The sequence below is a fragment of the Scophthalmus maximus genome, chromosome 17 (genome assembly GCF_022379125.1).
Source record: "Scophthalmus maximus strain ysfricsl-2021 chromosome 17, ASM2237912v1, whole genome shotgun sequence".
NCBI lineage: Eukaryota > Metazoa > Chordata > Actinopteri > Pleuronectiformes > Scophthalmidae > Scophthalmus > Scophthalmus maximus.
In genome coordinates this window covers 1,515,360-1,586,890 of record NC_061531.1, presented here as the reverse complement: position 1 = coordinate 1,586,890, position 71,531 = coordinate 1,515,360, and the positions used below count along the sequence as shown (strand labels likewise).

At 44.3% G+C, this 71,531-nt stretch overlaps 2 protein-coding genes across 8 annotated transcripts in view; both read left to right on the top strand.

Moving 5' to 3' along the window:
- The first annotated feature begins 16,440 nt into the window (after nucleotides 1-16,440).
- Nucleotides 16,441-59,828, top strand: smg1 (SMG1 nonsense mediated mRNA decay associated PI3K related kinase). Of its 6 annotated transcripts, none has more exons than XM_047327998.1 (65): nucleotides 16,441-16,593; nucleotides 18,523-18,570; nucleotides 19,168-19,316; nucleotides 20,609-20,761; nucleotides 21,077-21,210; nucleotides 21,447-21,505; nucleotides 21,699-21,912; nucleotides 22,041-22,166; nucleotides 22,265-22,337; nucleotides 24,063-24,160; nucleotides 25,048-25,221; nucleotides 25,323-25,544; nucleotides 25,723-25,824; nucleotides 26,278-26,568; nucleotides 26,691-26,821; nucleotides 28,418-28,579; nucleotides 30,263-30,381; nucleotides 30,482-30,569; nucleotides 30,803-30,904; nucleotides 31,135-31,275; nucleotides 31,472-31,698; nucleotides 31,936-32,135; nucleotides 32,243-32,404; nucleotides 32,497-32,651; nucleotides 32,749-32,882; nucleotides 33,249-33,557; nucleotides 33,774-33,915; nucleotides 34,135-34,285; nucleotides 34,493-34,613; nucleotides 36,218-36,463; nucleotides 36,591-36,742; nucleotides 37,812-37,947; nucleotides 38,788-38,932; nucleotides 39,029-39,167; nucleotides 39,994-40,212; nucleotides 40,301-40,481; nucleotides 41,942-42,103; nucleotides 42,673-42,890; nucleotides 43,054-43,208; nucleotides 43,334-43,556; nucleotides 44,065-44,311; nucleotides 46,030-46,259; nucleotides 46,382-46,627; nucleotides 46,722-46,860; nucleotides 47,028-47,137; nucleotides 47,269-47,487; nucleotides 47,812-48,005; nucleotides 49,559-49,731; nucleotides 49,823-50,102; nucleotides 51,007-51,279; nucleotides 51,430-51,664; nucleotides 51,808-52,019; nucleotides 52,228-52,384; nucleotides 52,960-53,149; nucleotides 53,265-53,545; nucleotides 53,638-53,847; nucleotides 53,974-54,111; nucleotides 55,346-55,498; nucleotides 55,585-55,764; nucleotides 55,862-56,089; nucleotides 56,190-56,401; nucleotides 56,495-56,595; nucleotides 56,839-57,015; nucleotides 57,763-57,869; nucleotides 58,708-59,828. In XM_047327998.1, the coding sequence occupies exons 1-65, from the start codon at nucleotides 16,577-16,579 to the stop codon at nucleotides 58,783-58,785; spliced, it is 10,950 nt and encodes a 3,649-aa protein (XP_047183954.1). In that variant the 5' UTR covers nucleotides 16,441-16,576; the 3' UTR covers nucleotides 58,786-59,828. The 6 variants fall into 6 exon arrangements, with proteins under 6 accessions (XP_047183954.1, XP_047183952.1, XP_047183953.1 ...); XM_047327996.1 differs by having other exon boundaries at nucleotides 16,448-16,673; nucleotides 21,702-21,912; XM_047327997.1 differs by having other exon boundaries at nucleotides 16,448-16,673; nucleotides 53,280-53,545.
- A 6,592-nt stretch (nucleotides 59,829-66,420) lies between these two features.
- Nucleotides 66,421-71,531, top strand: part of hao1 (hydroxyacid oxidase (glycolate oxidase) 1) — a 9,425-nt gene continuing 4,314 nt past the window's right edge. The window contains exons 1-4 of one of the 2 annotated variants that reach the window (XM_035616370.2): nucleotides 66,421-66,610; nucleotides 67,723-67,874; nucleotides 70,559-70,829; nucleotides 70,974-71,146. In XM_035616370.2, the coding sequence (XP_035472263.2) occupies nucleotides 66,474-66,610; nucleotides 67,723-67,874; nucleotides 70,559-70,829; nucleotides 70,974-71,146 (733 nt within the window). In that variant the 5' untranslated portion in view covers nucleotides 66,421-66,473. The remainder of the gene's footprint in view (nucleotides 66,611-67,722; nucleotides 67,875-70,558; nucleotides 70,830-70,973; nucleotides 71,147-71,531) is intronic. The other variant, XM_035616371.2, reaches the window with a different exon arrangement.

Sequence of the window (71,531 nt, the reverse complement as noted above, 5' to 3'; positions counted from 1 at the left end):
ATAGTTTTAGATTTTAGATTTATTTTTGAATTTGAGATTAAATTAGCAAAGTAAGCAGACCGTACGACATGAGCATGGACGCGAGGGGGGAGTTTTCACTTCTTTTTCGAGAGCCACAATCTTATTTGACAGAGCAGTGGCATGTCTACAGCATCTGAGTTCCAGGATTCTGCCACTGTTAAGCGCTTGGTGCCCAGAGAAATGGACAGTGTACCTGTACCCCAGGAGCTTTCGAATCCTGCGACATTTAAGTCTCAAGCAGCAAACAGGATCAGTCATCCATGGAGTTGTGCTGCAGGTGGCCCTAGTCCTGAGCCTTAAAAATGATGCTTTTTGCAGCACCTTTAAGTAGAATTCTAAATCAGTAGCACCTGAATTACAAACACAGCTCAATTGGGCTGAGAACAATTGATCTGTGATTTATAAAGGTAGAGAATTGTGCACAGGTGTGCGTACGCATGGTTTTATAAGTCTGAATATTTTTCGGCGTACGCCATTTCCGGGTTTTGGGCGCACGTACACTTTAAGTAAGGACCCTACGCACAATTTTATAAATGAGACCCCAGGTCCTTACAACGGATATGTTCCATATCTATTCCCAACGACGTGTGACCAAACAGGTGAGTGGGGCCTGATACATGAAATGATTCAGTAATGTTATATAAGCAGAGGCTGTGCAGTTTGTGGCATCATCAATGTGCGAATTTAAATCCCCAATTAAAAAACTTTTTCTCATTTTATAATAGAAGTTAAAAAGTCTTTGAACTCAGATAAAAAAGGACCTGCTGGACAAGGAGGGCGATAGATTAAAGCACAATAGAATGCCTGAGTGGACCAACTTGAGATACTTGTAAACCATGCTGTAAGCATTTGGCTACCTAACCCACTCGGGTTAACTCCGTCAGCCTTGAAAAAGGTGGTTCGAAAACAAGTTAAAATTGTCAAAAAAAGAGCATTACAGGCAGACTGGGGTCATATAACTCGGGTCCCATTGCAACACACTCCTCGGAGGAAAAGAAAAAACACTACATTACATTAATTTAGCTGACGCTTTTTTCCATGAAGATACTACCAAAAAGTGCAAGAATCATGCAAGTACATACAAATTTATCAAATAGGCAAAACAGCTTCAAGTGCTCCATATCTTTTTTCTGTTTTAATGATCCATCGACTAAGGTGCAGTCTGAACAGGTGAGTTTTCCGTCTGCAATGGAAAGTCTGTCGTGTGTCTGGAAGCAAACAGATGGGATTTTCGGTTGAGCGATGGCTGCCCACCCCTCCCTGTGAGGGAGTAGCAAGCCATTTGGCAGTAGTCCAGTGTAGTGGACAGGCTGGGATGCAAGGTTTGACCATGTTGTGGATGTAGGAAGGGGCCTGAGCCATTCGCAGCACGGTAGGCACATGTCAGTGCCTTGAATCAGATTGGAGCCACCACCGGGAGCCAGTGCAGGGTGTGGAGGAGTGGCGTAGTGTGGGAGAACTTGGGTAGGTTGAAGACCAGCTGGCCCGCTGCTTTCCGGATGAGCTGCGGAGGTCGAATGGCACATGTCGGCAGACCAGCTAGGAGGGAGTTGCAGTGGTCCAGACGTGAGATGACAAGAGCCTGCACCCATACCTGGTGCGTAGCTTCTCAGTGAGGAACGGACGTATCCTCCTGATGTTGTGAAGCCTGATTCTACATGAGTGGGTTGTCGCTGCGATGTTTGTAGCGACGGACAGCTGGAAATTAATCTTTTGGCTTTGTGAAAAGGACAAAGCAAATTATATCAGTCCTGCATGGTAATTGGACAGGAATATGTACTCCAGTCATGTTTGTTGAGGAATTTCTCTCCTGTCCTCTCAGAGAGGCTGTGAAGATGTGTGAAAATGTTCTAAGATGTATGAACTTAGTTAGTTAAGGAGTTGGAAATAAATAATAAGTTTAAGATGAAGAAAAGTAAGAATCCTATTTAGGTGAAAGTAGTTCATACAAGTGTTGGGAAAAAATAAGAATAAGTTAAAGGATAATTATTGACATATATATGACTATAATCCATATTGTAGTACAGGCACTACTGTCATTCTTCTATCCCATGTTATGTAGTACTTTGTTATTTGGTACACTTGGTGTGATTTACTACCGGAACTATGTAGGTAGCAGTTTGTTTTCAGTTCCGGGTTCTTCTGTGTACATTTCGTTGTTATTGTGATCGCGGAGGTAGATAAACAAACAAAAACAAATAAACAATAACAGAAGCCTTAAAGGAAATAGATTTGTTAAATTTGGAAGTAAGTACAAGTAAAATGCTATATTCATTATAAAATAGTAATAATTATAATTATACAGTAAGAGTAACTACTCGCTACACTCAAAGTGGAGATCGTAATCCAGATCCACATCCAATTCGATACAAACTCAACGTGATACTCTGGCCCGAAGTCCCTCTAATGTGAAGAAACTCCAGTCTGCATGGCACAGCCACCAGTGAGGAAGAACACCTTCCTCACAGAATCCTGGAACTCAGATGCTGTAGACCACGCCACTGCTCTGTCAAATAAGATTGTGGCTCTCGAAAAAGAAGTGAAAACTCCCCCCTCGCGTCCATGCTCAAGTCGTACGGTCTGATGGTCAAACTCAGCAGAGGACCTGGCACCTGATGTGTAAGGTATGTTTTCTGACCCACAATTATATCAGAGGGGAACAATCTAAACCTAAAGCATTTTTCTCTGTGACTAAAAATTGACTGTTACACGTGTGAGTCTTTTCTACAACTACAAAATAGTTATGCACCAAATTTACATCCATACTTTCTGTACCAACACAGGAGAACCCGGGAAACACAACTCCTGTTCCTAGTCCCCAGTCGTCCCCTCCATACAGCAAGACTTCCACCCGGCCGGGCATCGCAACACCTGTCACTCAGAGCAGAGCGTTCTGCTGCCTCCGCCCCACAGTGGTCTGTTTCCCCGGTGGTCTCTGCAAAACTCCCTGACATACTGGAAGCAAACCCTTCAGTGACGACACTTGCTGTCATTGTGGGAACAAACGACATTCCTTGACAACAGTCTGAAATTTTAAAATAAGACTTCATCAGGCTCTTCGATGTTTTAAAAAAGTCAAGGGTGAGGGCTTTCATCCCTACCCTCGGCCGCGGGATGGTGCCCTTCTCCGGGCTTCTAGGCCTCCACACGTGGCTCTCCACTGCTTGCCAGGAGCACAGTGCTGTTTTTATTGACAATATTAATCTTTTATGCGAGCGCAAATTACTCTTTCAGGCACGACAGCATTCATCTCAACATTTGGGGATCACGGCTACTCACTTCGAACATTAACCACACTATCCTACAACACATGGATAATCAACATACAGCCGTCCAGCCGGGGTCACCAGTGTCATCCTCAACACCGACACATGATTGACTCCTGACCTCATGTGAACCACATGCACTCCCCATTACCATCCATAACACCACCAGCTCCCCCTGCTGTTAGCCCAAATCTTTGACTCCTTTGAATATGTGTCTTTTCAGTTAAATTCCTTCTCCCGAATTATGTTCTTTGACTGTGTAGTTACTGTTGGTGATTTTAACATTCATTTTTTACAAACCCCTGGACAGAGGGACTAAAGAACTGTGTTGTGTCCTCGATAACTATGGACTGACAGCATGTGACGGAGCCCACACACAACAAAAGTCACACTCTGGACCTTATCAGGTCCAAGGGTGTGAACATATCTGAGGTTGTGCTGATTGATGTTGCTCTCTCTGATCATAACTGTATGTTCTTTAAGAGTGCTATCTCTATGCAGGCAAATGTTCAAAGAAAAAGTAATCATAAAACAGTATATCACCGAATTTATAAGTGAAATATTTGTTCAGGCTCTTTCCTCCACACCCATCCTCACTGGGGTCTCAGTAAATGAGCTTGTTAATAACTTCAATGTTAAAATTAGAAATGTGATTGATGCCATTGCACCCGCTAATGTGAAAGTGGTCTCTGGTAAAAAAAAAAGATCTCCATGGTTGGTAAGAACAGAAAAAAGAGTTGAAAAACTGAACGCAGGTGGCGGAAAAAAAAAACTCCAGGTCCACTATGACATCTATGAAGAAAGACTACTCATCTACAACGTGGAACTGAGAAATGCAAGGCGATCCTTCTTCTCTGACATTAAAGCCAAAAACAATAATAATGCACGTGCCTTGTTCACTCCTGTCGACAGGCTAACAAACCCTCCTGTGTCAGTAGCCCCTGAACGCCTGCAATGAATTTGCCTCCTTCTTCACTGACAAAATTCAGAAAATTAGGCAAGCAGTCAGTGCCTCCACATCAGGTGCAGGACATGTGTTGTCCATGAGTCCACTTAAAATCAATTTAAATAGCATGACACAATTTCATGCGATCAACCATAAAAACTTGGAGGACATTATACAACATCTAAAATCCTCCTCATGTTGCCTTGATATTCTGCCAACAGGCTTTTTCAAAAATGTTTCAAACTACATGGCCTCAGATCTTCTACAGATTGTAAACACGTCCCCTCTCTCAGGCGTCTTCCCACAGGCCCTGAAAACTGCACTTATCAAGCTACTCTTAGAAAAGAACAATTTGAACACTTCACTAATGAACAATTATAGGCCGATATCAAACCTCCCATTTCTGAGTAAATTATTGAAAAAGCAGTTTTTCAGCAACTGTTTTGATGTCTTGCAGTCTTGGTTTAGACCACACCACAAGGCCTCTGTGGTGAAAAACACCTAACGTGGTCCATTTTTACGTTCGCAGGGTTTAATGATTTATGCACTTTAGAGAAGTCAGTTTACAGATATTGAATTTATTTTTCAACATCTGTAAAGTTTTTACTAAGACCAAAAAAGTAGATCATATTACTCCAGCCCTTAGATCTTTAGACTGGCTTCCTGTTTGTCAAAGAATTGACTTCAAAAGACTACTGTTGGTTTACAAAGCATTGAATGGTTTAGGGCCAAAATACATTTCTGATCTTCTGCTTTGCTATGAACCATCCAGACCTTATACATCGTCTAGAACAGGTCCACTCTCTGAGTCAGAACTAAACATGGAGAGGCAGTGTTCAGTTTCTATGCTCCACATATCTGGAACAAACTCCCAGAAAACTGCAGATCTGCTGCAGCTCTCACTTCTTTTAAATCAAGTCTGAAGACTTTTCTGTTTGCCGCTGCCTTTCAGTAAAGTCAAATATCTATGCATTTCTTGTACTGCACTGTAAATTTTATCACCTGTGTTATACTACTTTAACATGTTTTCATTTTCTCTTTTTAATTATTGTATTTTAATGTGATTTAATGTGTTTCTTCCCAATGCTTTTAATGTTTTACGTAAAGCACTTTGAATTGCCTTGTTGTTGATATGTGCTCTACAAATAAACTTGCCTTGCCTTGCCTTTACCACCCAATTACAGTTTTTCCTACTCTACCTGAAAAGGTAAAAGAGATGGGGGCACTGCAACTATCCTCTCAGCTTCACTTGGCCTGAAAGAGATTACTTCTGATGAATACAAGTATTTGGAATATGATTCCATTGTTTTTGCAGTCCTCCTATACTCAGTATGTTGGTTTACAGGCCACCCAAACAACGTTCCTATTTTATTTCAATTTCTCTGATCTACTTTCCATTATTCACAATAATAACGCAAGCTAAATAATTACGCATGATTTTAACTTGCATGTGGACAATAATTCTGCCTTTTTTGCTTTGTGATTTTCAAATTCATTCAACTGTATGAATTTACACACAACATGTCACTCAACCTACCCATACCAGAAGACACGACCTGGACCTGGTAATAACTTATGGCCTGAGAAATGTCAGCCAAACATCCAGAGATTCCTGCTGCCAACTGGGTTTCAGATTGGGGAAAGAACAACATCAGTTGGGTGTCATCTGCGTAGCTATGGTAGGAAAAGCCATGTGAGCGAATGACAGAGCCTGGACATGGTGTACAGAGAGGCAAGGCAAGGCAAGTTAATTTGTATGGCACATTTCAACAAAAAGGCAATTCAAAGTGCTTTACATATAACATTAAAAGCAACTGGGAAGAAACAGATAAAATCTAAATAGGGGAAATAAAAACATGTTAAAATAGAATAAGACAGGTGATAAAAGTTACAGAGATGAGCCTGGGGCCCAGAAAGAGTCCTGAGGGACCCCAGTAGAGGGGTTGCAGGGTTCAGACACAGATCCTCTCCAAGTTACCCTGTAAGTGCGGTCCTTGAGGTATGATGTGAACAGGGAGAGTGACGAGCCTGAGACTCCCAGTTCTTGGAGGGTGGAGAGGAGGATCTGGTGGTTCACTGTGTCATTTTGCTTGTAGAAAAAGTGCTATGTAAATAATAGATGATGATAAATGATTGATTGATAAGTTGGACCATTGACCATGAAGTAAGGGACTGGTCAGTTTCGCCTAATGACAACATATATAAACAGGAAACATATGAAGTTATGCCACAACATGACCAATTGATTGTGGGGCATGTGCCCCCAGAATTAAATTGGTACATTTTAGAGTTAAATCCATCAAACTGGAGAAATCTGACTGACTGACGACAGATAGACATATCTCAAGAACTGTCATCTTATCAACCTTACACACACTTGGCATGTGTGATGTTCATGGCCCAAGAAAGTATAGTTTTGAATTTGGTCATGTGTTACATTCAATATTGATACATTCAGTGTGACTTTTTTTTATCAATATACAGTATCACATCCTTCAAAGGATTTAGAATGATAACTTACCTCGACTCCTTGTCTTTTTAATCATCTAGTACTGTCACTTTACAAAATACTAAAATTAGTTCTCCTCACAGTGTCAACTCAGTATGTAGCCATGGTAACCCTGCGCAGCAGTATTGTGGGTAACATTAGTCAACGTCTTGTAGGATGGGCGACCGATGATGCCGTGTATAGAAATTTAGGAGAGGCGCTCAAGGGAGGAAAAAAAGAAAAGTGGAAATGAAAAATAGAAAACAGGATTAAAGTATATATGTATGTGATTGTTTGTTGAATCTGATTCAATTATCTGACGTTATCAAGACATACCTGAGATCATCTATGGTACAAGACCGCCTCACTGGATTTGCCATCATTAGTATTGACTATGAGGTTGGCAGGCAGGTGTCTTGTGATGATCTAATTGATGATGTTGAAGTGCATCGGTGGGATGTTAAAATATTTTGTTTTTTATCGGTTTTGTTCATTTGTCTTTATTTATAGACCTTGTTGTGTGCAAAGTGTGCTGCTTTTATAGTTAAAATATGTTGACATTATTATTTATTATTATTTTGAATATTTGCATGTTTCTTGACTGTTCGAATTAAAGTATATTTTATATACATTATTTTCAAATAAAATAAGAGGTTTGTTGTTAATTCATTTACAGCAGGGCCCCTAACAAGATTTTGTTCTGACGGAACTGTCAGAAACAGACTCCATGAGCATGGCATAAGGGGCCAAAGTCCAGCACAGTGCAGCCCAATTGGCATTCGCAAGAGAACACAAGAATTGGCAGGTCCACCATTGGTTTCCCGTTCTCTTCACAGATGAGAGCAGGTTGAAACTGAGCATGTGTAACAGGCGTGAAAGAGTCTGGAGATGCCGTGGTGAACATTATGCTGCCTATAACATCATCCAGCATGACGGATTTAGTGGTGAGTCAGTAATGGTCTGGGGAGGTATATCCTTGGAGGGTCTCACAGACCTCCATGTCAAAGCCAACAGTACCCTGACAGCCATTTGGTACCAGGATGAAATCCTCACTGCGATTGGCAAACCTTACGCTGATGCAGTGGGCCTTGGGTTTCTCCTGGTTCAGGGCAATGACCGACCTCATGTGGACAGAGAGTATAGGCAGTTCCTGGATGATGAATGCATTGATGCCATTGACTGGTCCTCTTGTTCCCCTGACCTAAATCCAACTGAGCACCAATGGGACGGTACATCTGCCGCCAAGCATCACCACAGACTGTCCTGGAGCTCACTGATGCCCTGCTCTAGGTCTGGGAGGAGATTCCCCAGGACACCATCCGCTGACTATTCAGGAGCCCAGACGTTGTTGGGGAAGGTCATACAGCGACTTTACTTCCTGAGAACTCTCAGGAAAGTTAACTTGCCACAACAACTGCTGGTATCCTTTCTAAAGTTGCTCTATTGAAAGTATCCTGACTCATGGAATACTAGTGTGGTTTGGCAACAGCTCTGCAGCTCAGAAGAAGGCTCTGCAAAGAGTCATAAAAACTGCTCAGAAAATCACTAACACACAACTGCCAACACTGGAAGACATCTACACCTACCATTCTCTGAGGAAAACATCCTGCATCCTAAGGGACTCACCCCACCCCGCCCATCAACTGTTTGTGCGCCTTCCATCAGGAAAGCAGTACAGGTCCATTACAGCACGCACCACAAGATTGATGAACAGTTCTTCCCTGAAGCCATAACGACACTGAACTCCGCACTGAAATCACACCTCACATAATATAATGCAACAGGTCCAACACTGATGTGCAATATTTTAGTATTTTTACAACTATTTATTAATATATTCAACCTTTCTGTGCAATACACATTTTGTATATTGTAATTTTTTTTATATCACTCTCTATTGCATACGTTGGCAAACAAGTGTGTTTGAATCTGTGTTATTAAATGTATATATTGAGCTCCGTTTTAGGCAGTGCACCATAATTTCGTTGTATTTAAATATGCAATGACAATAAAGGCATCTTGAATCTTAAATCTTGAAGCAAATCAGTTTGGTCCAGACCAGCTCAGGGTTTATTGAGGTTTCTGTCTGAGGGAACACAATAAACTCTTATTACTGCACCAAACTCCATCTCCAGTGAGTTCTTTTTCATGACTCCAAGAGATACCAAATAAGCAGCTCCAAACAACTTGTTGGGACAGAATCCAGCCATCCAACCAGCCTGAACCATGAGTTTAGTGACCTGACAGCAACTACCCTGTCTGACCATGTTGCATCCATCTCCTGTGTCTTGTGCCTCTTGTGCTGCTTTGCTCTTTACAGCATAAGAAAAAACAGGCCTAACCTGACTCAGTATGCCACCCAGCTCTTTGAATTCCTTACAGATGGTCCAACAGGTCCATACAGCTATGTTATGTCGTCAATCGGCCTCCTTTGCTCATTGACCTCCACTGGCTACCCATGGCCGCCAGAATCTTACCCAAGTCACTAATGTTTGCCTACCGAGTAGCTTCTGGGTGTGCAACATTAAATACAATCAGACAGTCTTACACTCCTTCACGGTCACTCCTAACACCCTAACATGCCTAACTAGCAGTTACCTTGGTGCACTTCTTTACCTGGTCTCCTGCAATTTATCTTATTGAACAGATTTATCACTTAATTATTGTGGCCTTGGATAAAATCATCTTATCAATATTGTTTATCTTGTTTACTTTCTTATCAGTTTTATTGTGACATGTCATAAATAATATTTTGTTGTTGTTGTTACTGTAAGTAACTGTAACTTTAAGTTTAAAATAACTTTCTTATATCAGGAATTGGGAGAAATTGTAAAATGAATAAATCAAAGCATCCAGGCACATCTTACTCCTGCAGCCATTTGAAGTGGAGTTTAACCAAAGAATGAAGAAAAATGCCCTTAGCTAGAGAAAGCCAATACTTTGTGCGTTATCAGGTTTTGTGTTTTTTTTGTCTTTTGGATTGTTTGTCTTTTCAATTAAATTACTTTTGTCTAGTTCTATTAACAATAATATTCTGTCTATTTAAGTTTGTGAGGACCACAATGACACAGCTGTGCATTGCAAAGCTTGGACATGACAAATAGGCATCACCAGGGTGCGATTCGCCAGGGGGATGCGTGGGATTTCCCCCCTTCTGGTCTTCATATGCCCACCTCTGCTGAATAATTTTTATCCCCCGGGGAAACAAAATTTATCCTGATAAAAGATAAAAGATAGATATAAAATCCCAAATGGACCAACCACTGTCAGCGCTTGAGTTCGTGAGACAATAGATGACATTACGGAATCCACCCCTTGACACATGATAGAGTCATCCCCCCTCTTCTTTTTTCACAAATCGCACCCTGGGCATCAGTGCTGCACTGATTTTCATCAAAGGTGGAGGAAACATCAGTCATCTGCTTCTTCAACTGAGACTTCAAAGACTCTTTGAAAATGTCATTATATCAGTTTTAATTTCGGATCATATTCAAAACCATGTGCAAATTAATGAATGAACATAAACAGGCAAACACGTGAGCTCTTGAAAGAGCACACACTGCAGTGAAGATGAGTCAGCCACTAGGTTACTATGGAAACACTGCCTCTTTGCAATCAGTCACTTAGTAACTGTGTGGTTGCCAAGGAAGGAACCTGAGTGTAGGGTTGTGTTTGTTTATTGTGACATACACCTGGCTTGTTCACTGATTGGAACTAAAATTAAGATCAATTTATTTAAGGTACCAAAATTGTTTGTACAGCTGTCCATTTTATTTTATTTTACTTTATTTGAAAATACCAGTGGAAGGAATCTGGGGAGAGAGAATGAACGGAATACCTAGGATACAGACCTTGTTCCAATCTACCAGGACCACCACTTATTTCTTGATGGACTCAACATAACATAGACCCAGGGAGAATATTTTGCCTCCACTCTATTGGTCGATGACCTCTGATGCAGTGGATTATTTTGACCAGACATTTCCTGTCTTGTACTGGGTGTTTCTGAACCACATTGATAATTTCAAGATAAGGATGCTCATACGTTTACATAGGTTTTTCTTTGCTAAGCTTTATTCAATACTGCTACTAGTATTAACCTTTCATTTTGAAGAAGAAAGGAATGTTACACCCAGGAATTTGCAGTTCACCTGTTGGTTTTCTTGATCGTTTATGACTAAATGCACATAGACACTGTGGCTTTTACGGACATCCGTCACCACTACCTTTGTCTTAAACATTAATCTCATCTATACACCAGTCGTCCCGAGATGAAACCGCATTTTTTGAAGTGTTTCATTGCAAAACATGCACAGCAGACTCGAATGACTGAAGAAGAAGCAGTGTGAGCATAACATTGTGTGTCATAGAATGCCCAATGTTAACTTGTTTAAAGCAGTGTGATTAATAATAGACTTTATATCGGGAACTTTGCATTATTTTGGACAATGTTGAACTGTTTGCTGCGGGCATGTGTTAACCTGTCTTTCACAAACTGTCAATACAAAGGCACGTGCTGATGATTGACACACCAGCTGAACCCTATTACATCACCATTCGCCAGTTGTCGACGACAGGCCCCTTACCGGGGTCAGATGCTCTGCAGGCTGCTGTACCCGTGAACTGATCTCTGCTCTTCACATGCCATGACAAATGTTTTAAAAAAGTGATTGCTAGAGTGCTACAACCTCTTTTAAATTCACCGGGACTGAGAGACAGGCTGAGCACTGATTTTACTGTTCTCCTCTGATAGCGGCAGGCTAAGTAGAGGGAATCTCCGGCGCTGGAGAGGAAAAGTGATCTTGAGTCGGAGCTGAAATGGACTATTTGGTAATCCTAAATATATTTCTGGTGTTCTCCTGTCCCCCGAAAATACTGAGGACAGACTCCTTCTGGCTCTTGAACATACTGAGGACAGGCTCCTCCTGGCTCCTGGACATACTGAGGACAGGCTCCTCCTGGGTCATGAACATACTGAGGACAGGCTCCTCATGGGTCATGGACATACTGAGGACAGGCTCCTCCTGGACTCTGGACCCTGACATGTTTTGCTGTGGACTGTGATCTTGAAGGATTCTAGGCTTGGACTACTAATAAATTGTATTTTTTTTTAAAGAACAATTCAATCTATTTCTTTGTTTTCACCACAACCCAACTGGCAAAATAGATGGTAAACCCTAACAAGTCACCATGTGTCTCCCTGGATATGAAAGTTGATGTATATATACAGTTTAGTAAAACAAATGAATCTGGAGTGCTCAAGTCCCTGCACTATGTTGAGATGTACATTGCTAAAAGATGCGCGTGCATGCAATCCGAAAGTCTGAAATCATTTCACACTAGGACTGTGAATAGTTAAGTGGAAGATGCATTGAATTGATTTTCAATGCGTGGCGTGCAAAACAGGAAATGAGCACCATACATGACCAAACATCGATCTATGATTGTGAGATTGATGGCCGCAACCTGTTTCTGCAGAGGTGTGTCATCAGCTCCAATCAAATGAAAAATATCTCAGAAAGAAGAACAGCTGTGTATCAGAGCAGAGACGGAGACGTGTGCAGCATGAAAAGGGCAGCCTCCCCCCCCCAGCATGCTCCATTCATGTTGTTGTATTTTTCATTCACTGTTCTACCAAGCAAATCTCAGTGCAGCAGCGAACGAGCCCAGAGAGCCCACCCACAGCAGGCTTCTCCTCCACACAGAGCCCTGTGTGTTGGTAGGCATTGACGTCACGACTGACGCACAGCAGCCCAGAGTGGCCGGCTCCATCAAAGGCCTGTATGCTCAAGCTTGAGCAGAGGTATTATTAGCCAGCAGAGGGAGAGATACACGAAGAGAATGAGAGGAGATGGGAGGAAAGGAGTGGAGGGAGGTGGCACTGAATGAACAGCACAACAACATGGTGTAACTGTTTGCCCTCTAAGAATCTCTGATGATAGTAAATGCAGACCCTTGACCACTTCTGAGTATAAACTACTAGATTGCAGTAGGAAAGATGACTTTTTTCTATGAATACACTCAGGATAGGTTGTTAATTGACTTATCTAGCATGTAACTAGTATGTTGATAGTGAATGTATAATCAATGTTTTAAGTATTTGTTATCCTTTGGTTGATTCCTTTGATTCTTTGGTTTGGTCTCATATCAAAATATCAGTTTTAAATATTAGATGACGTGTGTCCTTTTTGCCACACATTGCAACCAAGACTGGTGTGCTCATGCATCATACACATGTAAATCTCATTCACCCATTCACACACATTCATACCTCGCTGCTACTTGCCGCGCTTTTTCTGTCACATTCATACACATTCATACACTGCCGTGAGAGCAATCAGAGGCAATTTAGGGTTAAGTGTTTTGCCCAAGGACACATCGGCGTGCAGACTTGTGGAAGCAGCGATTGAACCGCCGACCTTTGGGTTAGTGGCTAACCGCCTCTACCTCCTGAGCCACGGCCGCCCATGTACCATGTACACACAGTCACATAGTAATAATAGAAGAACGCCCCAAACTCCATTTTTCTCTGAAAAAAAAATTATGAAAAATGTGTCATTACAAGACTTTGTAAACTACTTTTTAAAAATGTATTATTATTATGATGCCCAAAAGCGCTCTACAAAATATATGTATTTTATAAGGAAAAGTGCAAATAGAACTACTCAGTGACTATGAAAATGCACGACTAGAGGGAACAGCGACCGCCTGCTGTGTGGGTTTAAATGATGGAGTCTACTCCTTGGCTGTGGTTGGCGATTGGACTGGAATCATGGCAGTTACAATTGGTTCTGTTGCTACGTATCTAAGCATCCAAATGCACATTCTGATTTTCACTATGACATTATTTCACTGAAACTAAATACACTGTCTCCACGTCAGTCCTCACGCACAGCGTACATCGCCAGCCGAGCGCTTTTTTATTCTGTATACGTAAACTGCTTTGAACTGGTGACCATTTCACCCTGAGTATTTGCAAGGGATTGCAGCTTTTGTTTGTGCCTTTCACCACCATGAATTTAATTTCCTTTCAAAAGGACAAATGTCTTATGTTACAGTCGTGTGGATAAGGCCTTAGAGTGCTGAGTAAGCCATCATGTGCTGCTGTACATGATGCGTATGATGATCACCTTCTGAATAAGTACTTCAATTCTACTCTAATGTTTTTTCTAATATCAAATTATGAAATCCAGGGCCAGTTACCTTCACAGTTGCCAAATGCATATAGTTTCATAACCTGAAGTCTTGAAATGCTTCAGATTGAAAGCCACCTGGACCAAGTCCAAATTTCTTTCAGCTTCTTAAAATGTAGCTCAGCATCGATCAAAATCCTATCAACCTCTAGGTAACTGAAGATTTATGAAGAAAATAATGTTCTGATTTATATATTGAACAAAATTAATCATTTAATGATGCATATACAAATATACAATTTCTTTCAATTTAGAGATTGCATCAGAAGTTCCCCGGTGTATTTCTAATTTCATATCTCTTACGTTCCTGTATGAATGAGCCTTTTCTTATTTTTAGATAGCAATGTGTTACCCCCAGCTTTCCTAAAACAAATTGTACTCATGCTCAAGTCTTTGATGGATGTGTTTCTCCTTTGCTATTTAAAATTGCAAAGTCAGGACGTCTGTGTTGTTAAGAATTGATAATAGAGATCTCTATAGTAAGTGGGGTGTGAGCCGATATACCAGTACTGCCACTTGCTACAACATCTCTACATACTTTAGATACCAAATATGAATTGGGATAGAAAACATGTCAAATGTCTAAATTGTCAATAAACAATACTAACCTCATCCAACATTTGTTGCAAGGCTTGTTATCTAGGATTCGTCTGAATTGTATTAAAATCGAATGTATTGTCCATGACACGGTTCCACTCACAACCTTCAAACATTAAGGGATAGCTCTTTCTGAATTGATAACTACTGTATAAGTTAATTTGAAAATTAGAATCATTACTTATTTGTTCTTTCGTGTCTTATCTTTTCGTCTGCAATGATAATGGCCTAATGGAATACTGTGTGTATTCACGATAATCATATTTGACTTCTCTAATCGACATGTAAAAGTGACATTCTAGGAACATATCACAGGAACATATCAAGTTTACTATTGGGTGAATATGTCTGCCCTTTTGTCTGACGAGAATCCAACTGTGATGACGAGAGGAGAGAAGAAGTTAATGTGTGGTGAGGTCAATCACAATGAACTATTCATGATCATGAGAAATATTGATCAGTGTGTGGATCGTTGTTCTAATAAAAGAGTTTTTTATTACTTTTTATCACCACAGTCTCCTCATGTTGTATCGAGCTGCAGTACTAGAATAAGAAAGTAAAACACTGTCAGAGATTCTGTCGGGAATCAAATCATTAATATGATGAGTCAAATATTAATGAGTCTATGTATTTATTTTATATTCAAGTGTGATAAACTCTCCCTCTGTTTATTAGAAACTGTTTTAAAACCAGAGTGGACACATGAAAAGTCTGGAACGGCAAGAGCTCAACAGCCCACGGAAGTGAAAATCTCATTCATATTCTGGATCAACATTTTGATTATTAGCCATAATGTCGTAACCATCCAAGATAGACTTACCACAAGTCGACTATGAGGTTGTAAAACGATGGTGTATGCACCTGTAGAAGCCACAAGTCTGTATGAAATCAACCTTGTACTACACTACCCACAATCCTAAAGTGTAACATCGACGTCGCTGATTGGTTGGATGTCGTTGGAAAGACATTCACAATGGTTTATGGGATGAGCAGTTCCTTCACTTTTTTGGCTCTGAATACATTTTTTCGTGCTAACGATTCATATTGTGCTTTGTTGGCTTGGTTCCAGACTGAAAACTATTTTGCAACATCAATAGTCAAATGAATCGGAAATTCACTTTCGGAACTGGAGCTGTTCCACGGTGGGTGGGGTCACCGTTGAACATCTGCTTCACTTTATTATTTGTCACGTTAAACTCTTCTGTCTCTTCATTATGGATGAGAACACAACTTTATAGTCCCATTTAGGATCCTGTTGAATGATGACGCTGGTTTTCCAGTGATCTGATTGGTCAGTAATTGGTGACAGGTTTTGATCTCTTATCTGGAACATAACCTGCTCTGCAGCAGGTTAGCCATTCAGCATAAGTTACCATGGTGATTTACCCCGATAAGAAGAGAAGCGGCTTCGTAGGACCGAAAACCAGAGTTACCTCGATAACTGAAAAATCCTGCCTCGTAGTACAGGCCAGCGCCGTTGAATGAGAGTCATGACAACTGAGGTCCAAAATGTTTGCACGTCACGTGACTCACGTAGACTTCAGATAGTTCCCAGAAGTCCTTGGCGCGCTATTTAAATCCATTATTCAGAGCGACAGAATTGCGATTTTTCTCTAAAAGGCTTTAATGCGCATGTTGATTTGATTCAGATGTGCTGAAATATACAATCTCATTATTTAACCCTTCATATGTGCAACACAGACGGTCCATTGATCCATTCTGCTGCTACTCTAATGCATTGCTGCTCACTTCCGGGAACTATAGAGAGGCTCCATGATCCACCATTGCTGGAAAGAAAACTGGTCCATTGGAGTGAACGCAGTTGTCGCGACTCTCATTAGACGGCTCTGGTAGTACCGGGCCCCCTGGTGCTGTAGTGTGAAACCACCTCCACAAGATGGCAGTAAGGCAACGTCAAGGCTGTCACCTGCCGAACAGCCTCAAAGAAGAAGAGCACCTCCAGCTAGCGATAACGACGAGTTGCTAACCCGTTTGCTCGACTTGACAGAACAAAGTAGCGCCCAGTGATCCCGAGGAGAGACACGGTAGCCGCTGCCAGCGGGTCATGCAGCTCTCTGAAAGGTAATGAGCCGTAAAGCCCCGGGGTCTCGGCTCAGCGGCGCCCACAAACTGCAGCCACAGTGGAGTGACTGGGAGGCCAGGTTGGTGTTGGGCTCCGGGGGAGGCTGGTTACATTTTGAGCGGTGACTCTGGGCCCTGTGTTGTGCTGCTTTCTGTGTCCGGTGGCCGCACGGGGAGAGCTGTCCAGTGTGTCCGAGCCCACCACACTGACCGCCCACTGCCGCTCATCTGCAGTGGCCCGGTTCCGCATGTCGGCGAACCCCGTCGCGCTGTGCACCGATCGGAGCCTTGGCCGACATCGAACCACGTCGCCGAGCGCTAATGCTAGTTAGCTCGGTCTGTTAGAGAGCTAGCCTACATGTTGGTAGCCTGCTGCTAACTCGTTCGGCGCCGAGGGGCAACAAGACGTACAACACACACTTGCAACGATATAGTGGATTTCTGTGAGCGCCGGTGGCGAGGCGGAAGAGTGACGTGTAGCACGATGCGGGTTCTCAATGAACCGCGGGTCATGTGTGGGCTACGGTGTTAGGGTTAGCCGGTTAGCTTCGCTACCTCACTGTCTGCGCGTGCTAACCACAAGCAGCTAGCGCGGGAAGACTCCACCGTTTAACGCCGTCAACTTGGGCAAGTGTTTTTTAAAAAGCAAACAAATGTTCTGCGAAGTGTACGACGGCGTCGGCCTTGTGTCGTCCTGAGCTCACGGAACAGAGTCGACGGAACAGTTAGTGAAACCACAGGGTCCCGGTGATAGCGTCACGTGTTAGCCCCTGTCGTGACATGTTAGAACGTCAGGTGCAGGTAGGTGGTTCCGGGTCCTGGTCCTGCTGCTGCTGCTGCTGCTGCTGCTGGTGGTGGTGCTGCTGGTGGGACAGCTGACCCGCGGCCTCAGTCCTGTTCCCGGGAAACGTGTTCGGTGACCTGCCGAATCGAAACCAGAGCCGAGTGGTGGATCTGAAGTCGTGTGTGTGGAGGCCTTGTCCCCGCCACCGGGGGACCCGCGTCCAGACCTCACGACACGACGATCTGTCATCGACTGGGATGTATTCACTAGTGATCAACGACTCCATTGGGACTCACCTGGCCCCGTGTGTCAGCCGTTCCCCGTACATGTTGTTAGTGATCATGGAGGGGTGTCTGAACCCCCACAGGTCTGTAGTTACAGTACAGTAGACACGCGTGTATCACGTAAAAAAGATGCTCCCATCAAGTTCTCCTCAGTTTTTATGTCAACCCTGCGTTTACATCTAGTGCCAGGAGTTCTGTATTGGAGGCCAAGGGGGCAGTCAAGGTAAAAGAGGGATCAATATAAGACATTACACACACTGTCTAAATCCATCCAATTTTAGATAGTAGGTGACCGCCCCAGCCTTTGTGTATTGTCTGATTTTCTCACGCCCAATATCTATTTGAACCAGCAGGTGAAGAAGAGCGAAAAAAATGTTCCGGTCAAACGGCGACATGCACGAAATCATTCCTTACCTCTGCTGTTTTGTAATGACAAGATGTGTTTGATTCAATAACTCGGCTTAAGCCGCCTAGTTGAATTGACGTTTTTCTTTTCCAGGGTCACAGTAGGTCTGGCTCCTCTCTTTCCACACAGTGTATTTGCTTCTTCAGAGTTAGCGAATGGTGTAGCCGACACGGAGGCTGTCTGTTGATTCTAGGGGCTCTCACGGTTCAATAGGGCTGTCAATCATTCCTAATGTTTAGATGTTTTGCTTATGGACCGCTAGAGGTTTTTGCGCTATTACTGCATTTTTTACACAGGGGATATTGACTCTAAAAGTGTGATGACCTCTTTCATTTATGTACCGATGCTTCCAGCTGTGTAGACATCGCACAAGTGTCACCTTAATATAGAAGAGATTATTCATACAGTTGTTGTACTTGCAGAGATGTACTCACTTTGGGCATGTCATTTTCAAGCAGGGACAAGCACTCCTATCGGTACTCTGAATCGGCGAGTACCCAAATGTAAGTACTTTACTTGGTCTGAAAAAAAAAAGTGTTAATGGTGAATAACAGAGTATAGACTGATTTATTTACAAAAAACAAAACAATCACTGCACACACCAATCCATGTGCACATAACTATCTACTGCATTATGTCATTCCCGTTCTTGTAGTCTGGCCTGGAGTGTGTAATTTTCAGATTCCAGTGATCTTACTCTTACATTGATGTGATTATGGACACTATTTCCAGACCGTATAAACTCCAACCTCTAAGCTGTTGTAATATTTTTGGCATACTTGTATTCTTAACTGTCACGTCTTCTGGTTTGATCTCCTGTCTCCCTTCTTATCAGATATAATAACTCAATGGTCAACCATTGCTTTCACTTTCTGTTAAGTCAAAATGCTACAAGCAACATGTCTACCACGGTTCTGGCCTCTTCAGGGGACAGGGCCATTTAGTTGAACTAGCAGCTTCTCAACTTCTGACTTGAGATGAAACTTGACTTTAAGATATGAGTCTTATAACTGATAAGATGGTAACCTAAAGGACATATGCAGTAGGAAACCTCGCAGCATTAAACATTTTCCTGTGTGTGTCTCTCACCATGTGTCCAGAGTTGACAGTGTGTCATCCAGCAAGGACGGAGTGAAGTCCAGAGAGCTTGGTTCAGGAACACTGTATGACGTGTTACCCCCCAGCTGCCCCGAACAGCCAGCAGTGCCCAGTGATGCCTACACTGCTGCAGATCAACACCAGGAAGAGAGTGAGCACCGTTTAGGCTTTTTCTTATTTAACATGCTCCGACATCTGGGGTGAGGTCGAATTGTCAAATTGGCTTAGGAAGTTTCCTAAATCTTGACGTGACACGGAAGTATTTGATCAGCAGCAATGATAATGTTCTGATTCTCTAAATGCACAGGAAAGGCGCTTCAATGCTTGCTTTCCTATCTCCTTTAGCATAGGGTACACTGGAGCTTCCAATGTGAGAGTAAGGAGATATAGATGCCCCACAATTCATTGCGGCAGTGATATTTAACGTTATACACCATGCACGAACGTCAACGATTCATCCGAAGTAGATGTAGAAGAGTATGAATATGCCCCAGAAGAGACGCACATCATCATGTAAGTTACTGTTACATATGAATCATTTACATCTGATGTCACATTGTGGTAAAACACTGAAACATGCTGATGGAGCCGCTGAGGTTTTTGTAGTCCATCTTTGGAAATTTGTAGTTTCACTGCGACAGACGCATCAATAACATCCGCCGTCATGTGATGACGTAGCATAGTGAAAGTGGAGTCGGATTCTCTGAGCAATGCTGTTGGCTTTTCCTCAGTCCTATCAGTCCTCCTTTACACCATTCCTTGACCTCATGACGTTTTCCACTGAGGTCAAGGAATAGTAGATGGGAGGAAGTAGAAGGGATTTCCGGTAACGTAGCCTTACCCAGAGCAGAAAAAATGTTAGCCATTTGTCAATATGTCATGCTGCTAAGTAAGTAAAACTGTAAAAACATATAGACTAAAGGTATTTTTATTTTTTCATAGTGTTGAAGTTGCTGTTGCTCTGTTTTAAACTGTTACTTCCTAGTTGAATAAACAGTTTAATTTCTTTATAAATAACACATGTAAATACAAAAACATTTGTTACAGACCCTCACAAAGCTGTAGGGTTAGGGTCAGTTCAGACTAGGGCTGCAACTCACGAATATTTTCATTATCGATTAATCCCTTGATCATTTTCTCGATTAATTCATTAGTTGTTTGGTCCATAAAATGTCACAAAATGGTGAAAAATGTCGACCGAGTTTCCTAAACCCCCAAGATGATGTAGGTCCAACCTAGTAGGGACTTGATTATTCACACGAGACATGTAAAACTGTATATATTTAATTGTTTTACTAATGTACCTGCTGTAGTCGATCTCACCAATGTTCAATATAAATGTTAACTAGTTTAGTAGTTGTTTAATGTGTGGAACCAAAGTTTCTTCTCTTTGGTGTTTTCTGTTTAAGTAATGGATGTGTTTCTTCCAACGTGGTCCTTCAGGTGGATATGAAGCTCCTCAAGGTGTCTGTGATGCTACTTTTGGTTGGAAGTCGCTGGGGCAAGAGTTGAGGCCCAATGATGTGACCACGGATTTGACTCCTTTTCAGCACGGAAACCGTGCTTTAGCTTCCAAGGACATGAGGAAATCACAGGGTAAGCTCTCTGACGTTCATCTGGCTCCCATTTTCCATACTGGAAACATATGGAGTCACACAATCTAGTCAATCAAGGTAACAGACTTATATGATGTTAATCAAAATGATAAAAAGACCCCAGTTTACAAACCACTCTGGAGAAATGGGAAAATTTTACAACCTCCTGGGCTGAGATCATAGGACAGACTGTTGCTTGTGACTCCCAAATTTTAATGGTTTGGTCATAAAATACATGAAGGATAAGAACATGCACAAGCAGCCTGGTACAGAGAACGAGTGGTGTGAGAGTGTTGGTGTGTTGCTGTGGTTGCAGACAGAGGGGCTCACTCGGAGGAGACTCGGCTGGCCAACATCCTGCGCCGAATCTCCAGGGAGGACGACCGCGACCGCAGGTTGGCCACCCTCAAACAGCTGAAGGACTTCATCAGCCACGGAGAGAGCAAAGTGGTCAGTGTGTGCAGATTCTTTCTAGTGACAATAGGTCAAGTACACCAAGGTGGCGCAGGTCAAAATGCTAAACTCAAGGCTTCAAAACGTCCGTTGACAAACCAGTGGTGACGTCACGGTGGGCTGCCACTGGGTCTAAACATTTTAAAGCTTGAAATGAAATGTACTGAAATAGAATCAAAGTCGTGGCACAAGGTCTCTAATGTCCTAATTGAGTGTTTTTTTCTCTCACGCAGACCCTCGTCAAACAGCTGGACTCCATCCTCAGCATCTTGAATGACATTTTGAACGAGAGGTAATAGCAGGCGCTGCGCTCTAGCTCCGTATATACTAGAAGAAGGTGTCTGTCCAGTTGGGCAGATTCTGTCACTTTCGTTTATTAAAATGTGCTGATGTTGTGGAAGATTGACCACCAATCTGCTATCGTAGCAGTGACTGATCTTTGCTCTCTAACATCCTCTCCTTGCCTGTGGTGTTGATGTGTGCAGCAGTAAGCTGCTGTGGGAGCTGCGTCAGGACGCCGCAGCCTGCCTTGGGATCCTCTGCACAATGCTCAGCTACGAGGCCGAGCGCATCTTCAAGTGGCTCTTCCTCAAGTTGACCTCAAGTGGCCGTGATGAGGTGAAGCTGTTGTACCTGGTGGCGGCGCAGCGTGCTCTGGAGGCTGCCGGGGAGAAGAAGGCCTTCTCTCACGTCATGCAGGTAACAATCTGCAAAGTATGGTTCCCTAAATTCCCTAAAACGCAGCATGCTGGTTAAGGGAAGGGAAAGCGTGTAATGGCTTATGCCTGGTGGATCGTAGTTTGGACTGAGTGCGTTGTGTGTTTCAGCTGGTGATGAGCAACCTGCAGGCCATCCTGGAGAATGTGGACACACCGGAGCTGCTTTGTCAATGTGTAAAGTGTATTCTCCAGGTGGCTCGCTGCTACCCGCATGTCTTCAGCACCAACTTCAGGGTGAGTGTTTCAGCAGCCAGCACACAGGTCAGCTGAGGTCAGATGAGAAGTTTGTTAACACCAGTTCCATGTCCTTTTGATGTTTGCTGCCTCCACAGGACACCGTGGACATCTTGGTGGGCTGGCACATTGACCACACACAGAAGCATGCTCTCACACAGCAGGTCTCAGGTCAGTTGAGATAATTGCCACTCAAAGATTTTTATTATTATGTTCGAAAGGCAAACTTGTAATTCAGAGCAATGTGGTAACAAGATTTGAGCGAGCGTGCCCGCGGATCGCAAATGAGCATAATCAACGCCCAAAAATACCATATAAGGTTTCGCTTCCTGCCCCAGTCAGCAAGAGTTCATTCATGAAAACAGCATCACAGAGTAAAAAGAAGAAGTTTACGAGATAAGACATTTAAGTCTGTTTCCACAGATCCAGAAATGAAAGTGTATATTTTAGCAGCGTCAGCAAGAGATAAGTTATGGACTAAAGCAGAGCTGTCAATACGGAGTCACCTGTGAGTCGCACTGTCACTGAAATAAAGAGGAAATGCATGGATATTAAAAAACGACTCGTAAAATTTGAAAAAACAATCGCCACAGCGAGTTGATCGATGAATGCAGGGTTGTCCAGCTGAGGTCTACGTCACTGATATGAATGGAAAAAAAGAAGTGCCATAGCTGGCAATTTAGCTGGTGCTGGATCAGTTCACCTTCGTTCACCGCAATATTATACAATATGCAGCATGCTAAAATTATTTGACGTGTTTTTGTAGCGTAAAGAGCAACTACCAACTGTGTTAAGGTTCATCCACCTGCCCTCAGTCACTACACCACCTGTGCGCTTTACCACGGCACGAGTGTGCATATGACGCTTGTTGTATGAACCCTCCTGTCTCGTCTGCAGGTTTACAAGAGATGTCACGAGCTAATTTGCGCTTAAAAAGTGAAGTTTAAAGATATAATCTGACAATAGTTTGCATGGCGACAATCAACAACTGACATGTCAAGCCAGCAACTCGGTGCGCAACTGTGCAACATGCATGCCAACTGCCAACGATGTGCTCTCCCTTGGCCATGCGCAACAACGTTTACAGGTAAATGAATACATGTAGAATTATATTATAGTTCGAATTGCAGAGTAAACAGAATGTCAAAATAATGAGGTGAAATTTATAAATATATAAACTTATATATTAACATTTTATTTAAATTATATATGTAGAATTGCTTCAAATTGATAAAAAAACAATCACGATTTCCACCATAAGTGGAAAAACGTGGTTTGATTAACAGCAGACTAATTTACGTGACTCTTACGAAAGATCTCTACCTCTTTTCTGTGTGTATTTGAAAGAAATCCCAAAATATACGAAAATAAATGGTGAATGCGGGGAGTTCTCCTAAATCACTCGTACACACGATTTAAGAACAAATTTGTACGTACGAAAAGTTCTTGCATTAGGCCCATTGTGATTCAATATGTGCTTGGTTTCATGAGTGTAAACCCAGTGTGTCTCATCTGCAGTGAAGCCATTGTCTCCATGGTCAACCAGATTGTTTTTTCTTTTTACACAGATTTTGTGGCCCTTTTTTCTTAGAATGAAATAGAATTTGCACGTGTGCTTATGTAGAAGTTTGAATGATGGACTCAAAGTCTAACGGAAGCCCTAAGTTTTGGCTGAAGCAGCCGTATCTGAGGACATGGACATGTACAGGCCTGAGAGGAAGGGGAATGTCTCTGAATGGTAGACGATGTCCCCGCAATTAATGGACTGTATTTATATAGTCTAGAGTCGGAGTAATGTAAAAGTAGTGCACAGCTGTGAGTGTGTCTGTCTGTCTTTGGTTTTAAATCCCTGTGGAGACTAGGTGTAAGATCATAATGACAGTTCTCCGTCTTCAGGCTGGTTACAGAGTCTGGAGCAGTTCTGGGTGGCAGACCTGACCTTCTCCACCACCCTGCTGGGACAGTTCCTGGAGGACATGGAGGCATACGCTGAGGTGAAGTTAGTCATTCTGCCAAGACAACGCTGAACTCTTCAGCCGTGCCAATAAGTGTCATGAAACCGTGTCTACAGGAGTTTCAAAAATCTTTACAGTTAATTATACAGTAAACATAAATCTATTCTATACTGTTTAACTTGTCAAGATGGATTAAACAGTGCAGTTTTTAATTGGAGCAAGTCCTCATTTTTGATTAAATTACCCATATTATGCTTTTAGGGTTTTTCACTTGGTTTAGGTTGTCATAGCTTTTTTTGTACATGTAAAGGTTCTGGCAAGTTACAAAGGCCCAATTCCCTTTGTATTCCTTAAAGCATCTACCTCGCCAGGTAACATACAATTTGCCAACCTACCGGCTAGTTTGGCTGCAAGTGGTGGTGCCATGACATAGTCAACATGTAATGTACCATAATAAAATATTGGCACTGATAAGATATCTTAAAACAATAACATGTGGCAGTAAGTATTAGGGGTCGACCGATTAAAGCCGCTGATATTCTACATTTTACTGATCATCGGTATCGTTTGCCGATAAGATTATTTAATTATACAATATGATACACTTCTCTCTGGACTTTATCAATGTCATGTCCACTTTTGTTTGTTCAGCTTCATAATAATGCTGCTGAGAGCTCCCTGCCCTTTGTGTGTTCAGGGCATGTTGAAAAGTTCTGCGAATTAAAAATATGCTTTAAGGCATTTCAACAAAGTTTTGTGTTGAGAGTTAAGACTTTTGACACTTTTTTTACTGCAGACAAATATCTGTTTCAAATATTATTAGTAATAATCGCTATCTGTATTCGCCCGGGAAAAATCAATACCGGTCGACCTAGTAAGTATGAGTGTTTCTGTCAAAGACTTGACTGAGTCTGTCTGCTGTTTAGGATCTTGGCCATGTGGTGTCAGGCGAGGTGGTGGATGAAGACATCCCCCCTCCCTCTGTGTCTCTGCCCAAGCTGGCAGCTCTGCTGAGGGTCTTCAGCACGGTGGTCCGCAGCATCGGGGAGAGATTCAACCCCTTCAGAGGTCCACCCATCACTGAGTTCTACGTCAACGATGTAAGAGGCACACTGAGAGAACCCGACAGACCCCTGAGCAGGGTTTTTTTGGCAGCATTTGAGGTATTGGAATCACCTTTGTCTCTTCTGTTTTCCTTCAGGTTCTGAACCGGGTCCTGGCTTGTGTTACCACAGCAAAGCAGGTCCAGTTCTCTGAAGCGGTTCTCACAGCAGGGAACGAGTGTGTGGGTGTCCTGCTGGCCAGTGTTGAGCCCTGTGGCCAGCTGATGGAGACGGTCCTGACTTATGGCCTGGACCAGCTGGACTGCTGCCAAGCCTGTGGCACGGACTACAGTCTGGCAGTGCTCAGTCTTCTCACTCTGGTACAGTCACTCTGTGTTTCTGACAGTATCAGATTGTGTTGATTATTGTGAGAGATGAGCAAGCCCAGTCCCCGCACCTCGACTGATGTCCAGAAATGTACAAGGAGAACTTTCCTGCTCTGGTACTTGTTCTTCTGTAACATGTTTTTGAAGTCGTCGACTCTGCGTTTGCTTTCAGATTGTGGACCAAATCAACACAAAGTTGCCCGTGTTCTTTGTTGAGAAACTGTTGGCACCTGACTCCAAGATGCTGAAGCTGCGCTTCCACCGAGAGAAAGAGGTGTGTGATTATAGGGGCCAAAGGTATGTGGGTACCCAAACCTTCCAGTCATATGTGGTTCCAAACGAATGAGTATTAATATGCTGCGGTAACTTCCTCCATTTTTTTTACACCACATGGTTGAAACTGGCAACTTGAGAATTAATGAGACCAGTCATGGCTGAAGCTGCTATTAGTTGTGATTGACTGTAAGTTGGACGTAAAAAGGGCTAAAAGGGTAAAAGACTTTGGAGAAAGATTGTTTTTTCGATTTTCTGCTAAAGGTGTCGTGGAGTGATGCTTACAAACTGCACACAGTGTTGTGTGGGTCGCACCTTTTTTGTTTCAGGGAAACATTTGCTGAATTTTACAAAAAGTGTATTGGATAAAAATCACTTACTGCCCCTTTTAATGAGAATAAAATATGATGTCCTCAAGTGTTTGCATTTGTGTGTATGATGCTGTACTCCACAGGTGATGTCAGCAGTCCATGGTGTGTACCAGGCACTGTTGGGCCTGAAGAACATTCCAACTCTGGAAGCAGCTTATAAAATGGTACTGGGTGAGATGGCATGTGCCCTGTCCAACCTGATGGCAACCCTCGAGCCCACTGATGGGGTCCTGGTGCAAGAAAGCCCATGCCCCACCATCCAGCACCCTGCCTTCGCTTCGGTCACCCTTCCGCTGGAAAAGGCCCAGTTCACCCTCATCTTCAACCTCAGCACCCTCACCACCATCGGCAACACCAAGAACTCTCTCATTGGGGTGAGCCCAGTAATATGCCAGTGTCACGGCACAGGTGGTGTCACTCTGGAGCCCTGCTTTCATCTGTCACTAAGACTACAGAAAACTACATGTTAATGTTGAAATGGGTTTTCTCTGTTTAGATGTGGGCGCTGTCTCCTACCGTCTTCGCTCTTCTCAGTCACAACCTGAAGCTGGTTCACTCCGAGTTAGCAGTCTACTACCCTGCCATCCAGTATGCTGTACTCTACACCCTGTTCTCACACTGCACCAGGTAATACACACACTGTACGGTCAAATACACAGTCCTCTGATAATGGTAACAGCATGTACTGGGTGACCAGTTGTCATTTTACTGTACTGTCCCGGCCGCACTGGCCCCACAAGGCCAAAAGCCCTGAGTCGTAGTGACATTGGCCAGCACGTCCATTAAGGTGGCGACAAGTGGTGTTTACAAACTGCACACACAGCAGTTTTTCCCATAGAATTTTAAGAAACTATGGGGGGGTCATACCCCCCCTGAAAGCAGTTTTTGTACATTTTAAAGTTAAATCCATTAATCTGGTGAACTTTGACAGCAATTTACGAGATAGGTCTATAAGAACTTTATGCTCTTGTAAACAATTGTGTGCTGTAGCTTTACAACCTATACATGTGTGATTGGACATTGACCACCACATACAACTACAAAAAAAGGGGAAAAGTAGCTTCTTTTGAAAACACCATTCTTTGCATTAAAATAATAACAGCGCAGAACAATGAAATAAAATTAACAATTAATTAAAATGAACTTAAATTAATATTGAACATGATACCTCCAGGAATTTTTAGGAAAAGTAGTAATTTGTATAAAATCATGTACAGATTATTTCCTGAGGATAATGCAATATATCCTCAGGAAATATATTGTCTGTATTAGGATTTTCATTTTCTTTCCACTATCATGCATATGTTTTGTGTTCTTCAAAGAAATGACAGACATATATTTTATATATAAGGGCAGCAGAGAGGCTACTGCTTGAGACATCTTCTTTATCCTGGTAATTATTCAAGAAATCTGTTTGTTATATCATATATGTTTCTCACCATCCTTGCTCCAAAAAACAACAGCAAATGAGCCAAGCAGGAAAGGAAAAAAAGGGAGCGTCTTATATCCGAAAAAGTAAAATTTATTTAAAAACAGATCAGGTCTTTGACTTGGACCAGCAGATGTAGAGTTTACTTTCACTTTCACTAAATGTTTCAACAGATCGCCCGTGGTACCATGATGTGTAAAAGTGTAAAAATATTTTTGGGCTGCCACAGTCTCGTCAACGTATGGGAAACCCTGCACAGTGTTGTGTGGTGCGATCTGCCCCATTTTTTGTTTTTGATTAACAGTGCTGAGAAAATAAATTTTTTCCCGAACACAGAACCGACAGACGGCCGAGAGAAAATATACATGCTGATTTTTACAAAACGTGTTTTGCTTTAGAATCGCTAACTGCCCCTTTAAAAACATTCAACTGGTTCTGGTTAGGGAAAAAATGTTGCACTCTTTTGCTAAAAACAAAAATCTTTTCCCCTCATCAATTAACACGCAGTACCCCTCATATTTTAGCTCCGGTTCCTACTTTTTCTCCTGTTTCTACACCTGTGGTGGGTTCAGCTCACTGTACATGATTTGGAAAGACTCATGTCTATACAACTCAACAGCATTGTCCAAGTTTTTCTGTTGACGTGACGCCTGTGTTCCTTTATTATCAACCCTTTTTACCTTTCCTCAGAGAACGGTTTAATAAATGTGTCACATTAAAAGCTCTGAGTGACAGTAACACGTTGAAGCTGTGTTTGACTGAACTGCTCTGGTGTTTCTTCTGTTTCTGTCCAGACACGATCACTTCATCTCATCCAGCCTGTCAACATCTTCTCCCTCCCTGTTCGATGGTGCTGTCATCAGCACCGTCACCACTGCAACCAAGAAACATTTCAGCACATTGCTAAGCCTTCTGGGAGGTCTTCTTTCGAAGGAGCACCTGTACGCCGAGGCCAGGTTAGTTGGATTTCAAGTTTTCAATGATGTGCAAAATGTCTCAATTATGATTTTACTGATGTCCAGTTAAATGGGTTGTGTTGAGTTGGTACGTGCACACGTGGCACCATGACAATGCCTTTTGTTAGTTGTGCGCCCATGTTCTGTGCATATAGGCCTTCAAAGTTTTACAAATATGCAGAGTTCACATTATTTGACACTCAAAATACACAGTCATGATAACCAAGCAGTCATTTTAACGGACTATTCAATATGCATTTGATATGAATCTAATTAAAAATTAGAATCTCCCAATGTCTGTGGCTTGACAAGAGATGTGGTAACAGAAAAAATATAAATGAAGACAAATGAAGAAGATCCAATACTAAAGGGTCTCTTCAAGTAGAGTCTAGATAGACAGTGATTTAGTCACTGCAACAAGTCCTGGTCTCAGGACCAAACAATTGTGTTTATATAGTGTCTTTTCAAGTCTGATCCACCACCCAAAGCACAATTTATCTTCATTATTACTTTTCCTCGAAGGTTTTCTTATATGAACTTTTTTTCAGAAATGAAGAGCAGGGTCTTTCAGTGCGATTTCATAGGCCCTATGAAAGAAAGCTTAAAAACTTTCCTTCACTGGGCTTTAACGCTCAGATCAAATCAACCGACTGAAAGTGGTAATGTTTGTTAATTTCATTTTTTTTATTTAACCTTAATTTATACAGGTAATCTCATTGAGACACAGGATCTCATTTTCAAAAGAGACCTGTTTGGGACATACCACAACAATCAGTTACAGGCAGACAGACAAATTTAACAATAGTGTATAGTGTATACACAATATTTAAGTGAACGTGCCAAGTACTCAAAGACTTAAAAAACTAGAAAATACTAAAAACAAAGATCATGTAGTCTGTTCAACAACCCATCCAATCTGATCTATGCTGGTGAGGTTTGAACATGAGGCTTACTTAAAAATACTTCAATATAATAATCTCTTAATTAAACAAAACCATTCATTCAGTGAACAATACGTTGTGCAGGAGCTCTTTGCTCAGTTTGTCGGCCTGTGGTGAGGCCTGTCAGGATAAGTAATTTGTGTCTGAAGATATATTGTCCCACAAATGATTGCGATAAATGATCTAATTGTAGTTTTGAGACCATTTCTTTGCAACAGAATCATTTGAGCCTGCAGTAAAGGCCTATTGGTTGTTGCGCGTGCGAGTCAACAAGATCTGTGTCGCAGTTGCCAGATGGTTGTGAGGAAAAAAATAAGTGTGTACCAGTGATAAGGGTGTTAAGACCGTGCAGGAGACACTGATTGAAACCCCACAGGACACATCACATTCCTTACAACCCACCTGCTCGTAAAGTGCGAACAGTCTGACAAATCGGAAAAAAATCATTTTGAACAAAGCATTATTATCTGAATAAAAATCATCATGTTTGTGTATTGTATGATAAGTCAACAACAACGTAATAATCGTAAGAGGCCTCCTGTGGTGTTCTGATGTGGAAATTCTGGGTGTGTGGAAGCTCTGCTTTTGTGACAGATGGATCAAAATTGAAAAAAATTGTATTGTAATCTCGCTAAAATTAGCAAGCAGGAAAAAAAAAATTAACCTGACAGATGAACGTATGAAAATGTGTATTTAGTCAGTGGATACAATTGCCCTGATACTTTTTGTGCTGGTGTGTCAGGAGGCTGCTACTGACCTGGGCTCAGGAAGTCTGTGTGCTGATGAAGAAGTCTGACACCTACAGCCCCCTGTTCTCCCTGCCCTCCTTCAACAAGTTCTGCAGGGGACTGCTGGCCAACGGTGAGACCCCCCCTGTGTTTTAATTGTCATTCTCAAATGGATCACGTATTAAGCAGTTGAATGTTGAATGTATTTCCCCCACTTTGTCCCCTGTGGACAGCTCTAAATGAAGATCAGAGTATCTGCCTTCAGACCTGCCACAGTTTACAGGTCCTCTCCTCTTCTCTGTCCACTGAGCTGCTGCAGAGGTAAACTACAAACACACACACAGATAAAACTAGGATTTCACGTGCCTGTTTAGTAATATTTTGTGTGTGTGTGTGTGTGTGTGTGTGTGTGTGTGTGTGTGTGTGTGTGTGTGTGTGTGTGTGTGTGTGTGTGTGTGTGTGTGTGTGTGTGTGTGTGTGTGTGTGTGTGTGTGTGTGTGTGTGTGTGTGTGTGTGTGTGTGTGTGTGTGTGTGTGTGTGTGTGTGTGCACCAGGTGTGTGGATGTGTGCAGAGTTCAGTTGGTCAACTCAGCGGTGAGGGTGAGGCAGGCCTATGGAAAGCTGCTCAAGACGATCCCCCTGGATGTAGCTTTGAGGTGAGACCTGTGTAACAAAGTGGATCTGCTCTCCAAAGACCTGATGTCTTATCTTCTATACAGAATATAATGATCAGTTCTGTTGAATGGTAACTTCAAACTGAAGGAAGACACGGATGTTGGTCCTTTCCTAGTTGTTAAAATGTTTAAAACTGGTTTCACAATTCTAGATTTCAGTAGTATCAATCATTCTGTGAATCGTGTGTGTTTATCTTTTTCTTTGTTCACAGTAACCACTGCCACCCTGAGATGAGGGAGATTTCCCTCGCCATCCGCCACCACATGAGCCAAGCACCAAGCAGCACATTCCACCCCCAGGACTTCAGTGACCTCATCAGCTTCATCTTGTACGGGGTCCTGCACCGTGGAGGGTAGGTGTCCCGTCACAGGGTCAACTGCTTCAATTAGAGATCTTATTGTTACCACAGTGCCAGGCTCTATTACAATGTGTGTGACATGTTTGATGTTGGCAGGATGCAGTAGCTGCTTGTTTGCTGTGAAAGAATGTACTCATCATGGTAATCCGTTCCCCTCTGTGTGAACCTCATGATGACTGTGTTCTCACAGGAAGGATCCCTGGATGGAACGTCTGTACCATAGCTGCCAGCGCCTCGAGAAGCGGGATGCAAGAGGTGGTGCTAACGGCAGCAGGCCGGGGGTCGTGCCCCGCGCACTGTTGAAATCGGAGGTGGTGCTGTGGCAGTGGGCGGTGTGGGAGGCCGCACAGTTCACTGTGCTGTCCAAACTCCGAACGCCGCTGGGCCGAGCTCAGGACACATTCCAGACCATCGAAGGTGAGAGGACTGACTGAGCTCCTGTAGGAGTGCCCTGTGTTATGACTCTAATAGATAATGTCACACCACTGCCTTTAGTCTTTAATGTGTCATTAAAAGATATTTCACATCTTGACATTGTGTTACTGAACCTGAAGAACCTGTTAGTCAATGAAAAAATTGAGATTTAGCATTTTTCATCAATGAATTAACTAAATATATGTGTTTTTCTTGTGTGTGTGTGTCTCTGTGGGACAGGTATGATCCGGAGCTTGGCTGCCCACAGTCTGAATCCGGAGCAGGAAGTTGCGGCTTGGGCTGGTGCGGGAAGCGACAGCGATGGTCACCACTCCAATCAGCTGCGCCTCGCCCTGCTGCTCCAGTACCTGGAGAACCTGGAGAAGCTCATGTACAATGCCTACGAAGGCTGTGCCAACGCCCTCCCCGCCCCGCCCAAGGTGTGCTCACAGGAGCATCAGACCCACTGCTGGTCGAACACTTAACTTCTGACATTATGACAGTGGAGGAGGGAATAACCGGTGACCCCTCCTTTTGTTTGACGTAGGGCATCAGGACATTCTTCTACACCAACCGTCAGACGTGCCAGGACTGGCTGACGAGGATCCGCCTGGCACTGATGAGGGTCGGTCTCCTGTCCGGTCAACCGGCAGTTACTATTCGCCACGGCTTCGACCTGCTCACAGAGATCAAGAACAGCAGCACCCAGGTCAGCACAAATTTAATACAATAATTCACTGAATGTAGAGCATTGGACAATCACCTGGATAGATGTTTAGAATGTGTTTGTGTGCTTGTCAGGGTCCAGAGGTGGAGGTACCTCTGACCTTGCTGGTGGAGGCTCTGTGTGAGCTGCGTTGTCCCGAGGCCATCCAGGGCCTGGCAGCCTGGAGCCCCGTCACCACTGGCAGGAGTCTGGGCTGGCTGTCCACCGTCGCCCTGCAGGCTGAGGGACGGTGAGCACCAGCACGATGCTCTACATCAACACAATGTCGGTTTATTTATTTCACTGTCCTCTGCTAAATACTAAGTGTTTGTTTTGTGTGTATTGAGGTTTGAGAAGGCAGCTGTCGAGTATCAGGACCACCTGTCTGCGGCTACAGGGATGGACTGCAGCATCAAGAGCTCTGTGTGTGCTCTGCTCAAACCCTCCTGCAACACCAGCAGCCCCAAGAACACCAGCAACGGTGAGCGCCACCTTTATCATGGTCCAGTCCAGAGACCAGGAAATTGGTTCTGTGTACAGGAGGGAGACAATCAGTGTCTCCGTTTTTACTGAAACAATTCAACAAAGTGTCCGTTTAGTAAATGCCACCCCATCTTGTCTACCATATAGTACATGCTTTGGGGAACTTATTGATTGGTGTTTATTTATATTAATTTCTAAAAAGAAGCATTAACAGGAAAGACTGGAGTTGATGAGGTAATGCTATAGAACGTGCTAGTTTCGACTATAGAAGGTGCTAGTTTCAGCACGATGGCTCTAGAAGGAGTAGACGTACATTCAAATGCTCTAAGGGGATTTGGGGGACTCTGGGGTTTTCTCTGAACAGGCGACAGCAGGAAGACGGTGCTGCTGAAGTCCAGTGAGTGTTCTCCAGAGGTCATCAACTTCCTGGCCAACAAAGTGTGTCAGTGTTACGTGGCCCTCTGCGATTGGTCATCGGTGAAGGAGTGGCAGGCCACTGTGCACACCCTCAAGCAGAACTCCAGCAGCCCTGTGAGCATCAACCTGAGGACGGACTTCAACTTCATCCAGGCTCTGAGCCGCTTCGAGGAGGGGGACCTGGCAGCGTGCGGGGCTCAGCTGGAGCTGCTGCCAGGGGAGGACTACAGTTCACTGAGCAGCAAGGACAAGCTGGGTAACAGACACGTGACAGTCAAATATCATCATCGCCACATTTTATTGCGATTAAATTCACTGCTAAACTTCTCTTTCGACATTAGTGACATACTGTAAGGTTTAAAGATTTGGATTGTAGATGAGCATTAGCACAATGAACTGCAAGAAAATGCTTTTTATATATATGTATATATACATATATGTCTGCATGTGTGTGTGTGTGTGTGTCCCTCAGATCTGAAAAGGCTTCTGCCCTCCATGAGTCCCGATCCGACGGAGCTGCAGAGAGCCATCGAGGTGCAGCTCCTTAGAAGCTCAGTGTGCGCCATGACGAAAGCCAATCAACAGCAGGATCAGAGGACCACAGCCAATCCGGAGTGAGTATAGCTCTCAAACAGAAACGCCGTCAGGTCCTAAAGGGTTCAGGGATCCGAGTGACTTCAAAGAGCATTTCTCACTGTTCAACTTAACTGTGTAAATACTGAAATAATTTCAAAAAATAGGAATAATTAATTTGAACTTTGCAATGCGCTTCGAAAAAGAAAGGTAATCCCTCATCAGGGTCTTGTAGTGAGTCATGTGATGTGTTGTTGCAGCACGTTGGTGCGCTGCCTGAAGCAGACTGGACGGATCTGCCTGGGACCTCTGCGCCTGTCCACCCTGACTCTGTCCGACGCCCTGCCTACCCTGCCCACCCTGCAGCTGCACTGCACCGCCACCCTGGAGAACACCCTCACAGGACAGGAGGTGTGTACACACCACTCTTTCCATCCGACAGATGCAACCTCAACGGAATGTTTGTAGAGCGATGTTTAGTGGCTACGTTCTTTGCCGAAGCATGGTCAAGTTCTGCATGTTGCATCTTTTGTTGGGCTTGTACAGAGCCAGTGTTGCTCTGAACTAAATGGATGCTTATGTTCTCTGTACGTCATGTGTATGATGTGTTTTTTGCAGGACTGTGTGATTCCCCTGTGCAGCGAGGTTCTGAGCTCTTGTAAGCAGCAGGACATCCAGCCTTTCCTCCAGGCCCTCAGATACACCTTGTTCCAGAGACAACTGCTCCACACACTCAAAGGTAAAACATCTGAGACTGAAGCAGCTGCATTGTGAAGAAAGCTTTCATTGTTTGCTGGGAAACAAAAGTCACATCCTGTGTGACCAGTGTTCTACTCTGACAATACTTCTTATCAATTCTGTACCTAAACTGTGCTCTTATGGTAAATGTACTGTAGCGCTTTTCTGTCTTATAGACTCATACCCTTTTAGTCACATTCACACATTTGTCTTTACAGCGCTTTTTTCTATCACATTCATACTCTGCGGTAAGATTTAGGGTTAGGTGTCTTGCCCAAGGACACAGCGGCATGCAGACTGGGCGAGGCTGGGATCGCACTGCCCTCCTGCGTGTTGGTGGACGACCGACTCCACCTCGTGAGCCACAGCTGCCCCATTAGTTGCTAGCATATATAACATGCCTATGGCAACAACAATTTATGAGCCATGCACTGTATATAAAGATGGAAGATATGACTACTCCCTAAAGTGATGTACTGTATATAAAGATGGACAACGCGTCTCCACCTCCACCCCTTGTACAAAAATAAAGCTCAAATATCCTGCATACTTTGATGCCATCTTGCGCTTTTGATGTCATTTTGAGCCAGAATAATAGTGAGCGCGGAGTGGAGCCGCAACAGCGAGGCCTAACCAACCATGAGTCTGTCTCCGCTGTCAATCATGACATTTCACCCCATTTCTATAGCAACAAGTAACTAATTATAACCTGTAACTTGAACACTTGAACTAGCTCAAATGATCCTGTTATAATACATAACTTGATGTTGATTCTCCTGCTTGTAATTTTCAACTCTATATGGCTGTTATCTGTTCCTCCTTTCAATATATGAGACTAGTCAGCTGTTTACATAAATCCACATATGTTCATGTCCTGTGGCACCAATGCACCAGTGCATTTAAAAAAATTTAAAAAACTTATATAATGTATTTTAGCAGCAGGTTGCTACTCACCGTGTATGGAAGTTATGATAACTGTCATAGTTGTTTGGCCTGGCTCAGGTTAAACCCTTTGGAAAAAAAAAGAGATGCATGCTAGAGCTGGCCCAAACGATTATTTTTCAAACGATTAATCTAGCGATTATTTTTTTGATTAATCGACTAATCTAACAATTTCTTTTTTTGGTGGCGGCCGGTGCTATCACTTGCTGCCTCCATTGTTTGATTTCTTCTTCTTCCTTTTTTAACTATGGCCTCTATATCGATTGACGACTAGCTTTTTGGTGCATTACTGCCACCACTGTATGGGAGGAGTTAATCTAGTTAATTTTATTTAGTCGACGAATTTATGTAGTCGATTACGTCGACGAGTCGTCCCAGCCCTATAGCAGACGATTCTCAGACGCCTGCTACGGCAGTATCGGAGGCACTTCAGTAACTGGTATCAGAATCGGAACATCTCTAAACCAATGTGACTGACTGACTCTGAGGATCTTCTTCTTCTCAATAAAGCATCCTGTTGTTTCACCAATGGAAAGCTGTTGATGACTAAAAGCAGTGACTAAAAGCAGTAAAGGGTCAAATAAGCCTGAGGGTGGACATGGACTGTCCATGAAAAAAACCTGTGTTGTCCAAATGAAGCTCTGAGATTTCTCCCTTCTTCAGGTTACTCTTCCTCCATAGATGGACATCTAGTGGAGCTCTGTCTGACGGCCGTCAAATTTGCCCGGAAGAAGGGGAACATTGCCCTGGCGACCCGCCTGCTCAGCCAGTGCAGCGACGGGACGCGAGAGGAGAAGCAGCAGGACGAGCTGAGCCAGGCCTTCAGGCGTCTGACTCTGGAGGGCACCCTGGGGGAGACGTGGGGAGCAGAGCTGCAGATAGAAAAGGCCAAAGTCCTCCGAACCGCAGGTGAGGAACAGGAGACGTTTAGCACACCCAGTATGTAAGGATGCAGCTCAGTGGAAACGTGTCAGCTAACAAAGACCTAAAGGCGGGTGTTGCTACGAGTGTTGATAATGTGGCCGTGTGTCCACAGGCCAGTCCCTGACGGCCATGGAGATGTTGAGCGCTGCCGCTCTGTCCTACTGCAGCGTGGAGAAGAATGAAGGTGCCGCCTGCCGCTCACTGCTGACTCTCTGCAGATGGCTGTTGGCCGACTGGAAGGACATGACCCCACAGCTCAAACAGGCACGAAGGCACTGCTTTACTCTGGTTTAAGTGTCAGTATTTTACAATGTCATCTACATGATGTTGATCAAGTCTTCATTGGTATAAAGACTTGGAAGAATGTTTACACAATGTTCAGCATATTTTTTACACACTTCTGTTTAAATTGCTTTACTTATTTAAAGTGCCCATATTATGTTTTTCTGTATTCTCTCTTCAGTGTGTCAGAGCTTTTTTGTGCATGTAAAAGTTCTGCTAAGTTACAGAATCCTTCATGTAACTGTAACGTGTGCGTCCACACCGGACGTAGATTACATATAATGCCAATGCAAAGACGGGACTTGACACAAAATTTTTGTTGGGCAACATGAAGACACCTCATTCACTCTAGTTGAAGTAATTGAACTCTAGCAAATGTTTTCGTGATGCTTTGACACGATAGCCAATCAGTGTTGAGATCCTCCCGATGTCACTGTCGTCATGCGTAGGGCTGAACGATTAATTGCATTTGCGATATGATAAAACAAGATTTTCTACCGTTGCTACTTCATGGGGCATCACCACCAACCTGTATCAACGCTTGGCACAGCGCCACAGCGGCTACGTGCTGAGTGTACAGCCAATAATCAGTGACAGTAGTGAAGAACACAGAACCACTAGAGAATTGATTGAGACTGTTACTCCGTATGAAAATGTCTCACGTGGCACCGTGAGGTGACGAACAACACGAATACGCCCTTGTTAGAGAGACAGGCTGCAGAGAGAGAGAGGAGAGAGAGAGATCTCGCTCTCTGTCAGGGTGTGTGCCAATTATAATCGCAATATCTGTTAAAAAAAATTGTGATCGATGGCTGAAATCGTTCAGCCATAGTCATGCGTCACTTTTCGGACACATGCTCAAATCGTTTGACCAATCAGAGCTGACTACTAAGAGATAATTGTGCATTTTGAACACTACAGAAGGTAAACCTGTTCTCGTAAATCTTAATCCAAATTCTGAACGTGTTAATGGCCAAAAATATGGGCACTTAAAATGAGTTCTCTTCTAAACTAAAAATAACTTTTAAAGACTGGTGATGTTTTGGTCTAGGTTGTAAAGAAGTCAGGTACGGTCAATTCGTCCAATGCTGCAAGCAGCATGTCGCCTCTGAGCTGGAACATCGCTGCTCTGATAGAGCTCCCACTGGAGGACCAAGGCATTCCCCACATCACTGCTGAGACGTCAGGTAACAGTCACACACACCCGGCATATGTTTAGACAAACTGACACTTTTCAGTCTCTGTAGTTTAGACACGACGTTAAAATATGTCCATATTTAGTCTGGGACCCAGACGAATTCTGGGAGCTCATTTCATTTGCGCTGCCGGACTACGGTCTGGATCCCCCTCAATTGGGAAGTGATTTCCTGTGGCAGAAAACTTGACACAGCGCGGAGGGAAGCACCTATTGTAAACAACCAAGATGGCTACCGCTGATGAACCAGCATTTGACATTTTCATAGCGCTCAACAGACCTCACACGATTCGCCTGTGTCTGTTTGTAACGCCTCTTGGAAATCGTAAATGAACCGAGAGGTCCAAGACTAATACGCATTTGAGTATTAGTGCAGGCTGCTGTCAGAACATTACACAATAACAACGTGGCCCTCAACTGTCCTTCTCCTCAATACACGGACAGCATTTATGACATCTGCAACAAAGGAAGAAGAAAAATGCTCCCAAGTTAATGTACTCAACTTAAATACCTAAAAAAAAGAAGAACACTCCGCCAGCTAGATGATGTTTCACAGAAATCCCTTATTCACATATGGTGAAAAATCCTTCCAAAAATTCCCTGATCAAGATTCAGATACGCATCTGTATCCCTCCCAAAATGTAATCACTCGCTACCATTGCCTATATTGATAAAATTTTCATGCAATTCCATCCAGAACTTTTTGAGTAATCCTGCAAGATTCTGAATCAAATCATAAGACTGTAGAAGGATCATTGTGTGTGTAATATGCCTTCAGGAACATCTCAGCGTTGTTCAGTAGAGCTGTCATGATATTTATCTTCCTGTGCAGTGAGTGTCGGTGTTGGGGAGCCAGACTTCGTGTTGGGACAACTCTACCAGCTGTCCACCAGCCTGGCTCCAGAGGTGGCCAAGTCCTGGGCAGCCCTGGCCAGCTGGGCGTACCGCTGGGGCAGGAAGGTGGTGGATAATGCCAGGTCAGTGGACAGAGTGGCACACATGAAGTTATCATTGTGAAGTTTCTATATAAACACTGAACTGTATTTCTGCTGATTTTACTTTCCCCTCGTCAGCCAAGGGGAGGGGCTGCCTCTGCTCGCTGGGGAGAAGAAGGAAGTGGAGGAGCTGCTACCAGCAACCACCAGTGAAGAAGATAAGGAAACCATATTTAGCATTCTAGGACAAGCCATGTGTCGTCCCACTGGCATACAGGTAGACACTTTGCTTCTGATTTTTATCTCCCTCCACCCACGTAGAACTCAAGCCTTTCTCCCGAACACGTTGACATGCATGTTTTCCTGAGCAAGAATTTAATTCGTTTTAGGTTTTCTGAAAAACAGTTTTTCCAAATTTTATTTTCTGTGTAAAGTTGAGCCTCAGTTTTTTTGTTGTTGTACCCTTACAGGCCTACAACGTTTTTGTAAAGTGTGACCCGCAAATTTAATTATGTTTTTGTAAGTTGTGGTTGTGTAAAATAAATCGTTAAAGGGTAACTGTGACTGATTTGATTGAGAATAAGCATTACGCGTTGGGTAGGCTGTATTGCTGTGGATCGTTATTCCTGCTAAAAATAGATTTAGAAAAACGAGTACTCGATTGACCCTCGAGGAATTGATGCTATCCCTCGATCTTGGAATTTACTACTTGAGCCCATCCCTAACAGAGACACAGAGCTCCCATCAGGACGCATCTTCACTTACACCTCTTTAACTATGGAGAACTTAAGACTGTGGCAGTCCAAGTGTTGTGTGGAAGGGTGAATCTCATCTTTCCTCATTTACAGTTAGCTTCAATAATAGTTATTGATGGTCAATCAAGACCAGCACGTCTCATATAAACCAGTAACCACTGTTTCCATATTAGTTGACTTGGTTCTGTTTTTTCTCCCAAATGTTTCTTCTCCAATGTCAGTCACACAACGGCAGACTTAAACTTTTTAATCATATTGTCTAAACAAGCAATTTTGTCTAGACAATATGATTAAAGTTTTTATAGATTTTTCAGATTGTTCTGATTGTCCTTTTGTGTTGTGTGTCAGGATGAGGACATGGCTCTACAGCAGGAGGACGATGAGGACGACATGGTGGATGTCATCTGGCGACAGCTCACTGGTTCTTGTCCCTGGCTTGCGGAGGCCGGCCAGCCCGTCACAGATGGTCTGATCCGAGTGTGGAGACAGGTTGTGGACCGCATCTTCGGCCTGTACCGGGTCTCCTGCCAGGCCTACTTCACCTTCCTCAAGCTGAATGCTGGACAGGTGAGATTCAGACGAGCAGGGGGCTGCTGTTGAAGACTTTGACTGAGGTGTTCATCCGGACTCATCCTGAGTCGTCTGTGTTTCTTAGGTCCCTATAGATGAGGATGACCCGAAACTCCTGCTGTCCTATCACAACAGCAAACAGAGCAACGACGATGTGATCGTCATGGCAACCCTGCGTCTCCTCCGTCTGCTGGTGAAGCATGCTGGTGAACTGAGGGAGGGGCTTGAGCTGGGCTTAGCCTCAACCCCCACAGCGCCCTGGAGGGGTAATGCACTCACATTTCAATTCTTAACATTTAAACAGTGTGTGAAGTGAGGATTCCTTCTAGTCCTGAGTACAGAGATGAGTTTTCATTTGAACTTGGTCAGCCAGTTCTGCAGTAGTTGTTACAATAATGCATTTCTCTATGAATAGGAGACAGAAGGTTAGACGCAGGAACAGTCTCCATTTTAAACTTATATTAAATGATAAGAGGAATGTTGGTCATCTGAAGCCTCCACCTTCACTACAGACAGCTGCTGTTGTCTAAAACCTTCCATTATGAATTCATTATTCTTTTTTCTTTCTCCCAATACTGTAGGGCTGTAAGTTGCAATGTCTCCGTTACAGACCGTGAACTGATTTAAGTTACTAAACACTAGACATGTTCTGATTCTGATACCAGTATCGGAAAGGCCCCCAATACTGAAGATAATGTCGTATCGGGCATGGGCGAACGGACAAATCAATGTACCAATCATACACCATGTCTTTGAAGTTGTTCCACCCACATCAATCATATTGACAAATTGCTGACATTTTCCCTAGCTTTTGCTAACGCTTCACGACTGGAAATCACTTCTTCACTGCACTTTTTGGCAATATTTCACACTTATATTTTCTGTGTTGAGTCCTTCTTTGACTGTGACACTATAAACCAACAAAACATACACATTGCTGTTGCACTTGTGAGACGGTGTGAAATATTGCCGAAGTGCTGACATTTTCTCTTGCTCCTGCTAACGTTACACTACCAGAAATCACTTCCTCTACGTCACTCCAAAACAGCAGACACCGGCATGTATTTTTCATAGAGTGGCGGTGAAGTAACGTTACCCAGAGAAAATGTCAACAATTTGTCAATATTTCATGCTGGAAAGAAAAACAGCGACATATACCATATTATAGACTTAATGTATTTTTTTTTGTGTGGCTGCACGTTAAAGGTTTAAAGGGATTTTAATTTATTCTTAGATTTATTTAGTTTTGAAGTAGTTGTTGCTGTTGTACTGTTTTATGCTGTAACTGCTCAGTTTAAAACTTTAAAGCTATTTTAATTCATAAGCTATAGCTTCACATTAACAATTATTTAACAACAACAACAATAATGCCAATCATAATTTCCAAACAGGGTTAGTAGCAAACAGCTGCTAAAATGAATTACAGAAGTTAATTTTTAAAATGCACAGGTATTGGATTGGTACCTGTTATCAGAAAGGGAAAGATGGTTTGGGAACGTCTCTACTAAACACTCTGCCTCAGTGCTTGCTAGCTTTGAAAACTCGTCATATTCCTTTGACAGCCTTTATATGGAAATTGTCCGGAGATTTTGCTTTATCTGATCAGCCATTTTGAGACCACAAAGCAAACTATTAAGAACACATATCGTCCAATAGCGATTTGCGGCTGGTAGATATTTGTAGAAACCTCAGACCTTTATTCAATGATGATGTGTGTCCTCCTCAGGTATCATCCCCCAGCTCTTCTCCCGTCTCAACCACCCGGAGGCGTACATCCGGCAGAGTATCTGTAGTCTGCTGTGTCGAGTGGCCCAGGACTCCCCACATCTGATCCTCTACCCAGCCATCGTGGGCTCCCTCTCCCTCGGGGGGGAGGCTCAGAGCGCAGGTATTGTTTATTTCTGTTGACCTTGCTGTGTGCAGCTCCCTAAACTCTGAAGTCCTTTGAAAGGCTCAAGATTCGCATTATTATTTTGATGAGAGAGGGCTGGTGTCACGCTGAGAACGGTTCAAACATTTGCTCAGAGGGCCGAGGGGTGTGAACGTGTGTCAACCTGGATGTCCTGCTGAATGCCTGTCCAGGTCGCTCTCAGAATAGTCTCAGAAAAAAGGAACAGCCACATCTGATTTGACTGACAGCTCTCAATGTGTCTCATTTATTCTGATTATCTTCACTGCAACTAGACACTGAGAAACTCAAATGTTTAATTTGACTGAAGTTGAACGACTACTGATGAAACTGATGAAAATAATGTTGCATTGAATGGAAAATATACATTTTGTGGCCTGAAATTTACAGTGCTTTTCTAGTTTGTCGGCTTCACGAGCACTTTACTCATGTTTGTCTTATTCACGCTCTCAGACACTTGAAACACAGCGTTAGAACTAGTTTGAAATTTTAACACATCCTGAATCATCACATTACCAATCTGCTTATTGATAATGATGTGTTGACAGGGAGCAAGCTGCCGTCAGCTCTGCCCTCCTTCCTGGGCAGCATGCAGGGAGAGGACCTGGGTGGGGAGGAGGAGGATCAGCCAGAGGAGGTCGGACAAGGAGGAGCTCCGGAAGAGCTGGTCACGTTCTGCTCCAGTCAAGACCAGGCCATGATGCAGGACTGTTACAGCAAGATCGTGGAGAAGCTGTCGCTGGCCAACCCCACCATGGTGATTCAGGTAGGAGGCTTCCACACAGGTACCACAACATGATATAAGGACGGTTTTACTGAATCTATAGAACAATCTGTGAAATTTAAAAACTCAAACGTCATGTAGGAGTTTGAATCAGATTCACGCTGTAGCGTTTGACAGCTGCTGACGGTCCTTGTGTGCTGACCAGGTCCAGCAGCTGGTGGCTGAGCTGCGGAGAGTCACCTTACTGTGGGATGAGCTGTGGCTGGGCGTGTTACAGCAGCAACACATGCACGTCCTGCGCAGGATCCAGCAGCTGGAGGACGAGGTCAAGAGGGTGCAGAACAACAACACGCTGCGCAGGTGAGGTTCGGCCGCTTCACCTTCAGAAGCTCACTTCCCCCCAGACGTCAGTCTTAATGTACGTTTGTGTGTTTATATATGTACTGTATATGTAAAATCCTCTTACAGTCTTTGTTGTGTTGCAGGGATGAAAAAATAGCCATAATGCGCGAGAAGCACTCTGCCCTGATGCGTCCCGTGGTCTTCGCCCTGGAACACGTGTGCAGCATCACAGCGACTCCCGCGGAGACGCCGCATGAGACCTGGTTCCAGCAGACCTACGGTGATGTCATCACCTCAGCCCTGGAGCGCCTGAGAAACCCGGCCAACCCGGCCAACCCCGCCAGCAGCTGGCTGCCTTTCAAACAGGTATACAAGGATTTCAGACAGACAGACCCTTTGGCATAGATGGGGTTTATGGATATCTGATACCTTTTTGTAATACCAATTTTATCAAATCAGTTAAACTAAAAAGTGACATTACACATGACTGTAAACCTCTCTTGTATTCTTCAGTACATTTCAAAGCACTTTTACAGCATCAATAATTACCACAACATCATATCATAGTATTAATAAATAAATAAATGTATAGATGTCATTAGGATCATTCAGTACCTTAGCTCTACCATGGAGCCTCCACTGTAGAAACATGCACAAACCCTGAACAATAGCGTGGCTGACTGAAGCACTCATCTTGTGCTGTGACCGTGTTGGTTGGACCACAACACGAGGCCAGCTCCAGAAACGAGAGGTGATATGACAGGGTGAATTGGCAATTACGTCAGTGTTTCCTCTAGGATTTTTTTTCAGCAGTGGGGGTCGTCCGGCTAAAAAGATTTTGAAGCTTGACCCCGTCGGTGTGTGCATGTTGCAGATCATGATGAGCCTGCAGCAGCGTGCTCAGAAGAGAGCCAGCTACCTGCTCCACCTGGATGAGATCAGCCCTCGCCTGTTGTCCATGACCACCACGGAGATGGCCCTGCCAGGAGAGGTGTCCGCATCAGACGCCGTCACCATTCAGAGTGTTGGCAACACCATCACTATCCTGCCCACCAAGACTAAGCCCAAAAAACTCTTCTTCCTGGGGTCCGACGGACACAACTACCCGTACCTGTTTAAAGGTAGGAGGCCCGCCGGTGCTATTGAACATAAACTAACCATACTGAAGGCTCGGTATTAGGAACAGTCGTTAAATAAGGCTCTGACTCATTTAAATGAACCAAAACAATAATACAAATTAAAACTTGACGGAAAAAAAAAACATTTGAGTTAGAGAATGCAACATCTCAAATATTTTATGAAAAACGTTATATATCAGATCTACAAACAAGAATATGACAATTTTCTGTAAAGCCTTGATAGGAAATTTTGAACAGGCCAATGGAGCTTTCAGTTAAACTGTCCAAGGCAGTGATTCTGTCTCTTGTCCATCTTCAAGACCTGTTAAAATTACTGAGCCCTCACCGAAAACATCCTGAAGCCTGGTAAACCACCTTATCAAGATTTAGAGATTTAGCTCCGAGATTAAATGGAAACTACTACTGTACAGCAACCATAGTGCAAAGGTTCTGACGAATACTTTTATTGCAATACATGAGGATTTTCTATGGCGTTTATTTAGTTTCAAAACTTGCGCACGTACAAAAGACATGCACGCGTATAATACGAGAGAGCAGATCAACACCGTGAGCGTAAGACACACTTGTGAGGGAGCATTTCTTCTTGCGAGTTTTGAAACTAAATAAACCCCATTATTTTCCCTCATATTTTAGACCATGATGATTTTCATTTAATTTTCCACTATCATACATATGGCACGTGTGTCGTTTAGGGCTGAAGAAAGAGCAGTGTTGAATATGGACACGCACTACGTTCAGTATTTATACACAGCTGATCAGCGCTCTGGAGCTGGGACAATACAACAACGGTGCATTCAGGGTTCTGAACCGGACTTTGATTAAACAGGTGAACAGCTGTTTGTGCAGCAGGTGTGAAGCCTACGTGAGCGCATGTACAACGTGAGGAGCAGTGCACTGCTGAGTGACAGACTGAGAGTTGCTCTGCTAAAGCAACTGTGGAAAACACATACAGTCTCATCTAGTCGTGTCCTTACATTGAATTTGTATATAATCTATACTCGTGCGAATAATCCGATTATGTGTACTGAGAAGTGTGAAAATATTTTGGGTTTATGAGCAACAAATGAGACTATGGCGGGCCGCCACAGTCTAGTCAATGTATGGGAAACACTGTACTTTGATATTTAATGTGTATTTTATCATCAACAGTACAATCTTTTAATATGAGAATCAGTCCTAGAACAGGTAACGTCCGAATTGGAAGTATCAATATTTCAATATAATTTCGCAGAAACCGTGACTTTCTGTGTATGAAGTTCAACATAATAGCAAACACAGTCAGGGTGTGAAATGTTAACGGTTGAATTTTAAATTTACTTAATAAACATCTAGCTATTTGTACTGTCAAATATGGTCTGGAAAAATCTACAGAGCAGAAGGAAATTTGAGTCTGGAAAAAGTTTAGAATTCTGAAATGGAAAAGTGTAGAAACCCTGATTGATGTATTGAATCTAAAATTATTAGAATTAATCATGATAGTGGTATTATATTTGATATAAGACTGTACAAAAATTATTATTGCAATTAATGTTCTTCTGCAAGCCACAAAGAGATTGTACATCTATTGTGACCGGTCATGTATCATATATCTTTTGTTAAGTTCTTTACTAGAATCAATTCAAATGAAATGTATTTGTCCGAGTCCCAGTTTGACACTGTACCAGGCTAATAGTCCATCATTTCAATCCCGCGTGTCTCAGGTCTGGAAGATTTGCATTTGGACGAGCGCATCATGCAATTCTTGTCGATCGTCAACACAATGTTCACCAAGATCAACCAGCAGGAGCAGCCACATTTCCGCGCCCGCCACTACTCCGTCACGCCCCTGGGAACCCGGTCGGGGTTGATCCAGTGGGTGGATGGAGCCACGCCTCTCTTTGGTCTCTACAAACGCTGGCAGCAGAGGGAGGCTGTGTTGCAGACTCAGAAGGTACAGTAACCTTCTCCTCAACCGGAGACACACTGGAAATTGCCCCAAGACATGTCTTCACTAGTACTGTTGCAGCCCCTTCTTCTTTGTCATATCAAATGTTTTTTTTCCCCACCAACTAGGCCCAAGACTCCTTCCAGCAGCAGCCAGTGCCTCCAGTACCCCGGCCCAGTGAGCTGTACTACAGCCGCATCGGGCCAGCACTGAAGGCGGTGGGGCTCAGTCTGGACGTGACCCGACGGGACTGGCCTCTGAGCGTGATGAAGGAGGTGCTGAAAGAGTTGATGGAGGCCACGCCCTCCAACTTGCTGGCCAAGGAGTTGTGGTGTTCCTGCACCACGCCCAGTGAGTGGTGGAGGGTCACTCAGGTAACCATGGCTGCTGGGACGTTCAGAAACATTGTGTTTGATCCAGGTGTCAGTGTTCCGTTTGTTTGATCTTCGCTTTCCTCGTCTGCTGCAGTCCTATGCCAGATCCACTGCCGTCATGTCGATGGTGGGATACATCATTGGCCTGGGTGACCGTCACCTGGACAACGTGCTGATTGACATGACCACTGGAGAGGTGGTGCACATTGACTACAACGTGTGCTTTGAAAAAGGTCAGTTTGCAGAGAATAATATTAAAGCCCTTTCATGTCCGACATACAGAATGTGCCTTGTCTCATCAGCTGCTGTGTCTGACTTGTCCCTTGGATTAGAAGGACTGCACCATAAACATGTTGTAGAGGAAGTGGCGAATTGACGGTGTGTGTTTGTTTTTCATCAGGCAAAAGCCTGCGGGTGCCGGAGAAGGTGCCATTCAGGATGACCCACAATATTGAGACTGCTCTGGGAGTCACTGGGGTGGAGGGTATCTTCAGGCTGTCCTGTGAACAGGTTACTGTCATATCTGCCTCACACACTGAAATGTGTCCATGCATTTTCAGTTTACAACAAGAAATCGGTCGTGCAGGACTTGATGCTGTGTCTCTTTAGAATGAGCGCTGAAGAGAGATGTGTGGTTTCAGGTGGTTCAAATGATGCGCCGGGGCAGAGAGACTCTGCTGACTCTGCTGGAGGCCTTCGTCTACGACCCCCTGGTGGACTGGACCGCTGGGGGGGAGGTGGGCTTCGCCGGTGCCGTGTACGGAGGGGGAGGCCAACAGGCCGACAGCAAGCAGAGCAAGAGGGAGATGGAGCGAGACATCACACGCTCGCTGTTCTCCTCCAGGGTGGCCGAGATCAAGGTGAGAGTCCTCCCACCTCAGCTCATTAGTCAAACTAACTTTTTTTATTTCTCCTTAGATACATCTTAGTTCAGAGGTTTTCTCTGTCTTCCTAGAATAAAATTCCAATTCCTGGTGTCACAATGAATACCCACTCTTTTATTTTAGGTGAGGTATAAACTGTTGGTACAAGATTATCTTCCAACTCAAGGAAATGAAACATCCAGATACTTTAACGATAGAGAACCTGACATGTATTATTTCAGTACTGCACACAAATGATTCAGAAGCAAAGCCACGTGAGGGTTATGAGTTTGATCAGTGCGCCGTGTGGACGTTGAACAGGTGAACTGGTTCAAGAACCGTGACGAGATGCTGGCAGTGCTGCCGCAAGTGGAGGAGGGCGTGGAGGAGTACTTGGTCCTCCAGGAGCTGCTCTGCCAGGGGGAGAAACTCCAGGCCAAGCTGCAGGAGGAGATCAGCTTTCTGGAAGGGGCGGAGAACCACCCGGACCACCTCATCCTCACCCTGGAGCAAAGGTCTGAGTCCGTAGGATGCTCGCTTACCCCTGACGCCATGTAGAGAGTCTGACGCTGAGATACAGTAACACCTTTATATGCTCTATAGGCAACTCTTAAAACTGTCAAGACTGTAAATGTTTCTGAGGGTTTGTAATGTTTTTAAAGTGTAGTTACCAATTCAGCAAATGTAGGTGATTGTAATATTTTTATTTCTATATTCATAGATTCGAACTTAATAATGGATCATTGTGATTTATTTAGTTTAATCTTCCAAATGTTCAATCAGGGAATAGACTCATTACTCACATTCTACGCTACAATAATTTGTAAATAATGTTAACTAAAGGTTTTAATTAGGGATCGACCAATACAGATTTTTTAGGGCCAATGCCGATACAGATTTTTTTTTTCATCCGCCTTAGCTGATGATTGAAACGGACTGCCGATTTTCTTGAGCCGATATTTGGAGCTGATACTACTTTTGCTCCCTCAATTTAATAGTTAAATAGAATTAAATTCAGCGGGTTCTCTCGTCTCATCTGAGGTCTTAGTCCAAGTGGGGTTATGGCCAAGGCCGTGGCTCGCCTCCCTGACTTGAGGGAGACGAGGCTCACGTCGCTCTGGAGCATCTCGGGAGTTCCCACCGCACCGGGACTCGTCCGCCCGCGAACGGGATCCCCTGCGCCAAGCAGGCGGCGCGGTCAGCACGGAGACTAAAAAAGTCCACAAGCAGCCGCGCCCGACTCTGTGCGGGGCCCGACGGGGGGCGCCGCCAGTCCCTGCCTGCCGAAGCAGAGAGGGGAAAGGTGGGGAAGAGAAGGAGGGTACGGGGGTAGAAGAGCCAGCCGATGAGCAGAGAGAGCGTGAGGACGTGGAGGATGCGTACAATAGCAACCACGAGCCTCGCACCCGTCCATCGGCGGCCCCCCCCGAGATCAAAAAGTCAATTTCCACGAGGCAAAGGGTTTGGAGAAAAAGGAGAAAGACACAAACCCACCGGGCGCTCCGTCCACCCGATAAATCGGTCGAACAATAGTTATAATTAATACTTTTGACTCATAAATATAATATATTAAAGTATATACAGTATATAATTTTGACTTTCAGTTTGTAGAAAACATTGATTAAGGGAATAAACTTTTTGAGCTGCTGTTGCAGTTTTTGAAATGGTTTGGGCGATATGGCCAAAATTGTTATCATGATAAATTTTTTATTGGTAGTATTATTGTTAATTTAGTAAGTCAATTTGTTTCTTTTAAGTCAAAAACGCCAGGCAGCTATGTGGGTTTGGATACTTGCTTAACAGCCAAATGTTTCTTAAATCTGAGGTAGAACATTCAAAAGGATTATGTGTTGGACATCGTGGTTTTGGTCCACGGATTTTAGATCCCATTGTATGTTGAGCTTATGTAATATTGATTTAGAATATCATAATTATTGTTATCATTTTATTTCCTTATTTATGTGGTTCAGATCTCCTCTTCTTACTGTAAACGGAGACGGTCAGACAAATACTGTCCAACAATGTGCAGCAGCACACTAAAGCTCATTGACCCGCTGTCCTGTCGCAGGTATTCTGAACACACTCAGCTGCAGTCGCGGCAGCGCACGGTGCAGGAAGCCATCCAGAACAAGCTGGCCGACCTAGACCAGTGGATCTCTCAGTACCAGGCGGCGTTCGCCAACCTGGAGGCCACCCAGCTGGCCAGCCTGCTGCAGGACATCAACAGCCCCATCGATCTGGGTCAGTCCCACTGCCAGGCTTCATCGAACATTGGATTATAGTTTCCTTGAGCTGTTTTACAACTTTTTTTGTTGTCATCCAATTCTTCCAGGTCCTCCGAGCTATGTGCCAGCCACAGCCTTCCTACAGAACGCGGGCCAGGCCCACCTGATCAGCCAGTGCGAGAGCCTGGAGGCGGAGTTGAGCTCCCTGCTGCAGCAGCGTCGTGGGGCCCTTCATGGCTGTCTGGAGCAGCTGCACAGCTATGCCACAGTGGCCCTGCTCTACCCACGTGCCACTCTGCTGCTGCACCGGGCCCACCAGTGGAAGACCTGGTTGGAGGAGCTGCTCAGAGACATGACGGTGGAACACTGCCAGCACTTGTACAGACAGTAAGAGACTGAAACTATTAACATCCTTCAAACCATCAGTTTGATTCATTCTACTGACCTGCCAATTAGGACATAGACAGAGATGGTGTGTAATAACTGGATATATAATAACTTCTAAAACCACGAAACACAACACGCTCCCTCCGCTCCACTCTCTGAAACCTCCTAAACTTACCCAGAACCAGACTTAAGACTATGGGAGATAGGGCCTTCTGTGCTGCTGCCCCCACGCCCTTTTTTTTTAAAAAAATAAATAAAAAACTTTTACTTTTAATTTTATTTTTAACAAAACTGCTTTTAACCTGTAGCCCTTTGAGATCTTTTGATGAAAAGGGCGCTATAAATAAAGTGTATTTATTTATTTTATTTATTTATATATTGCACACATGCACATGAGATAGACATATTACATATTACCTCACGTGTGTGACCTGAAAACGCAAGCAACCTAATAAAGGAGCCCGCCACCCAACAGTTGCCCCCCTTTCATCTCCTCGTCTTAAAGGTCCCATATTTTAAACCTTGCTGGTGCTTTATTTAATTTTTGATATCCTTAAGAAGATATATTTGTTATTTTAGTACCAAAAACATCTAATTATGGTTTCATAGCTCTTTTTTTCATGAGCACTGCAAAGAAACAGTTAGATTTTGAGAGAGATCTGCAGAGGGACTGGAAGCTGGACAAAGCGTGCCATGACAAAACGTGACATGAAGCTGATGCTGGGGCAGAGACGGCAGTTGTTCTGGACGGTGAAGGAGCACGCGCTCCCCAGAACAGCCAGCATCTCTGCCCCAGCAATAGCTCCACTCCGCGGCCGACACTGGTTACAGAATTTTGTATTAATATCCCTAGGGTTCCTGTGCAATGATGTAGAAAACTCATCACGCCCTCCTCCCTCCACAGATACGAGGTGCAGTTTGCCCCCAAGCTTCCTGCGGCCTCTTGCCAGTTCCTGTCCAGTGTGGAGTTGACTCTGCAGCACCAAGTGGCCGACACCAATGAGTGCGTGATGCACCAAGCGGAGCGACTCAAGGCCGAGGGTACGACTGTGGCTGACTGCGAGGAGCAGCTGCAGGAGATCGAGCACTGCATCACAGTGTTCTTGAGGGAGAACGGAGAACCGGGATCCCTTAGCCTCGCTGGAATCATCACATCCGCCCTCTGTACACTCTGCAGGTGAAAGACTCTCAGACTCATGGAAAGTAGATGTAGAGATACATTTGAATAACCACTGTATTTTTGGAAAGTGAAACTGAGAAAATAAAGGGTTTTGATAAAAGTTTGAGGTGAGCAGTAGGAAGTCACCATGTCCTGTCCTTCATCCAGGCGGAACCTGGTGATGGAGGGGGCAGCGGCCAGTGCCGGGGAGCAGTTGGTGGACCTGACCTCTCGGGATGGGGCGTGGTTCCTGGAGGAGCTCTGCAGTATGATGGGAAATGTCAGTGCCCTGGTGACACTGCTACAACACTGCCCACTCCTGCCCCACGACCTGGAGCTGCCTGCGCCTTCAACCACCACACAGGCTGTGTACCTGGCCAATGCTGTGTACACCTGCTTACAGGTAGGAGAAAACACAACCGGTCACAACTAGAAGCAATCTGGTCTCTGGACGGAAATGAGGCACTCTGTAAAAATCTATCTAGCGTGGCAGCGTCTGTTCCTCTGTAAGAAAGAAACACTGACGCGTCTCCTTGTTCGCTGCAGGAGCTGAACACCAACTTCCGACAGATCATCTTCCCAGAGGCTCTGCACTGTATGATCAAAGGAGAGCCCACCCTGGAGTCCATGTTGGCCGAGCTGGAGCAGCTGGTGGAGCAAAGCTCTGACGGTCTGGGCCTGCTTGGCCTGGCCGACAGCCTGCAGGCCTCCACTGGCCTGGACCCCGACGGGCACAACCACTGCTTCCACATCTCCAGGTGAATAGCTGCTAGACAGAAGGAGACGCGTTCCATGTAGGAAGTTCATGCTAGTTGCTCCAATTACCATCGTTTTCCTTGAGTCTCCCAATTGAGGTTGTGAATGGAAAGTTACCAGGACAGAAAGAGTCACAACAGCCTTACACACTTAAAGAACACACAAGTGGAATTATAATTATGATTGATAGATAACATGTTCTGTGCTCAGGATGCTGCGTGCTCAGTACTCTGAGCTGATCCAGCCTCGCAGCCTGGAAGGACCAGGCCAGGACACACCCAAGATGTCTGCGGGCCAGATGCTGTTGGTGGCCTTCGATGGCATGTTCACGCAGCTTGAGACGGCCTTCGGGCAGCTCACAGAGAAGGTACCACCCACGCTCTTCTTCAGATAGATATTGTCAGGTCTATTTCATTTTTTTATTCTTTTTTAAAAGATTTTCTGTCCTCTTGAATCCAGTCTAGATCTGACTTTATGTTCTTCTCACTTCTACACCAAAAGCTATTTAGCAAAGTGTTTGAAATTAGATTTTCAAAGACTACATATTATATCATATATTATGTTATGGGCCTGCATCTGAGCTTGGTTGTAGGGATTATTCAGTCCGGTCTGGTGTAGGAACATACAGCGGTTTGATTTTACAAATCCGTATCGCAGGTCGTGACAAATTCAGAAGGAGCCTCCATTAGAAGACTCAGCCAAAATGGCTACATTTCAAATTTGCAGTCAACAAAGTTAAGATTGTTTTGACTGGCCTGACCATATATTTTGGGAATGAGCAGCTGCCGTTGCATCCAGTCTCAAACGGGTACATACTGACCTCTAGCACACGGGGCAAAAGTATTTGTATCCAGTGGTGATCATGAGCGAGTGATTGTACATTGACCCGAGGTTATTTATGGTCACAATACAGAAAGTTTCTCTGCTCGTCATTCTCCTCAGCTGAGTTCTCTGGAGGTGCCGTCAGCTTGGAGGAAGGTGGATGTTCTGAGGGAGGCCCGGGCTACACAGCTCCACTTCTTTGATAGTCCGACTCAGCGACAGCTGATGGAAGAGGTCTTCTTCCTCAAGAGACTTCACACCATCCGGGATTTCTTCAGGCTCTGCTCCTCCTTCGCTCAGACTCTGTCTGGTAAGAGATTTTCACTGCAACATGAAAGCCTCAAGTCACAGCCACATACTCACTGGCTGGCTTTAAATCCATTGTTTTAGTTGAACCTTGTGTGTGACAATTCTAACGTGTCCAGGTACGTGTCCCTCAGCCGAGGACCTGTTGCCTACAAATGGACCCGTCGGTTTGGGGAAGCCACTGTACCAGCGGCCCAGTCCAACAGGGCCTGGTGTGGCCATGGTGAGCGAGGAGCAGATGACCCGGCCCATCAAGGCCTTCACAGCAGAGTTTGTCCGCCAGATGCTCATGGGCCTGCCCAGCCACGCCCTCAGCCTGGCCCTCTGCAGCAGCATGTCTGCCCTTGGCCTGGACGTCGTCACCCAGGTGGAGGCAAAGGACTTTGGTGCAGAGAGCAAGGTACCAGTATGAAAATGTGTGAGGTTTGATTATCATTCCAGTCATGTGTATTTGAGCAGTGAGTTCTGATATGAGTGCCGGTGTCCCTGAAGGTGTCCCTGGATGAGCTGTGTAAGAAGGCAGTGGAGCAGAGCCAGGCATCGGGCAGGGTCTCCCAGCTGCTGCTCAACAGAGCCACGGTCCTGGCATCCTCCTACGACACGGCCTGGAAGAAAGTGGACCTGCTGAGGAGGCTGGATGGCAACCTGGAGGCTGCCAAGGCCAGTCTGCAGAGGAGCCAGCTGCACATTGCAATGTTCCAGGTACACACACATCCTGTTTAAATACTCCCATGGCATTCACCAACACTGATATATATAAAAATACTGCGGGTCTGGAGTGTGCTAAAGGTCATGGACTGACTCACTTGTTCTTGTTTCCACGTCCAGTGGCAGCACGAGGACGTTCTGAGCCCCAACAATCAGCCAATCAGCGTCAGCATCCCTCCTCGCTCCATCATCCTCAGCAACATGAAGAAGAAGCTGTACAAGCTCAGTCAGGACGAGGGAGCGATCGTCGCCATCCAGGTCCGTCACACACCACACAAGATGCCTCTAAAAGCTCTGAATCAGGTGTAAACATGAAATACATTATTAGTACATTTCACCTTCCTGACATGAATGTCATTGCGTCACAATGTATTTAATTGGTCATGTCTCCAAAATGTCGACGGCAAGTAAAATGTGTGTGCGTCTCATTCAGCTCTAAAAGAAGAAGTATGGAGTTTTGAATGATTCCTGATCATCTTTTTTTTTTATATTGTTTTTGTTGTAGTTTTAGTGACTCATTTACACTGAGTTTGGTGAGTAACACTGAATGTTACCTCGTAGTTTTCTAAACAATGTAAAGGAGAACGTCCTCTGGATCATGGTGATTGTCTTCAGACATAAATCATGTTTTGCCGGGGCCAGGATTATAGATTCACGAGGTCATGAATTCCCCCAAAGTACAACTCTCAAAACATTTTTGAATGCACATTAATGATAGTGACTTTTTTAATTTCTACGTTAAAAAAAATAAATAATAAAGTTTCATATATTCACAGGGGTCCTACGCAGTATGGAAAAGAAAGGGTATTTGGTTTTAGTAATTTCCAGGTATGGAAAAAAGAAGAGTATGGAAAATATTAGCGTTTCAAGACTGAAGTCTTAACAGATGTGAATCCAAAGATTTTAGAATCTGTCTCAATCTCTCTAGTCTCCTGAATCATTTTCCCACAGTCAGTGATAAACGTCGCCATAGCAACGCACTCTCTGTACCTGCCACTGTCACGACTGTATCTACAGAGCAGTATGTGACTGCGACAGGCAGATGATAAGTAGTTCCTATCAACTGTACGTTATTTAGATGATCCTGGTTACAGATAGTTCACTTTGATTCTGGAAAAAGTCTGGACTTTTGAAATTTGATATGTGTAGATCTGTTCTGGGACAACAGGACTCATGGACAGTTTTGTTCTGAGCCCGTCTTTTAATTAATAGTCATGTTTTTGATCAGTTTTTTACAGACCTAGCCTATTTATATTAGAGTTGCCTCTCACTCCCCCAAGATTTGATACAGAATTTTTGGGTATAAATTGTAGCGCTGCTGTCAAGTGGGATCATATTTTTTCAGAGCATTTGAAGTGACTGTCCCTAGGTAGTTATGTCTCCCAGCAAATAGAGCAAAGTTATAAAATGTCAAATAACGATGAAGAGCACTGACCAATGAGACTTTGGACCCATCCACATCCTGTGTTGTTCTGCTGCCGGTGTCCTCCAGGAGAAGCTGGCGTCTCTTGAAGCCAGCATCGAGCAGCGTCTGAAGTGGGCCGGCGGAGCCAACCCAGCTCTGGCCCCCGTCCTGCAGGACTTTGAGATGACGATCAGGGAGAAACGTGGCATTGTGGCCCGGGAGAACCAGCGCACCAGCCAGGTAACGCGGTCTATGTGGTCAGTGACGGGACTCCTCTGTAGCGACTGCGGCACTAAGAGAACATTTTTCTTGCTGTCTGTTTCCAGGTCACTTTCTTATGCTCCACCATCCTGAACTTTGAGGGTCTTCGGACACGATCCCCTGAGGCCCTCAACATGGACGCGGCGCTGTTTGAGCTGCTGAAGCGCTGCCAGCAGACCTGCTCCTACTCTGCCCAGTTCAGCAGCGTGGTGTCTCCACTGGAGCTGCAGCTTCTGCACAGACTGGTGAGTCTTGACTCCTCGGATGTTTAAACATGCCGACGGGCAGTCGAGGAGAAAGGAGGGGCTCGGTAACATTTTGGCTGTTTGTCAATCAATACAGAGTCCACTGCGGGACCTGCCCATAGGCAGCCCCGATTGGCTGAGCTGTGCCCAGAGGCAGCTGGAGGAGGAGCTGAGCGCCGAGCAGAGGACCCAGGAGGAGCGAGACCAGCAGCTGGAGTCCTGCGGGGAGACACTGCAGCTCCTGGTCGACTCCATTAAAACCATCCTCTCCAACCACAACCGCCAACTGGCCGATGTCAAACACCTGCTGAGAGCCATGGCTAAGGTACAGGCGAGAACACACAACATGCTGTGTTCATCTGTTTGTCATTTCTGTGTATGTAGAATCCTGGTGTCCTGAGCTCTGTGACGCCTCTGTTGTACAGGACGAGGAGGCGGCGATGGCAGATGGTGAAGAGGTGGCCTACGAGGGCAGCGTGCGCCTCTTCCTGTTGGAGTACAAAGCGTGGCAGGACAACATCCAGCTGGTCTTGTTCACCGTGGTCCAGGCCAGTGGGCAGCCTCGCAGCCAGGAGCAGGTGGAACTGCTGGAGGAGATCCCTGCTACTCTGAAGGAACTGCACTGCCAGAGCCAGAGGTGCTGCCAGACACACAAGTTTCCTCCTGTACACACCTCAGGTCCCCTGATATGTCCTGCATTAATCCTGTATGTGTTTTTTTGTCACTGCAGTGTGTACAATGGCCTGGTGGGCTTTGCCTCCCCGCTGGTGACGGACAGAGACGGTGAATGTGCCAGTCCTGTTTTGGCAGCACAGACGAGCTTTGCAGCAGGTATGACTTCACAGTTCCCCCAAATCCCCTTGTTGTTGCTGGCTACCACGTTATTCACTCAGTCAGCAGCACTGGATGCCACCTAGAATCTATTTTAGGACAAGGTATTGAAAAAACAAATCTGCACTAGTTTAAACTGGTCACTTTTGGGAAAGAATCACAATCCAAGATCTGAATCACAATTTTTCTCACCATCTATTTCATCTGTCCACTACTAATCAAAGTACTGTGCTCTGACTCCAGCTGTGAGGTGCAGTGGGGTGAAGACCCAGCCGGACTCCATGTCCCAGAATGCACGCAAGGGTCTGCAACGTAACCTCGGAACCCCCACCGACACCCCCCCCAGCACTCTGCTGATGAACAGCAGAGGCCTCAACCCCAGCCCCAAGAGGGCCGTGCGGGACCCAAAGACCGGACGGGGTACTGTTCTGTTCTGTTATCCTTGTTTCTACAGTAACGTCTTGTTTTAGGACTTTTCCTAATTTGATGTGGGCGCCTGTGTCACTATAAAATGAATCTGATTATATGTAGTGTTTGGCCCCAGGTTGATTCAGCTGTATAAAAAACACACGAAACATATGAACATGTAGTAAATGAATTATTTGCAAATAACCACTCGTCCACTCTGTAAGACAAGACACTGGAACATGTTCAAATCCAATCCAAGTGCCTTGACCATGAAGAAAGTAAAAAAAAAAAAAAAAATCATTGAAACAAAACAAATATGGCATCATTCATTTAGAAAAATAACAAAGTATGCCAAAGGGAACAGCAAAGAGTTTATTGATTTACAAATTTGAATTTATATGTATTAAACGTGAAAGAAGACCAAGATCAATGAAGAAAGATTGAAATGGCAAAAATACAAGAGGAAATACATTATTTCAGTTGTCTGAGGAAGTCCTTTTCCCTTCAATCAATTTCTAAGATTTTAAGTACAACTTAATTAGGAAAATAATCAACTTCTACCAGTTCAGGCCCTTCAGACTCTCCCACTCGATCAGTGACCAGGTGACGTGACTTCAGTGTGTGAGGGGTCGGGGTTAGGGGGGACATTGAGATTCAGCCCCAGTGTCTGATCTGGAACATGCATCTTGAGTACCATATCATGATGCATGGTCATGTGACGGGTCACGTGACGTGAACCTGCTGGTGCTGTGTTTCTAGCCGTGCAGGAGAGGAACTCGTACGCGGTCAGCGTGTGGAAGAGAGTGAAGGCCAAGCTGGAGGGTAGAGACGTGGACCCCAACCGGAGGATGAGCGCCACGGAGCAGGTAACGCACGCACGCACGCACGCACGCACGCACGCACGCACGCACGCACGCACGCACGCACGCACACACACACACACGCCTCTGACACAGTTTATTTGTTCTGTAATGAAGATATGTGCCCACCAATGTAATCCTTATTGTATATTAGATGTATTTCTATCTACATAAATGCTATCTTTTCTTTCTTTTTTCTTAGTGCAGAGTAGCCTTTTAGCAGATCAGACTTCATCTGCCAAATCATCTTTGAAACTGGGCTCTTCCGATGCTTGACCCTCAGCAGCATTCGCTCATATAGTCGCTTATCATTAATATTCATAACACTTGTTCTGTGGTGGCCTTGGGTTTCATCTCCCTGCTGAGATTAGGGCTCACGGATATAAAAGCCACTGTAAACAAACTGGACCTGCTGTTAGACAGTGGAACATTTAACACGACACAGAACTTCACCATGTCACTGGGGCCTGAAGGTCCACTTCACTTATCTTGTCTGATTTGATTAGCGCTTTGTAATGCATATTAAGTTTGAACACCTTATTGATGGGCCGATGAAAATGTTCTGTGGCCAGGGGCTTGTGTATAGAACAGTGTCGACCTGTTGTGTGAAAAGTCCAACGGACTTGTGAAAGAGAGGAAAAAACAAACGGGATCTCATCACAGATCTGTGAACGTCACAGCAGGCCCGTCAGTCCTCCTGTACAATCCCATTCAAACTTCTGTCCTTTAGTATTTTTAATATTCAAATTATTTCCAATTTCTTTGCATGAAATTTTTATTTAAATTCCCAAGGCCCGCTTCCTTCTCAGAGTCCTACATCACGTTTCGTGCTGTTTGGTTGCAGGTGGACTTCGTCATCAAGGAGGCCACCAACATTGACAACCTGGCCCAGCTGTACGAGGGCTGGACAGCCTGGGTGTGAACGCTATACTTCTTCATGTCTTTGGTCCAGCGAAGGCTTGGAGATCCACCAGAGTCCAGCGGGTCTGGGGCGTCGGAAACAGCAGCACCGGGCCACACTGCGGCGAGGAAGTGGGGAGCGGATGCTTAGTCTGCCCTCCCACATTCCTGGGCACCCAAACTGGGGCAGCGACCTTGTGGCACCACTGCAACCACACTCCCCCAACCCTCGGCGATGGGGTTACAACGCTTAGTGGGCCTGCGGCCCCCGCCTTTGACCAAGCGAAGCAGTGCGGAATGGGGGAGGGGGGAAGGAGGGCAAAGGCCCCGCCTCACACTCGACTTGGAGAAACCTTCCCCCCTCACCTGCATAGCTCACTATCAAGTTGTCCCCACAAACATCAGTGATCCTGGTGAGGCCGGATGAAGCCGCGGGAGTGGGTTCCCTCTGAAGCACACAGCCGACGTGCTGTGGGTAGGACTTCACGGGGGCTGCAGCTCGGAGGGATTAGGCGTTTAGGTGGCCACTTGTTTTTCTCTTATTGTTTCCTCAACAGCCTTGTGCTTCTGATTGGCCAGTGGGTGACATGGTGGGGCAGCAGTGATCAGAACCAGGTTCACTCCAACCTGACATCAGAACAAATCAAAGTAGAAAGAATCAAACCGTTCCTGGATTGATGAACAGTGAAGACTCTGACACATCTCTGAGGTGATGTCTCGTGTCAGCGATGAAAAGACGAAGTGGAATTGTTTTGTCAGAAGGCTTATTTGAACTCTGTCATGTGAAATGTTTGAGGACGGCTCACGTGAGCGTCGACTGGACACGTACAGGTGAAGAACCTCCGATTCTTTTTTTTTCTTCAGTGTGCATCTGTTGTGCTTTGTAACTATCTCCAGTCCCTGTTCACTCCCCGGCCCTGTTGCTAGCATTTTATTAACCCTGACTGTCTAGTTTTACATTTTTAGTGGGGCAAATTCTGTTTTTGGTGATGGTACAAAATGTGAATTCTTAAAGCTTTTATTGGATTTTGTTGGATGCCAAATAAACATGGAAGTAAGAGTGGATGACTTTCATTTCCTGAGTCTTTCTATCAACAGCATGAGTATTTTGAGAGAAGGAAATGTATTTTGCATGCACATACTTCTTTCCCCCCTCTGCAGCATGCAGAACATTTCAAGACTTTTATTCATCCCCTCATCTATATTCATTTTTCAACTGTCCCAAAAACCATCGTAACAAAATGTTTTGTGGCACAACCATCTATAAAAATGGACTTGGTCACTGGGTCAGGAAAATGGAGCCAATTGCCTGAAGCCTGTATTCTCTGGAGTCACCAGCAGAGGACGTGATAAACTGACTCTACTTTTCACTGGATTTATAACGTCAGTAAACATTTTCTTGAGGGGTTTATGGTTCAATCTCTAGTTTCATGTCTTTTTCCAAACTTGATCAATTTTTGTAAATTGTGCTCTACTTTAAGTAAAATGGATGATAAAATACCAAAGCTTGGATACAGCTTGATTGACAGCTAGTACCGTCCAATCGGTGCCTGGTTGCAGGTGTAGGTGGCCGCTCAGTGGACGAGTTCTCAGTCAGACACATACGGAAGTGCTCAACTGCCACAGTGGAATTCAAATTATCTCACGTTATAACGTGACAATTTACTTGTAAAAACATCATAATTTTCTCGGAAACACAGGATAAATAAATCACTCAAACGGTATACTTTTCTCTTTAAAATGAGACCTGTAATAAATTGTTGACGTGACACGCCATGCACGAACTTAAATGACTATAGCCGAAGTAGAAGAAGAAGATGGGGGGTTGACCTCGGACACTCAAGGGGGGTAGGCTCCCCCGAAAGAAAAAGAGTACCTACCTTTTTAGAGGTAGTTACTTTTTCCTGCCGTGCGGTCACTTCCCATTGTTTTTTTTATGTAAAAAGGTGGATAGTGTTGTCACACCTTTGACCCTCAATGCCTCCTAAATAGGTGAAATGATGATATTCAAGCACCACCCCCACACACTGCTGCTGTTCTGTAACGCCTCCGCGACCGCACCGACATCAGGCCCGTCAAGCCCTCGGAACAGGCCGTTGAGGCCGCAGGCGGCGGAAGGGATTAAAGAGCACGCCGTTCCGCGTAAATGGCACCAGGGCCGGCCCAGAGGCCGACCACGGGTGCAAGAGAACAAAGGAGACGAGTAGGGAGACCCGCCACGCGCGTGTAATTCCTGCCCTGCGGAGGAAACGGTGCAAAAACACACAATCTATACGCGTCTTTGCATTGACTTTGTGTGCAGTCTATATTTCCGCAAATAGTTTGCGTCACGCTCGGTGTAAACGCAGCTTTAAAGATTGAGTTGTGGGTTTGTGGCCCAGGTGTACAGCTGGAGGGTCCCATGCCTGAAGTTCAAACAGGGGTAAAGGTCGTCATCCCCTCTAGTGAGAACTGATTCAGAGGACTCCCTGCTTGAGGCCAGGTGTTCAGACGGAGAGGACCAAAAAGATTGTTTGGGAGGAAATGAGGTGGAAAATAGTGAGCGTGTTTGTGACGCTGCGCGGGATTCTCCTAACAGGCCCCGCTTTAGGGGGATAGGAAAGGAATGGGTGGATATAGGTGGGGGGGTTACCTTGCCTAGAGAATGTGCCTGCAACTTTGCCTTCGCCACTGCCCGTGCTTCGGAGAACAACTCGCACCACTTCTGCCATTCATCCCAACCCGCACCGGTCGCCTATGTCTGCGGTGAATCCTCATGGGGCGAGGGGAGCAACGTCTGCTGGGGCAGCACATCTGCAGTAGACGTGTGTGGCAGTATTGAAGGAGGTTTTTTCAGGCTTGGCTGAAGACCAGGGGGGGGGGGGGTTAGGCCATAGGTTATTGACTTGAATAAAGTACAGTATAAATGTCAACAAACCTGTTTCCTAGGATTCCAATTGCCCTTATCTAAATGAAAAATATTTTCTTTAATACACATTTGTGTTTCATCATAGTCCTGACTGGGGGTCCTGTATGCCTTAAGGGCGTTTGAACCTGTACACTATTTCTCATTTACTTGCGCGCTCCCGCGGCCAGGGACACACTTCCTACCGGGGATACGTACATTGGCACGACACCGCCCACCAGAATGAGTGTCTGGAAGAGAACACAACGGCCAGAGCATGAATCAACTGAAGAGGAAGAGATGGATGTTAAATTGTTGCTTCAGTATCACGATTTCGATGCAAAACCAGAACCACAGCTTCGAATACAGCATGTGAGAAAACCGAGGCCCAGCCGCTGGCGATAGAAGAGGTTGCAGTGAGGCAGTCGTTGGCCTTGGAGAGGTTTTCAGCATCGGATGATGACATCAGGTTCTATACCAGGTACGTATTATGTCATATGATATTCAGCTTCCCTGTGCTTATGAGCGTGACCATTCACCTTAGTTTATCTTGGGTGACCAACAAGAGAAACTCTCAATGTGGGCACCCTGTGAACACAGGATCATATTGAGGAAAATGAATAAAAGCAAGATAACATTGACATTAACATAGAGCTACAGATTTGAAATAAAAGGCAGCTATGGAAACCAAACGTGTAAAATCTGTACTCACTCAATCATTGGTGATTACAGGTGATTACAATACATTCTAACTAACAGGAGCAAAACGTGTAGGCCAGTATGCTGCTACTCTACTGCCACTGGATCAGATCTACAGGACATCAATAACATCAATAATGGGTTATGCTTTGATTTAAAGGAAATCATTATTTTCTTTCACTGTTGTAGACTTGCCAGCGACTGCCATCTACAGGCGTTCTGGAGACAGATTGAACCTGCAGCGAAGAGAATCGTGCGAGTTGGTACACAGTCATCCACTTCCGGCACAACAGCAGCTCCTGACACTGTAACAATGGGACGGTTTAGTATACTGTTGCCACACGGGACAGTAGTAGCGGTTGCACCGCTAGCGATATTACATTGTGGAAAGAGAAATTTTCAAACCGGTGGAACGCAGTACGGACTGGATAAGTGGCATGGTGTCAGTACAGAGACCATTGGCAGGCCCTAGAATCTGCATTGACCCGGAACACTCCACAAGGAATTGAAACGCAGCCACTTTCCGCTCCCAACAATCGAGGATATCCTGCCAGACTTGTCAAAGGCCAAAGTTTTCACTGTCTGTGATGTGAAACAGGGATGCTGCCATTGGGGATCAAGCTACCTGACCACCCTCGCCACACCTTTTGGCAGATTCCGCTGGCTGAGGATGCCGCTGGGGATCAGTCCGGCACCAGGCGATTTTCAGCGTAGGCCAACACAAGCACCGGAAGGCTTGCCAGGTATCTACATCATAGCAGACGATGTACTGATCACCGGTGAAGGAGAAAAGACCATGATGACAAGCTGAGACAGTTCCTACAGAGATGCAGAGAGAGAACCATCAAACTGAACTCAGGAGGCAGGAGGTGCCGTACATAGGACACCTGCTGACAGCAGAGGGACTGAAGGTGGATCCAGAAAAGGAAATGCCACCATCCACAGGTGGTGAAAGGTGTGCTGAGACTCGTAGGGATGGTGAACTACCTGGCCTGGGGAAGTTCTATGAACACCTCCCAGATGACTGTGAGATCCTAAGACAGCTCACACACACACAGAGTCTGTGGGAGTGGTCTGAAGTACAGGAGAATGCGTTCAAAAGACTGAAAGACCAAGATAACACAGCTCCCAGTTTTAAAGTACTGCAGCCCAGAGGCAGGTGGCTTATGGGAGCAGGGCAGCGACCCAGACGGAGTCTTTGGGATGGAGAAGTTTCATCAGTGTACATACGGCAGACTTGTTAATGTGCAATCAGACCACAAACCCCTTGAAAACATTGTCAGGAGACCGCCGATGAAAGCACCAAACCGACTGCAGAGATATAGAGTAGAATGTAAATCATGTTCCAGGACGTGACATGTCTGCAGGACAGTCAGGACAGTCGGACGGAAATGTCGACATGGTGGAGCACCCACCCATTCCAGCCCAAGCACTCGTCACTGTCAACTGAACAACCGCGGGTATTGCAATGTTTTTGAAACTATAACTTTCAGGGGTGTTAAGTGAACACTGAATTCTTGGTGTTGTTAACTTAATTTGTCATTAGTCCTGTGTTTCGTGATCAAAACCATAACCTTGTAAATGTCAAGCCAATGTTTTATTTAGGCAAAGTTCTTATACAGCTACCACAACTATAAACACTGATCCATTTATTCACCTAAAAGTCAGAGTAGCTTAGTAGAAAAACATGCTAATATTCTCAGACGAAGTTGTTAAAAATAGTACCTCTTTCGAAAAAAGAAAAAATCGAATTTAATTCACTCAGGATGAAATTTATTTTTATGTTTACAAACATTCCAAATAATGTTTATGATCATGAAACAAGAGGTTGTTGACAACTACTTAAGTAAAACGAGTTTCCTTCAACTATAGTTTTTATTTGCAAACATACACATGTTCCTACATTTGTCCTCAGATAAACTGTTTGGCTAAATTTTAATTATATTTTGATATAAATATACTGTATTATATCATATATAAGTTTTCCAAATATATTATTATTATTATTTATTTTATCTCTGTGTGGTTCTCATGTGTACTATGCTTTTGTCAACATCATTAAGGATATATTTTTTATTATTATTTCTTATTTTTTTTGTTTGTTTCTGTTATTATTATTTTTAGAAATATTTACAGCATCATTAAGATATTATTATTATTGTTATTTGTAGTAGTAGTAGTAGTATCACTTTTATTGTTTGTTGCAATTGAAGTAACATTTTGATAATTGCCAGTACTGTCATTATTAGCATTGTATTCTTATAGATTTTAACTCATACATCCACATTTCTCCAAGACATAACTTCCTTCATTATACCAATTCTTTCAAGATGTTTAATTATTTCTGCTTAGTAGAATGAGTTGTTGAATAACTTATTTTATTTTATGTTATTGTTTATTTTTATGTTATCAACTTTATTTTGTTGTTTGTTTATTTGTTGTTTAACTACCTGTTTCACCCTCAGTAAGACTGATTCGCAGCCATAATACTAGTTATATTCATAAATACTGTGGGGACCGTGCTCTGGCCTGTCCTTGGTGCGGAGCTCCATTTGGGGCACTGTGACTATGATCTCTGGAAGAGACTGTGAATTCTGGCCCCGTCCACTGGATCTGGCCCCCTCTGGGGGCGACCCACAACTGGACCAATCCGTCACAGATAACACAAAACAAACAAAAGAAATGAAACATTAACCCAGTTGGCCCTGCCAGAATGACCCCACCCGCCCTGCACTCACCATCATACCAGTGGCCAGGCCTGTCCATCTATTAATGGTGGTTATGATGATAACAGTTATGATTATTATTATTATAGATAACATTGGCAGTGGAGAGGCTAGAATAAGTATTAATGTATACTTTTTACACATACTTTTCCTCTAAGATTATTGATATTATTATTATCTTTTCAGATTGCAGATTAATGTTATTATGTTTTCTGTCAATTTTCTTTGTCACAGAACACAACACACACACACACACACACACACACACACACACACACACAGTGCTGTGTTTGACTGTCTGTGGTGTGGCTGTTCCAGTAAATAGCTCAAACAATGATATTACACATTACTTTACTTTTACCAGCCTGAGTGAGGCGGAGAGCTGAGAGATGAGTTCTGATTGACGTTACTAGAGAAGAGCCCGTTCTGATTGGCCCGTGGTGTAGCTGGTTGCACCTTCCTTTTTTGAAACGGTCAAACGTGACCTGCAGTAGTTGTGCTGCGGTGACTGACGCGGCGCTGCTGCTCAAACAACTGTTCACCTGTTCAATCAAAGTTCGTGCTGTTATTGTTACGTGAAATTTTGGTCTTAAAAATATGAGGAAAAATCACCTGGTATATTGCAATATCCCCAGGAAATAATCTGTTCAAAACTTTATAGAAATTGCTACTTTTCCTCAAAATTCCTGCAGGTAACGAGTTCAATATTTATGTTAACTTTAAATTAATTGTTAATTTTAGTCAATGGTTATGTGCTGTTATTAATTGTATGCAAAGAATGATATTTTCAAAAGAAGCAATACCTTCCCCCCTTTTTTGGAGTTGTATGTGGACGGGGTCAGTGTCCATACAAACATGTATAGGTTGTAAAGCTACAGCACACAATTGTTCACAAGAGCATAAAGTTGTTATAGATCAAGCCTTATAAATTGCTATCGAAGTTCACCAGACTGATGGATTCAACTTTAAAATGTACAGTTTTTTCTTCTTCATTTTCCCTAAAGGGTCTGACGTCCACCCCCCATAGCCAATGGGAAACACTGCTATGTGTTGATATTACACCCAAGGGGTAACTGTCTGTATGTGTATCTTGATAGTCCAAAGCTTTTTTTTGTTGAACGGGGACATTTTTCAGGGGATCATTGGGTGCTCAGCACCCCTGAAGCTCTGATCCTAGAAACGGCCCGAGGTCCTGGCCCAGCGCCCACCATCCTCTGGATTTGTTCTGACTCTCAAAAGCCAACTCTCGTGTGAACTCGGCAGAGCAGACTCCCGCAGAAGTCGAGATTCAAAATAAGAGGCTTGGGGCTGACGTCCTCCAGCAGTTAATGATTACAAAGCTCCCTCTGCACTGTGTCAGGGGGACAGACAGTGAGACCCTCAGTGTTCGGGTGGACAGCGATGTCGGGGCGGCGTGTGTGCGTTTCGGACTTTGAGGAGGAAGCTAGAAAAGTTCTTCCAAAGGCTGTGTACGACTACTACCGTTCAGGAGCTGACGAACAATACACACTGGCTGACAATGTTGCTGCATTCAACAGGTATAACACACACACACACACACACACACACACACACACACACACACTCTTCAGCATGAAGCCATACAGTTTCCATTTGTCACACTTGTTTCTGAAATCTGCAAAACCCTGAGCACCAATCATAGCTACACCTTGTATCCTGGTTAATTCAATGCAAAATGTGTCTAACCTTTGCTATATTTCAAAATATTCATATTCATAAATTGGCATTGAAATATTTTAAACAATTTGGTCAGGTGTCTTCTCCTGTAGCTCTTTTTCTATCAAGATCCATCTTACAGACACGTATGGCCGGATTTCAGTTTTTTCGCCATCTGGCAGCTCTAAGTAGCCTTATGAGTAGATACTGTACTACTGTATAAATACATGGATGTAATTGGGGGCGTGAGCGCAATGTCTAAATCCTCCTATATTCTGAACTTTACCTTTTGCCATTCTCTATAAAGACCTCAAGTTGACCTTTGTGCGTGTGTGAGAGAGTGATGAGCTCCAACTGTCTTCTTATCCCTGTTCCACTGGTTAAGCAAATGTATCCATGTTGGCGCACTGATCCAAATGATAATTAATCATATGATGAGGGTTAAAGCCAAACAATATCTGTCATGATTAACTCATTTAGTGCAACAACTCAGCCTGTCATTATCTTGATGTTGTCCCTGTGGTGGCACTGAGTGACCACACCGCAGATCTTACTTCTTCACTGACAAAGTCAGAACCTGTTGAGACTGTTGGGGGCTTCAGGAGTAGGATTCACTGTCCCGCTGTGTGCCTGATTGAAGCGGACATGTTTCCTAAATTTGAACCATGTGTTTTTAACAACTGGGCTTTTAGTAAAGAAATAAGTGACCATAGTGAAATAGATACCGGTTCCACGGAGACCCATACTGGTCCCTGTTTGTTTTCATGTATTGAAACCCAGTCACAAACATTTGTTGGCCAGAAGTAGGCCTTAGGCTTTAAGTTGGCTCTTTTAATTCAGGGGGTGGAGACCCAAGAATAGCTGAAATTACAATGAACCAAACACCTACAATAAAAGAAAAATCCTGAAACTAAGTGAAATAATGGTGCCTAGTTGTGAGTAGTTTAAACTTGCATTTCCACTGTGTGTACAGGTGGCATCTCGTCCCTCGGGTGTTGAGGGATGTGTCTACAGTGGATCTGTCAGTCTCTGTGCTGGGCCACAGGCTCAGCATGCCTCTCTTTGTTGCAGCGACAGCAATGCAGAGGATGGCTCATCCTGAGGGAGAGACAGCAACAGCAAGAGGTGTGTACACGCACGCACACACACACACCAAAATGGTACAGATTTGAACTGAATGAATGAGAATGACAAAGATTAGAACTGTAAATTCTAGAATAATATAGAGAGGAACCTTAGAATCGATAAAATACACATCACATACAGATTCACTTTTTAAAGGACTTCACAAAATGCCACCATCGAACCTCTTAATGTTACATGCCATTGTAAAAACATTCTGAAACAATAACGTTCATAACCTAAAACATAACACACAAAAATTACTGTAAATCAGAATGTCTTTTAGGTTCTCAGCCCCAAATGGAATTCTTCTCCTCATGGATGATCAGGTGTTTCTCTTGGATAAAATGAATTTTGGATATCTGCAGAAGATTGTCAGAATGGATCAAGCTGCAAAAAGCTTCTTTCTGAGGTGGATTGAAGTATGCTGGTCCCAGAGTTGACCATCAATGTGGATCAAATGTTTTTGTAGCATTATGCATCATCTTGGATAATCCACTGTTGTGCTGAAAACCACGGCCTGCAAAACCAGTGGCAGGTCCCAGGCAGCTCCACCTCGTAAGCCCTTGAGTGCACTGGGACTGCAGGCGTTGTCTTTCAGTGCCTCATCCAGTGAAAGGATCACTGATCTACCGGAGGTAGTGCTCCCCTGCATTGCACATGGAGGCCAGGGTCCTTGCATTCCTGTTGGTAAAGGGATGTTTGACGCTTCATCTGACTCAGGTGTACATGCACAGCACTGTGCCTCACGCATCCGCTCCTGCTTGGCGCGACTATCATTAGTCAGCAAATGTGGTCTGTAGAGAGATTAGATGTCACAATCAATCGTCATGCACACTAACAGAAGTCACAGAGGTAACAACGGTTCTGTGATTTCCTGGCTGACTGCCAGTGGCAGTAAATAAATGGATGTCACATTGCGCCCCAGGCAGGTCGAAATCTTATGCAATCTCATGTGTGTAATGTGTAAGCTACCTTTGCATCTCTGCCATAAAAACCACGGCCTGCAGAACCAGTGGCAGTTCCCAGGCAGCTCCACCTCACAAGCCCTTGAGTGCACTGGGACTGCAGGCGTTGTCTTTCAGTGCCTCATCCAGTGAAAGTATCACTGGTCTACTGGAGGTAGTGCTCTCCTGCGTTGCACATGGACGCCAGGGTCCTTGCATTCCTGCCATGGTGTGCAAACATCCTTGGATCCACCCAGCAGCACTTCTGCTCTTCCAGAAAGGCGGTACGGATGAGACTTCCAAGGGAGGGGCTACAGGAATCCATTGAGAAAACGGATTGCCAATGAGGTGAGAAGCTGGTTGAAGTGTGGCTCGCAACAGGCAGAGGCCCTCCCCAAGCTCCATGCTCCCAGAGCTGTTGAGGGAAGACTGAGCCATCCTTATCTCCAAAATCCCAGGGACGCCTTTGAAGGGCAGGTGGGGTAAGTCAGGTCTTTGAGCTGCTCACTTTCAGCTCACAAAGCCTCACTTTCCTGGTGAGAGGCGCTGGCAACTCTGGCTTTTTTCATTTTGGGCTCCTCACACTGCTCGCCTTCGCTCTTCTCATGCTGTTTGGGGGAACCAGAGCTTCTATGAGTGGCCCAGAGGGTGGAAGATCATCCACAACAAGTAGGCTTTCAATCTGATGCAGCCTATCTTCTCCAACTGAGTGGCAAACCAACCTTAAGGTGACTCACACTCAATTACCAAGGGCACAACTCATGGCCATCCTCAACCTGAAGTGGAGCTCCACAAGAGGCACACAGCAGCGTTGCATAATCACACAAGCGTGACTAGGCCACCAGACCCAATGGAAACCCTCAGAGGACAACGAAGCAGAACCGAAACACACATCTAAAAAAATTAAATAAAGTTTTATTTTAAAAGCACCAAATCACAAGATACATTATCTCAAAGCACAGAAAAAAAGGCCTTTCCTTTCGCAGGAATACATTTCTAACAGAAACAGACTCAGTTGTGGGCGACCATCTGCCACAACCAGGAGTGGACAGGAGAAGAGAGAGGGACGGTTACAGTTGTGTAACCGTTGTAAGCTGGATGTAAGGAGCAAGAAGATCAAATAGGCTGGATGTAGGCGACCACATTGTATTTATTTTGAAGATGAGCAGGTGGCCTACATGTCACACACGTGACTCTGATTGCAGGAGATCTCGCCCTGCGCTGAACGCGAGGAGACTAGTCAAATTTGTCTCCTCATGAAGGAATAAAACAGAACTTCCACTTTCCACAACGGAACATAAAAGAGATGGTCCTAAGTCATTATCTCACTGTGCAACTTCCATTATAAATCCCTGTGACACAATCCATGACACAACTGTGATGTCATAGAACCCTCCTGTCAGTTGGATGTTGTGGTTTATATAGATTATGTCTGTAGTTTGATTGACAACAAATTAACCAAAACATTTCACCATCCGCTCTGCACTTCCTTGGGTTCGCAGCAATACACCTATGGAATTGGAAGTCTTTTGAATGAGTGGTTGTCAAGGAAAACAAAGACAAGATGGGTCAGAAACTTATTCTAATGGGTACATTTGCTGAGTAATATAAATCACCGTTGGAGGTCGTGTGCAGGATTTTGAAGAGAATATACAAAGAATCTGTTCATAAACCATCTTGATCTCTTAATCTAACCACTCTGGAATAGATGAATGACATCAGTTATATGCCTCTACCCAGCATGCCAAGCAATGGGAACAGGAATGATGCTGAGCTCCTGGGCTACTTCGACTATAGAGGAAGTGATGTCAGCAATGACAACCTCGCCAGGTGATGGGGGTGTCCTGTGGCTGCAGCTTTATATCTATAAAGACCGAGAGCTCACACTGTCATTGGTACGCCGTGCAGAGGAGATGGGCTACAAGGCTATCTTTGTTACCGTGGATACACCATACCTTGGAAGGAGATGGGACGACATGCGCAACCACTTTAAATTGCCCCCACACCTGAGGTAGGAACCAAACACTAGCTGGAGCATAATTTACCAAATTCCACTATGGAGAGTGTGTGGTGGCATTCCAATCTAACTCTACCACTGTGTGTGTGTGTGTGTGTGTGTGTGTTTGTGTGTGTGTGTGTGTGTGTGTGTGTCAAGCATGTCTAACTTCTCGTCAGCCTCCCTGGCTTTCTCTGAGGGAAACTATGGCAATGACAGTGGTTTGGCTGTTTATGTTGCAAAAGCCATCGACCCCTCTCTCTGTTGGGACGACATCACCTGGCTGAAGAAACACACGCGTCTACCTGTGATTGTGAAAGGAATACTGAATGGTACACATACACTCACACTCTCACACTTACATCTATGTGTGTATCCAAATAAAAACTCAGATCTAGCAGACTTAAGTTAACTAGAATGTCGCCATGTTGTATGCACTCAACAGAGCGACATTCTAGTTAACTCTCATTTGCAAAGCTCACTTTACATTTGTTTTTACTCTGAGATAAATGCTCTCACATGAAGTAAAATAACGTAAAGATAGAGTCAATGTAAACTGGTAAACAGGACCAAGGTCCTTAGAATAAACGTGGGTGATCCAAACAAATTCTAACTCAGTGAGCAGGTAAATGCTCAGGAACAGGGAAAAAGAAATAAAGCAGGAAAGAAAAAAACCATCAAGGGACAGGGCAGGGACAAAAACAGAAGCACAAGTCT

What these genes read in the sequence shown, in the direction of transcription:
- smg1 (XM_047327995.1), top strand. Translation starts at nt 16,597, where the DNA reads ATGAGCCGTAAAGCCCCGGGGTCTCGGCTCAGCGGCGCCCACAAACTG. An exon ending in TCCACTGAGCTGCTGCAGAG is followed by an intron (nt 30,570 to 30,802) that starts GTAAACTACAAA and finishes TGTGTGCACCAG; the next exon opens with GTGTGTGGATGTGTGCAGAG. An exon ending in CTTCGCTCAGACTCTGTCTG is followed by an intron (nt 53,150 to 53,264) that starts GTAAGAGATTTT and finishes TAACGTGTCCAG; the next exon opens with GTACGTGTCCCTCAGCCGAG.